The sequence below is a fragment of the Corvus kubaryi genome, unplaced genomic scaffold (assembly GCF_017639235.1).
Source record: "Corvus kubaryi isolate FWS band 111438036 unplaced genomic scaffold, C.kubaryi_AGA036_p1.0 134, whole genome shotgun sequence".
Lineage (NCBI taxonomy): Eukaryota > Metazoa > Chordata > Aves > Passeriformes > Corvidae > Corvus > Corvus kubaryi.
Genome location: NW_024580668.1, coordinates 8,812,004 through 8,881,039, shown reverse-complemented (window position 1 = coordinate 8,881,039; position 69,036 = coordinate 8,812,004). Strand labels below are relative to the sequence as shown.

General features: G+C 51.1%; 3 protein-coding genes and 1 long non-coding RNA gene across 7 annotated transcripts in view; 1 reads left to right on the top strand and 3 right to left on the bottom strand.

Annotated features, from left to right (window-relative positions):
• The window catches only part of TTPAL (alpha tocopherol transfer protein like), a 9,039-nt gene extending 3,010 nt beyond the window's left edge, over nucleotides 1–6,029 (bottom strand). Inside the window, exons 1-5 of one of the 2 annotated variants that reach the window (XM_042049920.1) lie at nucleotides 5,971–6,029; nucleotides 4,387–4,838; nucleotides 3,481–3,674; nucleotides 1,601–1,711; nucleotides 1–882 (exon numbers count right to left, since the gene is read on the bottom strand). The exon at nucleotides 1–882 is cut by the window's left edge and continues 3,010 nt beyond it. In XM_042049920.1, the coding sequence (XP_041905854.1) occupies nucleotides 607–882; nucleotides 1,601–1,711; nucleotides 3,481–3,674; nucleotides 4,387–4,825 (1,020 nt within the window). In that variant the 5' untranslated portion in view covers nucleotides 4,826–4,838; nucleotides 5,971–6,029 and the 3' untranslated portion in view covers nucleotides 1–606. Of the gene's footprint in view, nucleotides 883–1,600; nucleotides 1,712–3,480; nucleotides 3,675–4,386; nucleotides 4,839–5,762; nucleotides 5,861–5,970 lie in introns of those variants that run through there. The other variant, XM_042049910.1, reaches the window with a different exon arrangement.
• Nucleotides 6,030–14,245: 8,216 nt separating this feature from the next.
• On the bottom strand, nucleotides 14,246–50,041 carry HNF4A (hepatocyte nuclear factor 4 alpha). Of its 3 annotated transcripts, none has more exons than XM_042049621.1 (10): nucleotides 49,839–50,041; nucleotides 28,826–29,000; nucleotides 26,898–26,992; nucleotides 24,683–24,789; nucleotides 22,027–22,182; nucleotides 19,027–19,114; nucleotides 18,352–18,507; nucleotides 17,829–18,065; nucleotides 17,041–17,163; nucleotides 14,246–16,392 (listed from the first exon to the last, which is right to left on the bottom strand). In XM_042049621.1, exons 1-10 carry the CDS (start codon nucleotides 49,885–49,887, stop codon nucleotides 16,250–16,252), a joined length of 1,329 nt encoding a protein of 442 aa, XP_041905555.1. In that variant the 5' UTR covers nucleotides 49,888–50,041; the 3' UTR covers nucleotides 14,246–16,249. The 3 variants fall into 3 exon arrangements, with proteins under 3 accessions (XP_041905555.1, XP_041905563.1, XP_041905546.1); XM_042049629.1 differs by lacking the exon at nucleotides 49,839–50,041 and adding an exon at nucleotides 41,566–41,757; XM_042049612.1 differs by lacking the exon at nucleotides 49,839–50,041 and adding an exon at nucleotides 32,583–35,606.
• LOC121674863 lies at nucleotides 36,489–47,631 on the top strand. The gene is made up of 2 exons (XR_006019873.1): nucleotides 36,489–36,812; nucleotides 39,970–47,631. It is a non-coding gene; the product is annotated as an uncharacterized LOC121674863 (long non-coding RNA).
• Nucleotides 50,042–51,558: 1,517 nt separating the features above from the next.
• Nucleotides 51,559–56,742, bottom strand: R3HDML (R3H domain containing like). Its single transcript, XM_042044162.1, has 7 exons — nucleotides 56,490–56,742; nucleotides 56,154–56,245; nucleotides 55,533–55,891; nucleotides 54,097–54,215; nucleotides 53,437–53,569; nucleotides 52,249–52,364; nucleotides 51,559–52,145 (listed from the first exon to the last, which is right to left on the bottom strand). The coding sequence occupies exons 3-7, from the start codon at nucleotides 55,791–55,793 to the stop codon at nucleotides 52,013–52,015; spliced, it is 762 nt and encodes a 253-aa protein (XP_041900096.1). The 5' UTR covers nucleotides 55,794–55,891; nucleotides 56,154–56,245; nucleotides 56,490–56,742; the 3' UTR covers nucleotides 51,559–52,012.
• Between the last annotated feature and the right edge of the window lie 12,294 nt (nucleotides 56,743–69,036).

Here is a 69,036-nt window from a genome sequence, read left to right as displayed (position 1 = left end):
TTAAGAGATGATCTCCAAACAGGTATTCACGAGTAAATTTTGTTCTGTATTAATTTGAGACAAATGTTCACTGAGATATTTCAGAAACACCAACTCACAATCTGAACCATGTGACAGAGGACAGGCCAAGTTAGACTTTCATGGTTTTAAGCAATCTTCACTAAAGAATTATATTTTGCAGGGTTCAAAAGCCATTTTCTTGTCTTGGATTACTGGCATTTGCAGAAGGGGAAGGGACCAGATGATCACAAAGCTCATAAATCATCCTCACTTTTCACCTGTGTGGGGCGGGGACAAGAAACTGTCAAGCTTACCTATCTGCAATAATTTTTTCCCTTTATCATTAGAAAGAAGAAGCCAGTTTGCATCATTCACACAGAGGTTGATGAGCCTCAAGTCTTCTACATAACTTGTGCTCTTTGCTTTTACCCTCCCTGAACTCTGCCCTGCCCCCATTGTGCCCTCTCCAGCTTCCTTTGGTTCTACAGTGTAAAGTGCCTCAGCAGTCTGTCCCTAAACTGCAGGTTTAGGAGTAAGGCAGAGTTCACAACATCACCTATCAGAGCAGATCTTAACTGTGCTGGAAAACCTCCCTCCAGTGGTTTGTTAGTAACAGTAATAGAGCTGAGGTTTCATCCCTCGCAGGGAATCATCACACTGCTTTTCATCAGCATCCCCACTCACTAGCAGGTCGTGGGGAGAGCTGTCACACTGGAGCACCAGCTCTGAGAAATCATGCAGGAAGTCCTCTTCAGAGGCCAGCAGCAGCTCATTCCAGGCAGAGATGTCCAGCTTGCCTGCAGTACCACCGTACTCTTCAGGAAGGATCACTGGAGGAATGTTTTGGTGAAGGGAATTCAGATCACAGCCATGAAGAAAAAACTGAAGAAGAAAGCAAAAGAGCTTTAAAAGTGCACATCAAACACTTCACAGCAAATTGCTGGAACAGTCAGCCTACAAGCTTATTTTGAGCTAAAGAACAAATTTTAGGAGTGATGTGTTTATGGGCAAGTGGCAGCACAGAGCAGTCGGCAGGTGCAGTCAGACACACCAGTGAGAGAAGCCCTGAGACAATCCACACCTAGTGCAGACTAAATCCCAGCAAGAGAGACTTGACATGTGCCTGGGCTGAGGTTCCAAATTCAGTTCATCCCCAAGATCACTCATGGGGTTGAAAGTACTTATCCTTGTGGGAAAAAAAAAAATCATCCTTGGCAACCATAGTCCTGTGGAGAGGATACTTGTGCCACACAGGACCCTCGCATAAGGGAAAAGAGCAAGGAAGGGGCAACACAGTTTTCCTTTGACAGCACCTCATAAACAAAGTGCTACTGGGCCCAAATGTCCTGGATAATGTCCTGGATACAGAGCACATGTACTAAAATTCCATATTAATATTATGACAATATTGAATTCCTCAAAGTTTCTGTCTCACAGAGAATTTTCCCAATACGTATATTTTTAAAATTTAAAGCAGAAAGTAAAATGGCACCAACATTTTTCTAGCTGTCAAGTATTATAATTTCTTTTTCTTTTTTACTTAATAGTGGCCAAACAAGGAACTTACAAACATTAATATTAAAATCACACAAATCCTTACCCTGTTTGCGATCTTTTCCTTCAGAAAAGGCTTGATGATTGCAAAAATACCTTTGAATATACGAGGCTCATTTATTATGTTAACAGCCTTTATTCGAATGGGGAATCCATCCTGAAGGGTAAAGAAGATTTTTATAATGCAGTTTAAAAAACATCTTTCTCTTTTTAAAATTTCCTGAGACTGATTGCCAGCACACAACTTTAATCTGAGGTACCAACATAAACCAGTACAATAACAGAAATTCAACTTGTTATAGAGAGCAGTCCTAGGATGACATCTGTGAGCATAAAAACAAGGTCAAGGGACAAGAAAACCCTCCATCAAAAAATACACTGCTGTCAGTAGATCCTAATTTCTAATATTGATATTTATCTGCCTTGACAAATACACATAGATAATTTGGGTATTCCCAGCTCTGATGAGGATGCAGTAATAAAGTGATGTCTGCAGTTCCTGAGGAGTCCATCACACTCAGTGCCAGAGCAGGCTGCTTCTAACAGTGTGTCCAGCAACTAGATTTGGTGCCCAACATATTCTAAAAAGTGTTTTTATGCAAAGAAGGAACCTAATATTGCTAGGACACACAGTTTCCCATAAAGGACAGTTTAAAACAGCAGCTAATTATGGGATTTCTGCTGCAGAAATTTATTTGCAGAAATATTTTTCAAGGGCAAAAGCTCATGATCAACAATTAAGGACTCAGTGAAGTTTCTTTCCCTCTAACCAGCTCTACATATACAAATCAGCCAGTGCTTGGAGTGAAAAGCACACAACAGGCACAGCTGGAGTATTTTTCTCCATAGGAACGTCAGTGAATTAGCTCATCTTTACAGGAGCTGCAGCTCAGCAAGGTTGATGCAACACATTTCTATTCCACCATACCTTTATGTCCTTCCCCAAGTCCAGCTATTGTTTTGTGAATATCTTCCAGTAGGAACAGCAGGACTCTCATGGCATTATTTGTACAAATTAAATATGGGCTTACAGTTAAATGACACATTTAGATCATAATGTAAAGGAGTGAGTTCTTATAAAGGCATTCCTTAACTCACCAGTCTCATTTCCATACACTCCCCTGATTCACCCTATCTTCCCTGATCCCCCCATGGATACAAAAAAGGACATAACCAGCTCAGGCCAGAACAAAAGTAATGATGGAATGAACCCATTCAAGAGAAGTTTTCTCATCTCATTCCTCCAGACTGTACCAACATCAAGTGAAATCATCAAACCTTCCTGCCATTTTGGCCAGGCTACTCCTCAGTCCTTTCCCCTTCCTGTTTTGTCCAGCTTCACTGTGTTTACACCCTTGCTCTAACTTGCTCTCCACCACTTTCCTTCCACACATCCAGGCAGAGATGCTTTTCATTACTGTCTCTTTTGCTGCCCCTGTGCTAAAGAAGCCTCTGCTTTCAGGGCATGGATGGAAATCCTTCCTCAAATCACACCCATTCAAAAGTCCTCTTAAAATTTTTGCAGCAGCACTTGAGCTAGAACCTGCACTTGCCCCATGGTTAGCTCCATCTCAGCTGACAGGAACCATTTAAATACCAGGCCATTTCCTGACTGTCTCCTCTCTAACTGTAATTCTCTGCTGTCTTTCTTCCTTCCCACTACCTAGCAGAACTGCTTTTGTCTGTTCCAACTCGAAGTTTGCATTTCTAACGCAAATTAAGTTTTACGGATGCGAAAGTCAAAAAAAGGGGCAAGTGAGGTAAGCTGGCTTTAAGGGTGTGAGAAACTGGTTGGGCAGAGACATGGTTAACTCTGCTAGTGAAAGCCAAGATGATGAAGTTTGTGGTGACATAGTCAAGAACTCTACACACAGAAGCAATCATTTACAATGCACAAGTGTATTTTCCCACCAGTTCAGGTCTTACCTGAAGAATTCCAATCACTTTTTTGGCTACAAAAGGACCAAAATGAGACGCCTTAGATAAGCTGACTCCTTTGTAGTCTGCCAGGATTACAATTCCATTCACCTGGGTCTCTTCGGACTGAATGAGTTTTTCTAAGGTTAAGTATATGGCACGAATGTTCTCAGTAATCGGATAATTACTGGGTGTCCATCTGTCTGAGGTTACAAGACAGGGATGGTAAGTCGGAGAGTGAAGATAAGCTAACAATACACATTCCAAAAAAACTGATTTTCTGTTTTCCTGGACTCAAAAGTTAGTCTTTATAGCCACAGTTCTAGTTCAGAGCAGCCTTTCTTAAGCAAGAGGAAAATGGCAACTCGTGTTCACTTCAGGGAGCAAAGGCAATGGTTTTAAGAACCCAATGTTCTCCAGCCAGCACAGCTCATTAAAAGCAGTTTCAGCTCAGAAAGAAGGCAGGTAAATGGAAAAGAGGAGAATGAATGAAAACAAATTTACAGCAAGCCTGGCAGCACCAAAAGCACATGAAAGACTGATTATTTACACAGGAGTCAGAGCTATAGGCTCCTCTCTCCGCTTACTGTAAAAACAAATTATGAGTTTCTAAGGGTAGGCCAGCAGCCTTGTTTCAATTTGAGTTACTGCGTATTAATTTTTCTTGAATTGCCTAACATTTCATCGACCTCACTGCATTTTCATTTTGCCATGACTGCACTTATTGCTGACAGAGGAAAAGGAACTGTAATAATGCTGGCTAAGGACCAGCGTGTCCCTTCCCAAGATAGCTTTTCAAATTTGAGAGAGCCCACACACTGTGCAAGTCACCACTGTTCACAGGAGAGCAGGGAGCAGGCTTTTGGCCCAGACACACCTCGAGGACGGGGAACAGAGACACTCAGGACTGAGTACCTGGGCGGATGCAGACAACGTGGCGTCCCTGCGGGTCCCGGTGAGGCAGCACAGTGACAAAGCCTGACTCCAGGACAGGCTTTATTGCAGATGGCTTCAGGTTACTGAACACCTCTGGCCAGGTCCTCCTGCAGGTGTGGTAGTTCACCAGGAGCTGAAGCGCTCGATCGTAATCAAACTTCCTGGCTCGGAGGAACCTTAGCAAAAAAGCATCGTCCAGGCACGTACCCAGGGAAGGATAGTCCTTGCACACCATATCTCGGAGTGCCTGCACATCACGGAGCCTCCATTCAGGCTTCTCCTGAAGCTCCTCCCGGGCTTTGGTAACGAGATCAGGAGACAGGGTACAAACGTACTTTGGCCGGTCTGGCAGGAGCTCATTGTCCGATGGAGACCCCGCTGACGGACTTGTCCTGGTGCAGTCACTGTCTCCTGACATAATGCAGAGGAATCTGTCAAAAAACAAGTGTTGCACGTGACAAACAAACCCACAGGCTTGCAACCACATTGATTATTTGCTATTTATTATGTTCTGTATCCCTCTGTCTCCTAACTAAAGATGTTGCCTTTCCAAGAACCAGCGCTACAGTCACACACCATTCATTTTAATTTGCTACCAGGATTAGAAAGTGCAAGTTACTCTAATCTCTTTATCCTACCTACCAGGTAGAAAGCTGCCTTGGATGAAGCCTAACCAAATAAACTTAAAGTACAGAATTACACAGCTTCATTGCAAAACACAGAATTTAATTTGCCTTAACGGTTATTTCCTATGTCCAGTTGGAAACTAAAGTAAAGCCAACATCCCAGTTTGGCAGGATTCTCACATGTGGTCGAGTTACACCCTCTTCTGAGAGGCTCCCTCATCTAAGCCCAGACAGCCAGGAGCTTTCCTTAACTTCTCTAGCAAACACATGCACTTCCCAGCACCTCTACCCAGGTGAATGTTTTGAGCAATTCAGGAGCAGCATTCAGGAATACACGAAATGCCTGCAGTGCACAGACTGGATGAGCAGGTAAGAAAATTGCAGACTCTTCTGCCAGCACTGCATGGGTATTGAAGCTGGCTTAATCTAGCGTTAACTTTTCAGTGTGAGGCCAATATGTCTGACCCGGGAGCTGAAATTCCAAATGCAGTCACAAGTGGATAGAGATGAGTGAAAAATTAGAAAATGCCATGATTCCTGTAGCTGGACCTGGCAGGGGAACATGGCTTTATTTTGCTGAGCTGTTCGCATTCAGAATCACTCACAGCACACCACACCGCTCCTGGCTGTCACGCAGGAACCGCCCGCCACAGGGACACACTTGTCACCGACACCCGCCTTCCTCCTGCACCGACAGACCTCTCTCTCAACGCCGCGCTCGCACCTCACCTTCCCCAGGCTGCTCGGGATGGGCCCCGCGACCGCTCACGGGGACGCGTTTCACGCGGTTACAGCCTGGGCTGGGCAGCACCCAGCCCTCGAGCGCCCGAGGAGCGTGCGGTGCGGTGCGGCCAGACCCCGCATAGCCCCAGACCCCGCATAGCCCCAGCCCCCTCAGCCCCAGCCCCCTCAGCCCCGGGCCGCAGCCCGCCCGTACCAGAGCTCCCGCGGAGCAGCCGCGTCCCGGCCCCGCCGCCCCGGAACGGCCCCGGCCGGCGGAAGTGACGGGCCCGCCGCGCCTGCGCCATGGCCCCGGGGCGGCACCGGGGCGGGGCGCGGGCCTCGGGAGAGCCGCGGGCCCCGGCGGGCCCAGGGCCGGTGCGGTTCGGCCTTGGGCCCGAAGGCAGGGGGTTCCTGACCCTCTGTCATCCGCCCCGTGCAGCGACAGGGAGCCACAGGGCCGCTTCTTGGAGGGACAGTTGTCCTTCTGTTACCCCTCATGCTCTGTGACAACGGCAGGCCACTGCATCCTGCCGTGAGCCACGAAGGCAGAGTTTTGTATACGTACATATACACATACACATCTGTACACACATCTATACATATAAATATGTACACGCATATATATACACACGTCTATAAACATATCTAGAGACAAATAATACATATATTTTATAAAATACGTACATTTTATAAAATACATTTTATATTTTGCATTTATAAAATGAATTTTATATGTACAGAATGTATTATACGTGAAATATATATTTTATTATGGATGTATTATATCTGTGTATATATATATCTGTGTATATATGGATATATATACATATGTATGTACACATGTATATATGTGTGTTATGTGCGTATATAATATATAATATTGCTATGTAATACATGTAACTATATAGCATACAGCATATGTACTTACCTATATATAATCAATAGATTATATACTATTTATATATAATATATAATCACATATTATATAAAAATGCATTTTATATATATATATAAAATGTATTAAAACCTACACATCATATATATTTTATATATACATGCATCCCAGGGCCTCTTCCAGTCAAAGCAGAGCCTTTGTCCCCCCGTTGTGGCCAAGCCGGTACCTGAGAGACAGCAGCGACCCGAAGAGAGGAGAAAGGCAGCCGAGAACGGGGCCACAGCACCATCTGCGGGCCCGGGAGCCTCTCCCTGCCAGCCAGAGCCGATGTGGGATCGCTGACCAGAGTTCATGTGGGATCGCTGACCAGAGCTAGGGCAGCCTCACAGCAGGATCCAGGCAAGCACAGCTGGATGGAAGCGGGGCCAGAGAAACGTCCCGGCTGTGTCCTGGATTTAAACGACAACAGAAGGACTAAATGTTAGTAAAGGGAGATTTTTGGGGTAGTTTGGCTTTGGTTTGGTTTTTGACAGGACAGAAAACCGTCTTATCCCACAGGAGGTCAGGTGGTGATGCCTGACCTCTCTGCGTGAAATTTGTAATAAAACAGATGGTCGCTCCCAGGTTTGCTGCATTAGAAAGGGGTTCACCAGGGAGTGCTGGGGAGGGGGAAATGGCACGCTTCACCCCACAGATCAAGGGACGCAGCGTTAGATTGCAAACGCCTCAGCATCCTGCAAGAAGAGACCGTCCCTAGAGCGCGGTCGTTTCTGCTCTTCTCTCTCGGCTGTAACCCGTGTTTTCAGCCAGGAGAGGGAGTCAAAGCGGGACAAAGAGTGGGAATCCGAGGACCGTGCAGTGGGAATCCCAGGAACCTGCAGTGGGAATCCCAGGAACCTGCAGTGGGAATCAAGGCCCTTCTGCAGCATACAAGATTGAACTCTGATTTATTTCTCTGCCAAGGGTTCATCCTTCCAAAGTAGGCAATTTTTCAGTGACACTGTGCCTGGCAAGAGATATGCCAATATGGAAACAAATGGAGCGTGTCACTGGTATTCACCTGCAGAGAGGTGTTCCAGGGAAGGGGAACACTTTCATTCAAGCTTGTGCTCATGATCAAGCCCAGACCTGGGTGCAACCTGGCAAACTGGTGCCTCAAGCTGGATCTGAGTGAATTGGATGTGTTTGTGATGTTGCTCCATGCCCTTTCCAGTAGATTTGTGGCATAAATGAGGTTGGAAGGGACCTCAGGAGGACAAGAGATTTTGCATTGCTCCCATTTCCATTCATACAGCTCCCAGACACAGAAACCTGCAGCACAAGTGTGACAGAAGCAGCCAGGTGGGACCTGGGGTCCCAGGGCAGAATTAAGAGCCTGAATCTGGCAGCTACAGACATAGCTTGGGGAGAGGACAAGGGGTGTGCTGTGGAGATGGATCTATGGCCTCACAGCTGAAGGGATGAGTTTCCTGAATCACCTGATCCAGCTAATTGCTGACCTGAGAAAAGGCTTCAAAACACCAAACAGCTGGGAAATACTGGAGCTGCAAGCAGGAATTTATGCTAAAGGTTGCAAAATCTACTTGGAATTTGCACCTCTCAAACAAGGGAGGAAAATTTAGCAGGGAGGTGACAGTTCCAGTCCTGACTGGTTAATGGCTGCTGCAGCAGGGTGTTAGGAGTGAGCAGGGATGTTTGAAAGGAGTGACATGTGAATGACGCTCTGTTTTGGGGAAAAAGAAGGGTGGGAAATGAGGGAGAACCAGTAACAATCAATTGAGAGATATGAAAAATGAGGTTAAAATAAGAGTAAGAACCTTAGGCAGGTGAGAGAGAATGATGAAGGAAAGCAGAAGTGAGGATACTGCATAATGAGGAAGAGCTGGAAGTGAAATATAATCTGGGGATGGCTTCCAAATGAAGTGACTACCTTACCTCAGTTTTTCTTATGTGGGGAATGTTGAACTCATGGAGAGCGGTGGGTGGTGAATGGAAGTGAGGAGGTTCAAGCATCAAGCCAAGTTGTTGGGGGAGTTTGAAAATACTGGCACAAGAAATCACAGGAACTGTGACAAGAGCTTCTGTAATTTACTCTTCCTGGTGTTGGCATCCTGTGACTAGAAACCAGTAAAGGCAGAACCTGTCTATAAGGAAGTAAAAGCTAAAAACTGAAAACAAGCATCCAGGAACTGACAGTCCCAGGAGACGTGATAGCTGTAGCCTGAATTTAAATTCTCCTTCCTAGGAAGGAAAGTTTTGTCCTTGTCCACTGCATCAGAAGGGAGAAGGACATGCAGCACCACATGCCCACAACCCTCCCCAGCTGAGAGGAGATGAACCCCACCAACCCTGGCACTCCATCAGGTCCAAGCCTACAGTCTTTGCAGGAATTTTCATCAGGAGTTATGTTGTGACCTTGGGAACCACAAGTGGAGCCCCATGGGGAATCCAGCCCTTCTCATGTTCATCTCTCCTATCACATGTGATTCATACCTTTCTCAGCTCCGCTCCTGGGTGCTCCCATGCTCTGCCGTTGTGTTATAAATGAGTGGCTGTTGGTGTTGGTTGATATTTAATGAAGTCCATGTAATACTCTTCACTTATTTACTTATCCGATCCCAGTCTTAATACCCAGCCTGGGAAAGTTATCTTGGCTTCTTTAAGCTTTTCCACCATTAGCAATAAACGTTTTACAGTCTTGGCAAGCTGAGGCTGAAAAGCGAGAGCATGACTTCAAACAGCACTGCTCACAGAGAAAGCTTTAAACTGATATTAAATCACTAAACTGTGCAAACATAACAGTCCTGTAATAAAGATAATCTGTGAGCAGTTCAGTCCAGGAGGGGCTCTGGTCCTTGGGTTGCAGGTGGAAACTTTGGGCCCCACAAACCACACAACACTTTTGGGCAACTCAGCATCAGAGCAGAGAGCCACTCATGCTGCAGTGCTGGACAAGGTCTGCCTGAGTGTGGAGGCTTCTATCTCCAGCCTGAGCTGCTTCTCCTGCACCAATCCAGCAGAATGGAAAGGGCTGTAAGGGAGCAGCAGTCCCTACTAATCCCCCCAGGCAGGGCCATACCAGGCTCCAGACATGGTGCCTGGCTGTGATACAATCCAATAGCTGTTCCTCTGTGCTCAAAGGATGAAGTGACTAGGAAAATATGCCCCAAATTACCATAAATATTCCACTCAAAGCCTGGAAGTGTGCATCCTCCAGGACAGGCTTCCATGCCTGCTGTCACCCTGCGTGTGGTGGTGTGAGGAGAGGATCTCACAGAGGGGAGCCTCAGCTGGGAGCAGCACACACCGCGCTGCAGGAGACCATCCCAGCTCTGCTCATGCCCTCCCCACGCACAAATGGCAGGCCAGACCCACATGCACAACTATGGAAACAGGCACTAATGTGCAAATGCACACAAATCTGTGGCATCTGCTGCCAAGGCAGCTGTACACAGGCAGGCACCCACCACCCAGGTACCTAAAGCTGTGCTAAGGTGCTGTTAGACCCTCAGAAAGCCCAGTGTGTGGTGAGACACACACACAGCCTTACCCAGCCCAGGCTTTGAGGGAAGACTTCCCTCTCCTTGGCTTTACCAGCTTTAAGACCAGCAGTGTTTTTGCAAAAGCTTGGCGAGGAATGCGCTTGGCAGGACCTCTGAATGTTTTAAATATTACAGGATTTCTGTAGTTTAATTTCATAGAATCACAGAATAACTTAGGTTGGAAGGAACCTTTAAAGGTCACCTAGTCCAACACCCAGTTTACTCTGAACTGAGCTTTCCCTTTCACTGTGTTTCACGAGGCTCTTGCACACTGGAAGGAGAGCAGCTGTCTCCGAGGCAGGATGGGTCCCTGGCAGGGTTAACCCTTGCAAGAGGCTGTGATGGTGCTGCCCAGGGACCTTGGCACTGCTCCTTGCAGCCCCTCCATGGCACAGGCTGCAGCTGTTAGAACAGTAGAAACACTCAGGTTTGCTCCTGCAAGAAACCAGTTTGTAAATGGTGGAGGATACTTTCCAGGGGCAGAATGAGGGAAGCACTGCTGGGTTGGACTGGGTGCTCCTGCTCTTGGGGCTCTCAGCCTGGGGTTCATCACAAGCCCATCAGTGGGAAGGAGTGAAGCAGGGCTGGGTTTTGGAGTAACCCCTGGGTGATATCTTTGCATGTCCTTGGGGTGAAGGAATGCAGCTGCCTGGTGGACTGGGAGGGGAGGAGCTGCATGCAAGAAATAGTAGGATTTCAATGGAAAATTAAGAGCCTGGAATGCTGAGCTGTCTCCACTGCCTCCTCCATGGGTGTGCAGCACAGCAGGTCTCCTGTGTACTCTCCCAGGTGAGAAAATGCCACTGTAATCCCACCCATTAAAATATTGCTAAGAGAGAAGCAAGGATCCCAATGGTTATCCTTTATCTGTGCTGGAAGTGCTGTAGTTCAGAGTCAGGCATTCTGGGTCTGGCACTAAGGTTTCTCTTTGCTGCATCTGCCTCAAGCTTTTTCTCAGTTGCTTGTCTGGGCAAATCTGCTGTGAGTGGATTCTAGGATATGCATGAACCAGTGTGCTCCATGTCAGTGGTTAACAGTAAGTAACCTGTCAGCAGGATTAATTAATAAATGTTTTTAAGGCACAGTGACATTTTGGAGAGTCCTGGGAAGGAACAGAGTATTATGAGTTACCTTATTGTAATGACTTTCCCGGTCAGTGAGGGGGAACATGTCATGTTCCAGCCAGTGCTGACACCTGGGTTGGCAGCAGCAGAGAGGAATTCCTGTCTGACCTGGGATGTTTTCTGTGGTGGGTGTCTATTCAGGCATTCCTTCAGGCAGCTCTTGTGCAGATCAGTTTCTAGGAGGAGCTGAGGAATCACAACAGCTCCCCCAGATCCCTCATCTGGTGTGGGGTCCCCCAGGCTGGCAAGGGGTCCCTGGTCTTTGTGAATCCATGGGGTCACAAGGGACTACAGGTTCCAGCCAGGCAGAACCACCAGACGTGAGGGGCTGGAGTGGAGCCTGGCAGCAGAGCCCGGGGCTTTGTGTAACCCATGACTGATCTCCAGGTTAGGGGTGCCCTCAGGCCTCTGGAGGATGTTGGTCATGATCAGGCAAGACTGGCATCACTCCAGATCCAAAGCCAGAGTAAGCCTAGGAAATAAAGTTCCCAAACCACCTTCTTTCCCAGACCCAGGTTAGACTCAGAGCTCTTCTTTCCCGGGCTTGAACTGGGAGCACTCTGTTGGTCCCAGCAGCCTCCTCTCTCTCACAGGACCCTGAACTGCAGGTCGTGACTGCAGTGTTGTTTGTGCCAAGCTCTGCTGCTCACTCTCACATAACGAAGCTGACAATATATTGCCATTTTTACTGGCCTGGCTGGCAATTTTTCAGGTGCTAGGTGTGTTTATGATTGTCAGGGTCACACCTCAATCGGAATGGGGAGAGGGATTTTAAACATACCCACACCTTACCATTCCTCCTCCAGCCTCTCTGAGTGGAATGGGCTTGTGCAGTGTGTGGCCCAAGTTCCCCAACAGGTTGGTGATATTTGCATTAAGCCCTGAGGGAACTGGCCAGCCTGGCACATGGAATTGCCTGGCTCAGCAGTGCCACGTTGCTGAGCTGTCCCTGCTGCCTCTTGGTGTTCATGACTATCTGTGCCTGTGTGTGCACTTGTAAGTTTAATAGCAGCAATAGTTGCTTTTGTCAGAGATGATATGCAGGCCATAAAACTTGTTTGCCATTTCCCCCCCCCCCCCATACCACTGAGATATGAAAGCTGTGGAAAAGGCTCCAAAGCCTGCTGGCTCTTTCAGATGGAAGTTATATAAGGAATATGAAAAGAATGCATTTCACAGTGGCCAAAGGACCTAAAAATACCACTTTCACAGATCTTTGGACATCATGAAAAGATTCCTCAGCCGGAGATAGTGCTCTCAAGGAAATCATCCCTAGGCTGAGCTGCAGGCACAGAAAGCTCTTGTGTTCAAAAACAGTGTAAGGAAGTTGTGTGTCAAAGACCAATACTCAGGAGCAGCCATCTCCTGTGACATGGGACATTGCTTGTGGCTCCAGGGAACCCAGCAGGATAAAACACAGCCCACGAGTGGCAAGACCAGTGTTTCAGGATGATTCCAGGCTGGAGTGACAAAAGAGGTGAGAGCTGGGATCGAGGATGCCAATTAAGGACAAGGTTGCTTCTGGGACAGTTCATGGGGCTTTTTTTTCCAAGTGAGCTGAATCCAGCAATAAGAAATCTCCTGTAGGAACTGCACTGATTTAAGATTAACCAGGTAAAGGGCAACCTTGATAGAGAAGTTCATGGGAAGGAGTCCAGGAGAATTTATTGCTTCAAAGATTTGATATTACATATGTGGAGTTTTTAGGGCACATACCCAGGTAAAACCAACCATGGATCACAGCAGAGGAGTCCCAGGGGGTTTTTATTCCACATTAAAAAGAATGAATGAACTCCTTTTCTTTTTCTTGACTGGACTAACCTCTCAGTCCTGTGTGTGCTGGGATAACATGTCCTGTGACTGCCTTGGGTTCCCTTGTTCAAGCATTCACAGTGGTGCTGGGGCTCTGCATCATCACAGGTGCACAGGTAGTGAGGGCATGTTATTTGAGATCTGTCCTATTCTCCCACATCCTTGACTCAGAGTACAGACAGGCTCTAAATGCTGTCTCCACGCGGTCCACAAACGCAGTCTGGGTCTCATCCCTGCTGACAGTTTTCACCAGCATGACACTCACTGGGAAGCCACTGGATGTGCCAATGGGATGGGAAATCAGGCTGCTTCTCATCCCTTGTACCTGGAACAAGACTGCCCACCTCAATTCTCATCAGAGGTGAGAGATGGGGGAACATGAGGGCCAGCTGCTGCAGATCAGAGCTGAAAATGCTGGATGTTGTTCCTTCCCAGAGACCTAATCTTTACAGCCATCTACACCTCTCTCCCCTCTTCCTGTTCCCTTCCTGGGCATGCTACAGCTGAGCACAGGCTCCCATGGTCAGAAAAGCAGGTCATTAAGAGCTTTCTCTAATTGCCAGTGTATTTCTTCACCTTTACAACCAGTGATAAATTGACTTTCACTTGATCATCTTACTGTGCCCCATAGGCTCAGTCTGGCTCTCACCTGCTGCCAGCAGTAGGGTGGCTGTGTTTGAACCAAAGCACAATCACCCACCCCAAAGTGCTCAGAAATTACCTTTGAAATACAAGAGGGATATAAAAATGAACATGTTTGAAATGTGAATAACATATTTTAGTATCCTTTGCTTGGCTTTCAGAATGTGGTTACTTCAAGCCTTTAAGCTCCCTGGAATCATGGAAGCAAATATTTATTCTTCATGTTTGTTTTTCTTTTAATGAAAATTGGGATTGTCATTCAGTCTTATGATTCCAGCACACGTGGCTTCAGGACAGACACCAGCTAGCACTGGGCTTGCCAGGAAATAGTAACAGCTGACAACAGCATCAAACACTTGTTTGGGCTTTTTTTCTCTATACACATATGCTTTGTGCTCAGAGCAACAGGGAGGTTAGCCCCTCGACTTGAAATAAATCCTCCCAGAAGAAAGAAATCCATCTGTCTGGGAAAAGTTAGAAAATATTTTTGCATTTATTTTTCTTTTTTTTTCTTTTTTTTTTTAATGAATACAAACTCCTGTGAAGAAATATTCTTCTGTTTCCATTGGAAGGCAGAAACCAGCAAAAATTAATGTACAATATCGAGGAATACTTGGTGCAAATGGACCAAAAAGGATTCCCCACAAGGTATGTCTACGTACAGGAAAAAAGGTTGCTGCAGTTGGAAAAGACAGCCTGGTTATTACAGGGTTGGGGTTTTTTTTCATTTAATCTCCCAATTATAAATAATCAATGTGATTTACAAAATAATTTACAGAAAATGATTGGATTCATCATTGCAATAAATTACTTGGTACGATGCCACCAGCATTGAGACCATACAATACCTCTGACACCGCCAGCACGAGGTGTTTCATTTTTGCATTGGAAATCAAGGGACAGACCTGCAGCTCCTCTGGCTGAGCTGGCTCAGATTTGTCCCCACCAGAGACCTCTTGGCAGCCGTGGTTCCACCACCCTCATCCTCCCAAGAGGCCAGAAATGACTCAGGCCTGCAGTGGTGCAGGGCTCTGGGTGCTCCAGCCCTGCTGGCACCTGGAGAAGCAGGGGCTGGGTGCAGGAGGGCTCCTTTCCTGATTCCAGCTGTAAACCAAAGGTCAGATCTGCAGGGTTTTGGCACAGGCAGGCACAGAGAAACAGGGACAGGAGGGAGCAGAGCAGGGCGGGCAGACCCAAGGCTGGGGCAGACCCAAGGGGCTTGGGTGAGACAGGGTTATTGCTTGACCTCTGTCGCTTTTCTCTGCAGGACTCCAAGAACTGAATTTTTGAAGTTGGTGCTCTCAAACACTCTGAGGTCTGAATGAGTCATAACGAATTCTTATCATGTTAGGAAGACCTATAAATCTGTTATCAGCCACTCACTCTAAGCTGAAGGAGTGGCACTGCACTGGAGAAGTAGATTGTATGGCATATCCTAGCATTAAAGCTGGGTCTGAACTGAGATCCTGGGTCCCAATGCTCTCAGCAGTTGGGAAGCCCAAGAACTTGGTCCAATCTGTGAGGCTCAGGCTCTTCTCACCCTCATAGGTTTCTCCCCTTCCTACATCTTTCGCCCACTTCCTCCCAAATAGGCATCCAGTGGTCTTCTTCTGACTGCTGAGTAGCGGTAGTTGGGCCAGTGATATTCTGGGCAGTGTTGCCAGCCTGTAAAGGGGGTCACCCCATCCCATTAGTGGAAATCTCTGGAATCCCATGGTCCTTCAAATTCCCAGGAGGCAGTGAGTGGTGCAAGGGAAGAGCTTGGCAGTGGTTGCCTCTCTGAGCATTGTGGTGAGAGGGCAGGCATGGCACAGAAATAACAAAACCCTTCAAAAGGCAGTGGAGTATCTTGGCGGGCCAAACTTTGCCCCAGCATCAGCTGAAAAGATTTGTTAGACCTGGCTGGGGGGCTTAGTGCGCTGGAGGGTGACACCACACAAAGACCTGGGACTAGCCAAGGCTGAGGAGCAGTTCTGCCAGTGCTGCCTGGGCAAACCCCATGTGCTTCACCTGCTGTGATGCTCCTGGGGGAGCTTCCACCTCCACCAAGTCTGCCTGGACTGGGGACTGTCAGGGGGGCTGGCACGGCCGTGGGAGGGAAGCCCTCCACTCGCAATGCACAGGGAATTGCTTGTTCATGGGGTCTGGTGTGTGCTGAACCAGCACTGAGGTGACAGTGGGGCAACAGCCCATCCCCAGCCAGTCACTGTGACCTCCCCACAGAGGGAGGCAGGAATCTGGCTCTCCTTACAAGGACTGAGGGTTTCAGCAAGGCTTCAGCCTTAGTTCTGGGACTCGGGGCTGCCTGTGGCACGTGCTGTCTGTAGCTGCAGGCAGACAGCTTCTGGTGGTGGACAGTCCAATAAGCAAGTCCGTGTGTTCATGCCCAGGGACCTCTGGGTGGCTTCTCTTTTCACAGTGGCAGAGTCAGTTCAGGCTTTTCTCCCACATGGTCTTCCAAAGGTGGTGTGTGGGCTGCTAGATGACCTCCTGTTTGGTGATGGCAGGCTGTGGGATGGAGGTGGGCTGCTTTGCCACGGTGGCAATGGCTCCAGGGAGCAGCTTGTACTGCTCTGGTCCTGAGCTCGCGGGTGGAGAAGGCTGTGGAGTTTCTGGAGTAGCTGAAGAGGGAGAAACCAAATTAGAAGAGGGCCTCACAAACCTGACAGCACTGAGATCTGTCCTCAGTCGTGCAGGGTGCAGGTGTCAGCACAGCAGAGGCTCTTAAGGGCTCGTGTGTTTGCTGTAGGGCAGCCCAGACACTCAGGCATGGTTTGATGCCCCAGGAGAACCACAATAACCAATATCAAGTGAGGAGAGCTGCTGACATTTTGGCCTGGACTGACCACATTTTTGGTCAGCCAAGGTCATCTCAGCACAAGGTCCCCAGTGGTGGCCCCATGTGGTGGGCCAGATTCTCCTGTGTTTTTGCAGAGGACAAACTGAGGTGTGTCTGAACCACTCAAGGGAAGGGAGCCTTTCCACTGATTTCACTAAGCTCTGGATGGGATCATTCATCCCTTAAGGGCTATGTAAAAGTTACTGTCTGCCAAGGACTATCTTGTTGAATCAGTTAGTCTGGCCTAATCTAATCTAACCCACCTCTCTGTTTGTCTTTCCCTCCTTTCTGCATAGGAATTTCTCACATGCTCATTACCAGAAACTTTGTCTTGCTTGCAAATTTCTGTGCAAGGTAGAAACTACCTCCACATGCACCCTGAAAAGCTCCTGGTTTCTCCTGGGAGCTCTGTCTCTCTGGATATACTCACACATCTGCCCGTTGTGCATCTGAGGAGGCATTGTGTTGGCCACAATGACGTTTGTTCCCAGGTTCTCCTGGATCAGATGAGGGTGCAGGGGGTGGTGGGCGTGCGGTGTTTCACTCGATGAGCCTAAGAACATGGATAAGACATTAATTGCCACAATGGCAGGAGACAATTTGGATGGGCAGACCCACCCAAGTGTCCAAGGCTTTGTGCATGACCAGCTTGTACAGAGGTGACTAGAGCACACCCTTCCCTTTTTTCTCCATGGATGCCTTGAACTAACTAACCCCTGCCTGCTGCCTGCATGTCTTCTTATGCAGGGTTATATACTCCTGAGTCCCACCTCCATGTAAAGAATAGCACAGTGGGAACTTTTTCATTTTGTTTTGTCCCATTGGATGATCCCACTAGAAAATCTGGCACATTCTTTCAACCTGAGCTTTAAGACCTTTTTGTTTTGATGAGTCCCTTCTGACAGAGGAGGATTGGTGAAATGGCTGCCTGGTAGGAGTCTGGGGAGTGCACAGAAAAGCTTATCCATGTGCAGAGGGCTGGGGATGCCTCTGTAAATAGAGGCATAGCTAAATGCATCTGTTTAGGTGAGGAGAGATAGAGGACCCTTGGTTACCCCTGTCAAGGACAGGGGAGATGATTTTGTGTGAGTTAAGGGCTGACCTGCAGACTGGCTGTCTCTAACTTTTCCAGATAGGGAGCAATGACTAAGGAGGTTCTCCAGGGGACAATAAACGGGGAACACTGAGAGGCCTCTTGTCAGACCCTCAAGTACTCACCTCCCAGCAGCATCTCCTGCAGCAGGTTGTCAATCTTAGCCATGCCAAAGAGCTTAACGAACTGGATCTGCTCTATCATCTGCCAGGTGATGCTCTGCAGCACGGGCAGCAGCAGCAGCAGCTCCCCGAAGCGGCCCCGCGAGTCGTACTGGCGGTCGTTGATGTAATCCTCCAGGCTCACCTGCACCTGGTACCGCATCCGCTTGATCTTGGACGGGTCGCTCAGTCCCTTGGCATCTGCAACAACCCACACAGCAAACTCGCCAGGCTGCTCCCCTGGGGGCTGCCTGTCAGTGACAGCATGAAGTCTGGGCACAGCCTGAGGTGAGCTGCCTCTGATTCCCCATCGGCTGCTGTGATGGACAATTTTTCTCTTCTTAGACTGACTTCTCCCCTCCCTCTAAGAACAGTTTGGTTCAGAGAGGAGACCAGGCAGCATTTCTACCACTCAGAACCGGTGTTAGCCAGCATAACCCAGACTAGTCCCCTCTGAATGGTAACCCCTCACCAAGCTGGGGCATACCTGGGTCAAAGAAGATGATGGCTTTCAAGCAGGCATATTCATTGTCATCTATCTGCAGCTCCTGGAAGGGGAGGACCAGCTCGTCCAGGATGCGGATGGCCACACGGTTCACCTCCACCAGCTCAGGGCAGTTCCGTGGGATGATGTGATCATTTCCTTCGGAGAAGCGGCACAGAGACCATCACCTTGTCATTGCTCAAGACTTATCCAGGGTGACAAGGAGTTCAAAATGCAGGTAACTAATGCTGAGATAATTTTGGGGGTGGAGGAATTAAGAAGTTCCTCCTTCTGCCCCTACCCTGTCTCAGAACACCAGAAATTCTGATCTGTATTTTCAGAGCAGCTTCTCATTACACAGGAGCCACTCAAGTGAGGAAAAGCTGACCAAGCAGTGAGAACTTTTTCCTCAATCCCGCCACAGCCTGCTTACACAAACCTCGGGGTGCACCATGAATGTTCACAGTCCCCAAGTTTGCCACACGTTGTGGCCTTGATGTCAATGTCAGCCAGGCCTAGCTGCACTCAAAGGCTGTGCTGGGCTTGCTAAAGTACAGAACAGCTCAAGCCACCATCCTGCAAAAAGGATGTCCACAAACACTGAACCACCCTCTCCTTCACCCCAGCAGGGAAGCGTCACAGAAGCAGATGGGCTGGGAGCAGAAGTGCAGTTTTTACCTAGCAGCAAGACATCCTTGAACACCATGGACCTCTTGGCAGCTCCCAGTAACAGATGCTCCCCTGCATGTGCACGTAGCAGTGCTACCTGCAAGGGCAGGGAAAAGTTATTTGGGTGACGCAGAGACTGAGACAAGGCTCTGATTTCATGTAAGCAAGAGGGAAAGCTCAGCATTCCTGTACTGCACTCAAGGATGGGGAGTGAGGGCCCCTCTTCAGTTACAGGCAGAGAAAGAGATCAAAAAATGGGCTAAACCAGTTATAAATCCAGCAGAACCAACAGATAGTAGACAGCACCTGAAATATCCCATATTGAGGACACATGTCATGAGCAAGACCATCCTAGACTGTCCCAGGACCTCGCACCAGTGTGGGACATGTTCACAGTGGGCTGTTTGCAGACAGCTCCTACCAAGCGCAGAACCAGGGACCACACTCCATCCTGGGAAGTGGGGAGAAGTACAATCCCCTGCTGTTGGACAGCTGCTGTCCCTCTGGGCTGTGCCCAGCTCCCACTGAAATCACACTCAATGGGGACCCATGTCCAGCTGGCTGGTGGGGTCACCCCCTGGCCATTCGTCCCCTCCACAGCCACAGGAATTGGGGACAGGGAAGCCAAAGGGATGTTTTTCTCCCCTGCTGTTAATGATTGAAGTGTTTCATCTTACACCCTCCAGTGGCTCCTGAGAATGTTCTGAATCTTTTGCCCTCCTTCAGTTAAAAATTTCAGAGATTTAGGCAGAAAGAGAAGTTAACGATTGGACATCCTGACACAGAGGCTTCTTAATGTCCAGCCAGGAGCTTCTGCTGGAGAAAACAATCATTAAACATTAATAGAGAAATGCTGAAAAGTATGTCCTGATGGGAATGGTCCCCTTTTCCGGTGTGTTATCCTCAGCATCTGACAAAGCCAAGAGAAGTCTTACCCTACTAGAAATGCCAGGAGAATGTATCACTCACAGAAGAGAGCTCTGGTTAGGAAAGATGCTGATGTCTAGGAGAGGGATGTGGGGGGTTTTTTGCAGATGGTAAAAAAGGTTATGCAAAATCAACAGAGTGGAGATCCTTGCAAAAAGACTGTGCACACATGATACTGGGGAATCTTTATCTAGATGCCAAAATCTAGCCTCTCTCTATCGCTGTCCAAACATGGGTGGATATGTTAGCTGAGCTGCTTAGAATGACCAGAGATGCACAAAACTGATCTTTCCTACCTGATGAAACTTCGACAAGGAGAAAACTGCAAGTCCCAGGGGGGAGTGAAGCTCTCACTTAGAAATTTCCTGCCTAATTCAAATTCAAGAAGGTTCAGTTTGTAACTACGTTTTTTGTGTCCATAAAATTTGCTTGTTTGAGCAGGGTTAAAGTCAATTATTTCAACAAGGCAAAACCATCTCATTTGATATTGGTTCTTGCAGTGATGAACCTGAGATACATCATTTCACATCATTTGTGAGCTAGGATAAATAGACAGCTGTAACACAATGAAGATGAACTTGAACTTTGAGATGAAATGGCTTTGCCCCACCAAACACGGTAATTTTGACATTTTAGTGCAGAAGGAGAATGAGGGGTTGGGTATGATCTTTTCTACAAAAGATGTATTTCATGCCTGTGGAGCAGCCTCTCCCTTGTGGGAAGGCAGGGTTGAGACTGTGTCATCTTTAGGTTTTGTTTTCTCCTTTGAGGAATTTTGCAGCCCCACAGCTGTAAAATGAGCTCATGTGGAAGTTGCTGTAGTTTGCAGAGTTATTGGCCAGGTTTAGGGCCTCTGTTCCAAATGGCACAAGGATGTGATGGGTTGTGCAGAGCTGCCCCAGGGCTGTGCTGGGCTGCAGCCTGTTTACTGTGTAAATGGCATTTGCCATTGGAGTCCATTTTGGTTTCACTAATTTATGAATTGTATTTTCCTTAGCAATTTAACAGATTTCTTATAATTTAAAATGATTTTGCACTTGCACACAATAGAAAAGAAGGAAACATGCTCCCATTTTAAGAGCACTGAATTCCCCAGAGCTCTGGGTGCTACTGGGTGGTTACTAAAGAGCTCACATTTAGGATTTAGGGGGTTTTGATCAGCTGGATTCTCTCAATTGGACATCCTTTTTCTTCATTATATAAAAATTACCCCTAGGCCAATAGGGCTGGAGACTGGTCCTAGCTGAAGAGAACACATGCTGGATTTGTGACTGTACCCTGGGCAGATTGGAAATACCTTCCTACCTGTGACAGGACCTGTGCTGGCCCTGCCAGAAGTGCTACCACAGCCACACGTGCTGGTCAAGGCTGGGCACATATCATGTCCTTCAACACCTGCTGCAGACCTCTGAAATTTAGACTTACACAGGAGGCATTTCCTGCCTGAGATCCTGCAGTGCAGTTCTACAGAGGACACCAAACCCACTGTGCTTATCTTCGTTAGGGAACCCGCAAATGTCATGTTAGTAATTTCTGTTAAATGCAAATATATGCTTGCTTTTTAATCCTGGATAAAGATTTTCTACTGCCTTGGGAGCAAACTAGTGTTTAGCTTCAAAATTCCACGCTGGGAGCATGGATACAAACATATTCCCAGGTGGGAAGCAGCAAGAGACAGGCAGATTTTAAGTTTTGGGCAGACCTTAGGCCAGAAATCTGTCATGCTAATTCTGATTACCCCAAGCATTTGTATAGCACTTCAGGCTTTCAAAGTGCTGCGCAAACTATAATTAATAAATGACTGGGTGACCCCAAAATGCTCATCTGATATGGGACCTAATTCGAGCTCAGTGTTATCTGGCTGTGCTCATCGGCTGATTAGCAGCACATGCAAGTGGCCCGTGCTGGCATTGTATGGATGCCTGGCCTGTGCTGCCATTGTATGGATGCTGTTCCCAATCAGCTGCAGCAGTCAGGATAACAGAGTGCACAATGAGCATTTTCTTTGAAGGTCTCAGCTGGCTCTGGCTCCCCACTGCCTTTGCCAGGGCAGAGCGAGGTGGGGTGGATGGGGGGACTTGCCTGGTCATCCAGGGGCAGCTCACAGAAGGGGGGGATGTACTTGGCCCACTCCACCAGCACCAGCAGCTGCTGCTTCATGGACTCACACACGTCGGAAATATTGGCAATCTTTTTCCCTCGGATGTCTCCGTTGATCACAGGAACCGGGGATGATATCTGGAAGGGGAGAAGAGACCCTTCAGCGGGCAGTGCCACACAGGAAACACAGACAGGAAAATCCCCAGCCCATGGGTTGTGTTGATGAAGACTCCAGAATCGACAATTACTTTTTTCTGTTGCACAAACCCAGCTACCAGAATAGGTGACCCAGCAAGACTCATTTAAACTGAGATCAGCTGGGGATCTGTGAACATGAAATGCTGCAGAGCAGAGGCTGTGGATCATCTTGGTAAACTGTAATTCCCTGAATAGACTGGAAAGCACAGAAGAAACATTCCTAAAGCCAGGATCTTCCTCCCACTGAACAAATGTGCTCAGTCAAGATCCAGGAGGGAACAGAGGGGCTGGCATGGCAGTCAGCCTCACCAGTAGAAAGGACATGTCCACCTACTGCTGCTGCACAAGCTACTTGGTCCCACCAAAGTGCAGAGAACTGTTCCCCCTTCCACCCTTCTGCAGAGCCAGTGCTTGGCCAGAGCTGCCATGTCTGCTTTCCACAGGAGGCAAGCAGGCTCTGCCCCACTCCTGAGTCATCATGACCACACCAGGCCACAGCTTTCCAGGTCTGGCATTGCTTTCTGTGAGCACCAGGTCATTAGTATTTGACATCATCCACTTTGAATAGCTAAAGACAGACTTTAAAGATAACAGTCTCCCACCTCCCACTGGCTTTTAGGTCCTTTTGGCAAACCTGGGCAAGTGCAAACATGCCCACAATACAAGCCACAGTTGGACCACATAATGGCGAATTATTTGTGATTGCAACTGGGCCCATTTCATTTGCAAAGGACAAGCCTGACAAGTCTGCAAGTACTGTCACACAGTTGGACAGAACATCCCCCCCAAACCAGGCACCCAACCTCCTCCCTGGCTCTCATTCATAGCTGCTCACCCAGGTCATCTAAAAATTTGCCCTTAGTCACTACTTTATCCTCATGCTTCTGTAAGCAATTAACTCAACCCCATCACTGCCCTCTGCCTGCCCTCTGTGCTCTTGTACAGCATCAGCTCTTCCTGTCCTATTCCTGCCAGAATTTTCAGCTTGGACCCTGCCAGCCTCCCCAAGGAAATGGAATTCAAATGCCACCTGCATTTTTTTTTTTATTTTTTCAGGTTGCATTACCTGGAGGCTTTCCAGCTCACCAGCTATTATTGAATAAATAAGATTGTAAAAATCTCACCATGTATTACCCTAATCAGAGGGCCCGGAAGGCTTAGCAAATAAATAAAGACCTCTGAGTGAGTGACCCTAGATCTTGGAGAAAGCAGCTCCTCAGCAGTATCTTGTTCTAATTAGCCAGGCACATAAAAGTTACCAATTACCGTGCTGGAGCCTGCCTTGTTTAATGAGTCTCTCTGTGCTCTGTGGGAGAGCAGAAGCTCCCCTAGATTTGTCAATGGTTGTGGTTTTTATCAGCAGACCCTGCTTACATGTGATGGCACTGCAGGACTCTGAGCCCCGGAAATGTCCTTCTCTTGTACATTTGGTGACTCGAGACCCCATTATCTCACACCTCTGGGAGCGGCACCAATCTTATTTTTATAGGATATATAAATATATTAGGGCCTACATAGGACAAGTTGAGATGTGGGATGAGATTGGATATGCTTTTTGTGTACAAGATTGGCCCTTGGCCCTTCTGACATATCCCCTCCATGGGGAAGTGGACCTTACAGCCTGAGCCTAATGTGGAGCCCAGAGCACAGCACGTCCTGTCCTGGAGCATCTCCCAGGGCAGCCTTCAGGGTAGCGTGACCCTTGAAGCAGCCAACTCAACCCCCTGTTCATCTTCCCCAGGACACAGAGTGCTCTTCTCCCCAGCTCCCATGAAGAGTGGCAGCTCTTGCCTCCAGGACAACTCCATCCTCATCGCTTGTTCTCACAGACAAACCCTCCCTGCAGACTGTGCATGCCCATCCTGTCCTGTGTCCTCCCAGAGAGCACTGAGCTGTGTACACCATTTGCAGTATTCAGTTTCTTAAATCAGAGTCATCTTTTCAAGGTGAACGCTCTAGGAAATGAATCTTGGCAGTGTGCTAGTGGAAACAGGGAATTTCAAGCAAGCACTGGAAAAGATATCTGCATAAAACAAGCAGGAAACCAATTCCTCGTGAAACTGTGCAGGAATCCAAGGTTCCTAACAGCCCATAGGGAAGGGAGGCTGCTCATACAAGGCCAGCCCCTCGTGGGCTTAGGCAGCCGCAGCTGTTTGGATTGCAATGATTCTACCCTATTTTCTTCTGTCCAGCTCTCCAGCCTTCCTGTGTCCCGTTAAAGCAGAACAAATCACTGCATATTGTTACAACTGAGTTCTGGACTAAGGATATTTAAAGGAATAGTTTCAGGTAACAAATGATTTTTGAAAAATCAGCATTGAGTTGGCAGATAAGCCACTTAGAAAGAGATGATAATTTGAAGACTCAGCTATTAAATACTCAGCTGGCTCTACAAGCCAGGTAGTGCCTGATGCTTTTGTATTTGCTAAAGAAGAGGTACCTGCTGTGCCAGGGCTTCTGCGTGCAGGAGGGCATTGATGGAGGGCAAGCTGCTGTCCTCGTAACTTGATCGGCGGGTACTGATTCGGTCCCGTTCGTTTTGTACAGCTGCAAGAGAGGATTTTGGCTGAGCTGCAGGTCGTTCATGGCAATGCACACCGAAAACTAGCACAGACTTTTGGCGTTCCCCTTCCTTAGCTGCAGTTTCCCAGCTTCCCTGCCAGGCAGGGCGGAGGTGCAGCTGTGTCTGGTTTGTGGTGGGATGCCAGCGAGAGCTGACTACATCTGGTGGTTCTGATTTCTTATTTGCTTTATTAGACTTTATTAGATTCAGAACCCAAACACCTGTAGAGTTCAGTGTGGAAAATTTCCTGTCAAAGTATCTGAGCTTTTTGATTTCATGATATGGGGTCTGAAACGATGGCCATGTTGATGTATACAGCCCAAAGCTGATGTGTGAGATGGAGGAGTATCTGCAAGGTTTCCTTGCCCACATGACTCCTGTGAGCTCCATTCAGAAAGCTGTTGCACTGGGTTGGTGTAGTTGGAAAACTTCTGTCTAAGCTACAATAAGGAAGGAAGTGCAGAACTGCTCCTGCTTATCCATCCAGAGCAAAAGAGCTCTCTCAGACCTTATTGTAAAAGCATCCCAGGACAGGTTTGACCCCAGCATGCCTCCCTGTTTGGTCTAGTCTTGAGGGCCTGGGCTTTGAGGGGAGGATTTGCCTGCTCTGTCTGTCACGAGGCCTGGGCCGGCTGTAACTCACCCTGGCCACGCCACTCAAAGCCATCTGCTCAAATAAGCTATTGATCCATGGCAGGGGAAGCAGCACAGTCCCTGCCTTAGGCTGGTGGCTCTCTGGATTGATACGTTCTCGATGTATAAATCTGCCTGATAAAAAGCAATAATGAGGCTGGGCCAGGAGAAAAGCCCTGAAGTCAGCGGCTGTAAATAGGAGCTCTCAAGGTTATGCCGCTTGTTATCAGTAGCAGGCCCCCGAGTTCAGTCACGCCATGATGTTTTCCAAATGTTTGCTCAGTATTAGCTGGTCATGCACCTAATGTAACTTCTATTGAATATTAACAGACAACAGCATGGCTCTGGGCAGGGGATGAGTGGACGCTGCTTGGAGAGGAGGATTCCTATATTCTTCAGGAAAAGTCAAGAGAAGTTGCTTGAGATGCCTCATGCCCTTTTACAGGGAATAAATGTTCCTGCTCAGAGGTCTTCCTGCAGCCACCCAGGTACCACTGGTACTTACCTGCTGTCTTCAAGGACTCTTTTACTCCAGAGTTTCTCCTTGAGGCGGTGTGAACTGGGAGGAGCACAGGGTTTAATTTCCCTGCATGGAACAACATGGAACAAGCCTACCAGTTGTCCCTTTGCAGACATCACTGGGGTGAGCTCTGTGGGATGCTGGGCAGCTGCTCTGCTCCTGGCAGTTTGTCCCTCCACCAACAGGGTCACCAGCAGTGGATTTCCTACCACTCCTGAGAAGCAGGGCTAAACAAGGGGAGAATCCTGCCATGGGGACTTGTAAGGGCTGCAGAGACAGGGCGGTAGGGAAGCCGGGGGGTTGAGCATGGGCCATGCAGGGATATCTCTACTCTTTTCATACTGAGTTAAATAGCAAAAATGCTCCACTTTGCTGTGGATCCTTTCTGCTGTGGCTGAAACTAAACTAAACTCTCTGCAGAGGGTCAGCAAGAACCTATATATCTATTAGGAAGAAAAAGGTGTAAACTGTCAGTGGGACCTTTGCTGGACTCACCCATCCAGCTGTGGATTTTGTGGTCACTCTGGGACAACAGCACTTGGAGCAGTTTTACCAAAGTGTTTCCAAATTTCCAGGCCTTCTTTGGAGCTCCTCAGTGATGTGGAGAAGCATTCCCATACCCCCTCCAATGGACTGGCTATGTTGGAGCCCAGGTGATGTGTGTGTCAGTGTGGGCAAGAGTGAGCTGAAGAACCCTGGGTGTGATTTGTGTGTGCAAGCACGGGCAGTTCTGAGATACAGGTGTGGCCTCTCCCTAAATCCCCCTGTGGTGGGGGTCAGGATCTGTGCCCAGGAGAGCACTGTGGAGGGAAAACAGGGCTAAGGTGGCTGGGCAAGTGTGCACCTGGCTGGGACCAGCCTTGGGCTGCAAGGGCTTCCTCAAACATACGCAGCCAGCGTGAGTGACTGCTGCTGGGGGAAAGCCACACCGTCACCCACCTTCCTTCTTCATTCCTGCTCGGAAGCACTTCTTAAGCCTGCAATACCGGCACTGGTTTCTTTTGTCTTTGTCTACCACACACTGCCTGTTAAACCTGGGAAAAAAGAAAGGTGTGAGGAGCAGCAAGACTGAGCCTGAAGGCAGGACAAGACAGAGCCCTGAGCTCCAAGACATGCTCAAAGCAGGTTCCCAGAGGCTCACCCTGAGAAAGGAGCCCCAGTCTGTGATTTTTCCACTCTTGCTTTAGCCTGTGGTTTCTTTTTTGCACTGAACACCTCAGCCCTCCCCTCTACCTCTGGATGTTCAATAAGGACAGACTAGAGCTGAGTCACATGCAGGAGCCCAGGCTGCTGGTCTTACTCAGTAACCAATAGGGCTAGGATGTCTGTGGAGGACTAACAAGCCCCAGGAAGTTAGAAGTGTCATCTAGGAGGGTCAGAACCAACTTGGAAGCTGCTGTTGTAAATTAAATTCAGAATAAAGACATTCATCCTCCAATCTACTGGGATCTAAAGAAGAGGTAGAAGGTTGTAGTAGCCAAATTGTGAGGTTAAGAAGTCATTTTAAGTCCCCGCATCTCTCCAGGGCAGTGTCTGGGATTCTCACAGGTTGGCTCTGACCTCTGGAAAGCATCGCTGGGGTGCAAACTGCTCTGCTGCCACTTGCACTTCAGAGAGGACTTGGGAAGCAGCCAGCTCCTTCCCTCCAAGCTTGTGTCACCAAATCCTCTGCACATGGTGAGGAAAACACTGATCTCCCATGTGTGTGATTCATGAGCCTGGTGGCCACTTGCAGCATGAATTTCACTTGCAAATTTGCTCTAATTTACAGCAGGATGATCCAGCTTGCACGGTAAAGACAAAGGAGTACAGAGCTGGAAAAGGGCTCCCAGCCATGCTCGATTCTGTAGCTTTTGAAAAGGCTTCCTTCTGCTGTGCTTTTTAAATCCCCAAAGCTGTGGTTTTCCCAAATGGATGCCTGAAAGCAGCTTTTAAAATATTTCTGTAGTGCATATAAAAGCCTCAGCCTCCAAAAACTGGGCACCTTGGCTTTTCTGATGGAGTTGTGGTGAGGGGGCTCCCTGGGCAGCCAGCTTAAATAACCCTGGGGTGCAAATGATGATGTGCTTCACAGGCACTCATAAACCTCAGGCTTCCTTCCGTCACTCAGATTTTAGAGTCATGTTGCTCTTCATGCTCTCCAAGTGGCTGTCAGGCCATCAGGAGTAACTGACTCAAAAAGCCCATGGGATTTAGACACTGTGTACTGAGGATTCTTCATTTTCCTCTGTGACTCTCTACGTGTGGGCTGCTCAAAGCCAGCAGCAAGCAGGCCACAGGGGCTGATGGCACAGGAGAGCCATGGGCTACCACCAATGGCACGAGGTGCAGTGCATGAGCTTCAGGAGCAACACGAGTGCCTCATCCTCAGAAGAGTGCACATTATGCTGCCCCTCATGGTGCTCCTCAGATGTTCTTGCATCATGTAACAGGCAGTGACAGCATTTTAGCTGGATTCCAGGCACACTTCCATCTCATGATGGAGAAGGATTGTCCCCAGGGAGTGGGCAAGGTTTGTGCTGCACTCAGAGCACTGAGTAGTGAGGTGCTAAGTCCCTGAAACAGGGCTTCTCCCCTGCTGCTTGCTGGCCATGTCCATGGCTGGTCATACCCATTTGCAAGAACATGTGCTTGGCCCCTACAGTATGGGGCAAGACCTCTCAGGGTCTTTACCCAGTGATCAGTGGAGGGCAGTCCCAAAGTCAGAGTGGTCACTGACCCCTCCCAGGTGAGGGCTGAGGTCAGGAAGAGTGCAGGAGGATGCAGGGAGGATGGAAGGCCATGCTGCGGCACTTTGAGGGCTTTGCCATCGAGCTGTGAGGGGCTCTTCTGTCGGAGCCACAGGTGTCTGTGCCCTCTGTCCTTACCTGCAGGAGTACATGTGGTTCTTCCGGACGCTCCTCCTGAAGAAGCCTTTGCAGCCATCGCAGCTGGAAGCCCCATAGTGCTTCCCCGTGGCGCGGTCCCCACAAATGGCGCACAGCGTGCTCACCCCGATGCTGCTGGAAGAGTTGAGGTTGGCTGCTTCTGATGGAGACGTGTCTGGTTGGGGAAGGACACAGCAAGAAGGAGACAGTGAGACAGCCAGCCAACATTTCCTAACTCAGCTACCAGTGAGAGATTTTTGGAGAAACCAGGCAGCTGCAGCCTGGCTGTGTGGCCAGTCAGAGGGGTGTGTAAGGAGAAGTGGGTGCTCTGAGTGCTTAAGTAATTGCATTTTGAGTGCACTAAAACCTCCTGTATTGCATGGTGAGACCCCTCTTCCCAAAGGCCTGGCTGCAGCAATGCCTTCAGATAAAGTGGAAGCCCATTTGCAGGAGACACAGGGCAGAGCCAGAATTCCTCAGGGATTTGCAGACACTTTGGGCTGCAGTAGTGTGGCCAGAGAAAAAGCTGATGCAGAGTTAAAGCTGAGGTATTACAGCTCAGGGTGAGCAGCTGATTTGTTAGGGAGATGTTTGTGTTATAGCACTGAAAGAGCCCAGGACAGCCCTGAGCAGATGAGATGACCATTCCCTTCTGCAAGCATAGAGCTCCAGCCTGCACAGCCCTTCTTTGGGAGAACAAGACTTTAGGTAAATAACAACCTCAAATGACTTCAGCTGGAAAACTCATGTGGGCAAAGGCTACCCATACAAGGAAGGACTGATTAAAGAAAGAAAAGGTGGCACTCTAGCATGGAGGAGGCTGTAGGCTGGGTATCTTGCAGTGTCTGGTAGGATCACAGTGGACATTGATTTGTCTTGTGGTCCTTACAGACCCAGGGAGACTGGGACTTGCAGGGCTTTTTTTTGGAGGATGAGGAATTGCAGCAGCCTCTAGAGGAAAGGACATCTGAAAGGCTGAAAACCATACAAGGGCTACTCTAAACCCCTCCAGCAAGCCAAACAAACCTCAATGCTGAAGGGATCAGCCCTTAATTCAGTTGATCTAATTGTCCCCTCCCATGTACATTTTTCTGTATCAGCACATCCCCCTTCCTCAGTGGAAATGCCAGTCACAAATCATACCCAGGATCTACAAAGCCATAGAAACCTGCTGGGATTTTTAATGCTTGAGTCTATTGGCCTCTCATTTCTGGGTTTGGTAGGGACTCAGTTAAAGCTCACCCTGGAGGAGCCACTGCTCCCACGGCACCCAGCAGAAAGGCTGGTCCCAGCTGGGCTCCCCAACTGTGGGTGCTGGGGAGGCCAAGGCAAGTCTGGCAGGGGCAGAGCTGCATTTTTAGCTTCTATTTTGTAGAGAAATTAGTATTTCAGCAGGTGCTGCCCATCCTGCTCATGCCACCCCTCAGCAGGAGCAACTGGCACAGAACCAGCAGTGAGCGAGCACAGGAATTCTTGAGCCTTCCCTACCTCTGGCAGCATCTTTCATTTCCCTGCCTTTCTGTCTTTCCAGCTCCTCGTGTCCCTCCTGTATTTCTTTCTGAGTCAGTTTGCTTCCTCTCTGTGTCCTTGCCTGGCACACCCTGTCACGCAGCTACAGCAATACCAGTGCTAACCTCCTGTCTCCACTCCCAAAGCCCTGAGCTCTCCCAAGGCCATCCTGGCTGTCTCTTGTCCCTGTGAGCAGCTTGCCTCTGAAAACCTCCTTCCTCCATACATATCCTGAGGGCTCAGCTGGATGCAGGCCACTCCAGAAGGAAAGTCAAATTCCCAGTTTCAGCTAAACATAGGACTTAGATGCGAGAAGAAGAGCTGATCTGCCTGTAATCCCATTACTTGTGTCTCTGTGACAGCCCAGATAAATCCCTTTTTAGCAATCTATCATGCTGTAATCAGATGAACACAGAACAGGAAAAACTGGCACTCTTATCAAAGAAATTGCAACATCTCAGTCTAATAGTCAACAATAATGAAAATATTGCCTAATGGATAATTTTCCAATTAAGTTTATTTTGCCAAATATGTGCCAAAAATGTGGGCTCTCGCTGCTGCAATGAAGTGGTTGGGGTTAAGGTAAATGGAGGAAAGAAAAAAATCTGTCTTTGAGACCTCACAGGTGAGCCTTGTGTTGGGACAGGAGCTGCTCAAGAGGTCCCTGAGCCTGTCTGAACACACATTTTGCCTGTGAGAGGCAAACTTGGTCCCTGCTGAGCAGCTGCCCCGGGGCTGGAGCTGCAGAGCTGTTCAGGGCAGTGGCTGGGCTCTGATGTGGTCCTTGGCCAGAAAAAGAGGCCCAGGTTCTGCAGGTGGAGGTCGGCAGGAGGTGTGTCCTGCACACGCGCTGCTACAGTGCCGAAACAGCCCTGGAAGCAAGGCCTGTCCCTGGCCTGGAGCTGGGCCCAGGAGGAGAGGAGAGGAGCTGGTGCTGCCTGCCCCAGCTGACTCACCCACCCCTGGAGTACCACAGCACACTGGATCTTGTCACAGGAGATTATCCTGTCCCCCTGCCCCATGGAGCCCTGGGTCTGGGGGGGCAAATCACAGCCCCTGTGATGCTTGCTGGGTGGGAGAGGGGCATGGAGAGGGAGAAAGGTCTGGGCTTGTCCCAGAGTGTCCAGATGGGTATCAGCAGAGCCAAAGGGGGCAACTTTTGGCCCCAAGGCACCTGAATGGGTAGAACCAGCCCCCATGAGTGGAGAAGGGGCTGGGACCCAGCGTGGCAGGGGTTACTGCACAGCAGAGCCACTTTGGCACCACAGTGTTACATCCATGACAGAGCAAAGCCATAACCCAGGGAAGACCCACACAGGCTGTGATGGAAGAGTCCACACCACCAGCACAGCCCTTCTGGGACATCGGTGTCCAGCAGCCCCAGTGACACAACACATGGGAGGAAAGGGCTCGGAGGGCCACTTTCTGTGGCTCTGTTTAGTCATTAACCTCGTATTTAGAGAGACTTTAGGGGGGACTTGGAGAGGAATCTCTTGTTATCTCTGAGCATTTAATCACCAAGACTCTTTGGTCCCCAAATGGGTGGGCCAGCGTTGTGAATTCTGGAGGGTTAGGTGTGATCCTACCCTCCTGAAGGGATGGGAACATTTGTCTGTCCTCTCAAGGTCTCCTTGTCCTTCCTACTGGGGGCTGAGCCAGGAAAGGGGATGCCACCCCACATCCCAGCACTGCACCGGGGAAGGGCTGTGGCCTCCCAGCAGCTGCAGTGGCAGTGCCTAAATCACTTCTCATAGTGATTTTCACCCTTACCGGGTGCTAAATGCCTTTCTGCTCCAAGAAAACCTAACTCCAGCTCCTGCTGGAGCAGGACTGGCTCTTGACTCTGGAGACACAGGGTCAGTTTTCTGTCTGGCAAACCATCAACAGCACTTCACTCAGAAACTTTTGGCTGGGGTGTGGGAGACCCTCACCATGTTCAGCCCTAGCCCCGTTCCTTGGGCTGAATGTCTGGTGGGGACCTCTCATTCCACCCAGCTCCTGGTATGTGCCTGCTCCCAAGGGCTCTGGGCTGCAGGACACCATCCCACCTGTACCAGACACAGCTCTGCTCTCCCCCCTCTACTTTCGCCCGGGAGAAGCAGAAACCTTCCAGTGAACTGCTGGGAGCTCCCCATCTGACACTCCTGCCCTCCCTCGGAGCATTTTTGTGGCCACCCCAGGGACTTCTCTTCCTGCAGCCCCCAGCTCATCCCACCACAGCAGAGGGGAGAAGACAGAGGGGACTTACCATTGCCCATAGCCAGCACCTGCATGTTCTCAAACTCCAGGGTGGTGTACGCCGGGTCCAGCGCTGCGCTATAATCTGCCATCTCCATGTCTATGAGGGCTTTGGAAAGGCGCATTATCCTCGGCAAACACGGGCCAGATTGTACCGATTCCCTTGTCCCAGGCTATTGGCCCTCCTGCCTCCCTCTGCCTTCACTGCGTCCCCTACCTGTTGTCTTTTAATTCAGATATTTCTCTGAAAGGATTTGCTGAGCCTCAAGGCCTATACTCCCAGAGGGGTGGAGGCAGGAGGCAGGGGGGTTAATCTTTAATCATCTCACCCATTGCCGAATACTGCTAAGCTGTTTTTTTTTTTTTTTGGTGGAGCAGCAGTGATTCTTGTTGACTGTTTATTATTGAATCTCAAGGCGTTTCTGATCCTGGCTCCTGGGTGCAGGCAGCACCAGAAGAGCAGGCACTCACCAAGGGCTACTGACCTTGATGCTGAGCTGCTGGTGTTGCTCTTAATTATACCTGGACTGGAAAACTTGGAAAAAGCCCTACCAGGAGAACAAGGTTCTTCTTCACTTCTGTCATTGGCTTCCTCACCACTGGTTGCCTACACCCCTGTTCTTCCCTTCTCTTGCTCCCTCCATCCCTTCCACTCCTTCTCCTTTTCTCTCCCTCACGGTCAGAGAAGGTCAGCTCCCCCCTGGAAATTTACACGTTGCTATGTAAAGTAAAACGTATGACTCCTTTAACTTCCCTATAAACCAAGTTTTACAGGGGCTGGATGCCCTATAAACAGATCCCATTCTGCTGCCATGCCCGAACAGCGAGCGGGGCCGAGGGGTGGCACAGACACCCTGGGAATTGCCAGGGTGGCTCCTGTCCCAGAGCTGAAATCACTTTATGCCAGACACCCCCCAGCCCTGGCTTTTGGCTGATACGTCATAAAAGTTTCATGAGACATGTTACAACAGAGCAGCAGGAGTTTTCCTTCTGCGGGTGCACTGGCTGCTGTCAGCACCAACACTGGTTCTGTGCTTCGCCCAGACCTTGGGTCTGACCCTGCTGGTGCTGAGCAGTGGGGGCCAGAGATGCCTGTGCTCTCCTCCCCGGCTGCCCCATGGCACATCCCTCCTCCACTTCAGCCAGAAATGAGATTTTTCAGTGCAATTGTGAGATGATTGAGTGGGAATTTAAACGATCTCTGAACGGCACTGGCCGCATGGTACAAGAGAACCAGCAATTAATGATTTGGTATCAGTTCACTCTGCATTGAAAACAGCCCCATGGTTTCGCAACCAGCGGCAACTGAGTCCACACGCTGCTGATCTGGGCTCCCAGTGCCTTGTGTTTGTTCTTCCCAGGCACCCCAGTGCAGCCCCAGCACCACTGGCACCACAAGCTGCCCTGGCCCTGGTGGCATCACTGCCACAATGTGACACCAAAATCTCTGGCTGCACACCAGTACATGCCTTCGGGCAGTTATGCTAGTGATGATTTGCTATTCACGTTTTAGGAGCACACAGAATTGTTCAAGCAGCCCTCTGTCCCCCAAAACCATGACCTACATAGCACTTCTAAACAACTTTTCTACCCTGAGGCTACAGGTCTGCAGGAGTGAATCTGAGCACAGGGGAGAGCCCCTGCTTTCTGACCTGGCAATGGTGATAAATGACCCTTTGCTGCAGGAAAACAGTCATTCAGTCAGTGCTCCTGAGGGACAGGCCAGAGCTCACGTGCTGATGGCTCTTCCTTTAGGCAGATACACTCCTTGCCAAAAACTGGTTTTATGATGTGCAGACTGGGATGGAGATGCAAGAGTAGAGCATAGCCCCCTCCATAACCTCATCCCAGGGACCTCCGTCCCAGTCCCGGCCAGGCCACGGTGATCCCTTTGATTAGATAAATGCTACAGACACCAGGTCAAATATGTGCAGGATTTGCCACAGCGTCTAGTAAAATATCGTAAAAGCAGGGCCCGTTCTGCTCTGGTCAGCAAAACAAACCTTTTACTTCAATAGCCTGCTGAGCAGGGAGGCTGCAAAGGCCATTTGCTTCCCAGGCAGGAAGGATTAAAAGGGCCAGGAATAGAAATCAGAGAGGCAGCGTGTGCGGGAGAGCGGCAGATAAGGAGCGGGGAAGTTTGGAGAGCATTAGGTGGCTCATGAGGCCAGGGCTGTCAGTGGGACTTGGTGTTTTCCGCCCAGGGTTGTGTTGACTGTTGTTTTCTCACTGCCAGTGTCCTCTGTGGGTCACCAGTGCCCCCTCCCAAATCCCTCATGTTGGTGTGGAGGTCGAGGGCCAGACCAGCCAAGGACACCTTGCACTTCCTTTGCCCTGGAGATGGGCTCTGATGGAAACGAGTTGGCTGCTCCCTGGGCACAGGCTGTTGCTGGAGATGATGTCTCCCCTGGTATCTTCTGCCTGGGGAGTCCTTGTCTCCCCCTGCTATCCTTGCGTGGTGAGTTTTGGGACAACTTGCCAATGTAGCCATGGCTTTTACTGGCCAGCAGGACCCCACAGCCCTGTAGTGTTTTAGGTGGGAGATGTTTGAGTCAACAGCTGCTTGTGGGGCTGTTTCAAACACTTCTGGCTACAGAAGATGTTTTGTTATTTCTATTCCACAGAGAGACAACTCATAGCTGGAAAACCCCCACTGATAGAAGAGGGCTGTTCCCAGACCAGGTACTCTGAGGAAGTTCAGCTCCCAGATCCACTCCTCTCTCCTGTCCCCATTTTATGTACTCTCCACCCACCATTTCCTATGTCAGGACATGGCCGCAAAGGAGACCGATACAGCTCTGGGTCATGAGCTGTTCTGTGCCAAGTAATTATTTAATTTTTATCTGTTGAGCAGTAAATCCTTTCCCACACTGGCACATCATGATGCTATTTCTGCCCTATCTATATATCCCCGTCTGGCAAATGTATGCAAACCTAAAGGGGATTCCCTGAAAATAAGATCTGTGCTTCTCAATAGGTGAGGCTCAGGAACAGATTATTTAACACAGCATTTTTGGTAAGGATGTTGTCACCTACTGTGCTTGCTAGCTCTGCATGTCAAGCAGGGGAGCAGCTCCTTTAAAGGGGCTCCTCGCTGTTGATTCTTGAATAGGGTGTTGGAGGATCAGAGGATAATTGATGTTGGAAAGGACCTCGGAGTCTCTGCTGTAGGCTCCTGCTGGAAGCAGGGCCAGCTGTGAGAGCAGCATGGGTTGCTTGCAGCTTTATCTAGCTGGGTCTTGAACACCTCCAAGGATGGAGGGCAGCCCCTCTAGCCAGCTGGTGCTTGACTGTCCTTGTGGTTAGACACTGGCTGAACCTCTCTCCACTTTTTATGCCCCTTGATCTCCAGCCATGCACCCTGTGAGGAGCCTGGCTCTGTCTTTTTGATGCCCCTGTGTGTGTTAAGCCCCTGAAGTTCCTGCTGGCCCATCTCTCCTGCCTGATGCAGGACACAGCCCTGCCTGCCAGTGGATTGACCAAGCCCCCCAGTCTGGGGTCGCCTGCAGACTTTCTGAGCATGGACCACGACCAGGGGCCCTCTTGCTCTTTGTTTTTCTCTCTCACAGCTCTGCATCCTTAAGAAATTCCCAGCAGAAAAGCCAGTGCCCAGAGCCAGCAGGACCAGCCTCAGCTTTCATCACCAATGCCATCGCTGGCTCTGGCAGCCCTGACTCCACATCTCTCCTCCCGTGTCACTCGCAGCTCCAAGGCCACTGTCGAGCTGGAATATTTCACATGGCTCTTTTTTTCCACATGCACGTGAAGCAGAGATGGGCTCAGGACTGAAGCCTCTGCAGAGCAGCAAAGCCCTGAACATGATCAGGGCCCTGCTCATCCCATCACCATTTCACAAGCGAGCTGTGAGGAAGCAGGAAGCCCGGTTACAAGACAAAGAACAAAAGTCCCAGGGGAACGTCACCAGCATAGTCATCTCCACACATGCAAAGGTCCCTTCTGCCTTTTTTTTTTTTTCCCCTTTGAAATTTCAAATTCCAGTTTGTGGACAAAGTCCTGCCTATCTGAGAATATAGATCTCCGACCACTGACCAAACTCCACTTCAAGCAGCCCCGAGGACTGCTCTTCCCCTTGCCCATGGATGTGTCTGCTCAGTCCTTGGATCTCCCGGGATCATGCCAAAAATTTTGCACTGGAGCACAGCACTGGTACTTGCACAAAGCGGATTTTGCACTTAATGTCAGCAGCTTCCTTTCTGGGAAGAACCTCGGGAATAACCAGGTAGGAGCCTTATCACCTGCAATTCATTTGGCCAGCCATTGCAGATAGAAAATGAGAAGGAGAAACAAGGGCTTCTATTGTGCTTGTACCAGCAGTTTTGGCTCATCATTTAAATAAAGGAAGGGGAAAAAAAAAACTGCTTCAGAGGGGATGAAAAACAAGAGGGAACATGAGCTTGTGGAGGCAGAGCCACTCCGTATGGTTAACTGATAACTCCAATTTGCCTCTTCCCTCTCATCTTTTCTGATTCTTCTAATTAAGCTCAACTTATTCTCATGCTAATCATTTCTTGACCTGTTTATTCTGCATTAAAAAATTAACAGAGAGCAGTTTACTGCATGACTTGCTCACACAGAATTGCTACAGATTAGCAGGCATGCTTTAAGTCCCTACACAAGACTTTTGGGTCTGCACAGCTCGAGGATGAGCTTTTTTTCCTGTTTTTAAAGAACAGCTTTTTCTAAAGTCAATATAAACCCCCCTCCTTTCATGCCTTGAGTATATTTGCTCGGTGACTATTTCCAAATGGGAAAGATAAAGCCAAGGGCTTGTGTTTTGTCAGGCTTTTTGTAAACAGGGGTATTTAGGCCATACTGTCAAACCCTCCTGCCTTCTACCTCAGCGTGCTGTGACTGCAGAGCAGAGTTGTCAGTGCGTTAATAAGCAGCTCCAAGGAATTTCTTGGGGCTGGGGGGCTGCAGGTCAGTGCAGCTGCACAAGCCCCCAGCTCAGGGGGCAGAGCTTTGCCTCTGCTCTGGGCAGTCATATGACAGACACACAGATGGGGGTCTGCTCCCGTGTCCCTCTCCAGAACGTCCCCAGAAGCTGTGAGAAGCCTCCAGGAAAACAAATCATTCAGCAGAGGTTTGGCCCTTGCCAGTAGCACACAGCACATCCCTGCCCCAGAAAAACACTTTGTGGAGGTGAACCAGAGTGATCCACCAGCTCCATCCAGGCAGGTGGATCAGAAAGATCCAGCAACGAGAGGCAGGAGACCACAGCCATGTGCCTGACCTTGCCTGGGGAAGATGCAATCAATTTTATCATCCTGTTCAACAGCAATCACTCTTGGTGATTTACTTTCCCCAGGGCTGAAGCGCCTGTCGCTGGGGCAGATTTGCTGTTTGGAGCTGGGGGTGATGCCCAGGAGAGGCAATCCCTGAGCAGACCCCAGGTACACTGTCACTGATGAGCATGTGACATGTGGGGGTACCCCAGGCTCCCCAGCACAGCTCAGGGTGACAGAGGCAGCTTCATTGCAACCTTACGCTGTTTCTTACCAAAGTTGTCAAAAAGTAATCAAACCAAGCAATATTGTCCTGGTCCCCAGACCACAAAATCTCCCTATGGAGAATCAAGGCAGTTTTTGGGCATGGGGAAGAGTTACTTTAAAGAAGGTATAACACTCTGCCTGAACTCCTCTCCAAAAGCAACATGTGCATTTCAGCCAAAGCTGAGATGATGTTTGGCCTGGAGGAAATTATTTGGGCTAAAATAAGTAGCTGCTCTGCAAAAGTGGTAGGGAAAGAACTGCAGACATGGGGACAGACAAACCATTTCAGCATATACTGCTCTGGTGATAACACCGTGCTTGCCTTTCATCCCAGGACCAGAGAGGGGTTTATTATCCTGCCTAACAAGGGCTCTGAACTCTTGAGGAAGTAATTATTATTTCTCTTGGGATCTGTTATTGTGCAAGGACAGTAAATTTGAGCTGTTCCCAGAAGGGTGGCTGTTCTTGAAAATGCCAGGGCATTTGCTGATGTGTATTTGGCATCATTCTGCCTGTACTGCAGCCCCCAAAAGCAGCATCTGGCTCTGGGGCCTGCAGTTCGGCAGTTGTGACTCTGGAAATCTGTCTGCTCTGTTTTCATGTAAAATCATGCAATGAGCCTGAGACCAAGAGAGGAAGGGGGATAGATTCATCTTCTTCCATTAAACCACAGGCTGCAACTTGGCCCAAGCTACAGCTCCCACCACTGATCCCACTTGCCCCCTTAAAACCCTACACCATGAACACTGCACTCCATCCAAACCCCAACCCAGCAGAGACCCAGACACTTTCCTGATAAACGCTCTCCTGCCTACTTGGGAGGAAGTCCAGAAAAGCTCTGACTTTGCCATGTGCTGTTCCAAGTTCACTGACTACACTGGCAGAAGCTTGACTGAAATCCAGTGGTTTAAGCCCCATTTAAATGGGGGCACAGGAGCCTCAGGGAAGCAGCAGCACTGGAGAGAGGGTTTGCTGCCAGCAACAAACACTTATTGCTCTCCATGCCTCACCAGCTCACACATTTAGTGTGGCAGGGATCTCAGCAGCCCGCTCTGGACCTGGGGAGAACTTGTTTAGCAGGTGGATATGATTCCTTTGGGCCTGAAGTAATCCTGAAGCTTCCCAAGAAAAGGATCCATACTGAGCTCTCAGTCTGGCAGGCAAGGGAATCTCTCCCTTCGGCCCTGCCAGCTGTTTGCAGGGCTTTTATGTTTCATTGACTTTATACATTCGTTATACACACATGAAACAGCCCCTGAATCGTTCCAGCTGTGGAGCAATAGGTGAAGGAAAAGAACAGCCAAAATCAACAGTGGTTACACATCAAGTTTTACCTTTTTTTTTTTTTTTTTTTTTAAATATCTTTTGCAAAGGTGGGTGCATCAGCAAGCCATGCCTGGAAGTGACCTCCAGTGGCTGCTGCGGCTCTCAGGATCAGCCTTCCCTCCAAATTAAGGCAAAAGACTGCAATGCTGTTGGGGTGGAGGGAGAGCTGCAACAGGGCAGGGGTGTCAGGGGACAGTCTGAGCCCATGGCCCTGGAGGAGGGCAAGTCAAGGGCACCTCAAGGGCAAAAAGCATCTTCCTGGACCCAACAGCTCCAGCTGCCCTCCTCCTGCCCCAGGCTGGCTGGCAAAGTCAGGCCCAGCTGGGGAGCTGAACTTGAGGGAACATCTCAGGACAGGGCCATGTGTGCCTGACAGGAGGCAGCGCAAGGAAGGAGGGAGGCTGCTGCAGGTGGGAACACTGGCAGGTCTGAATTGGGAAAGGTAGGCTGGATGTGGGAAAAAAGAAAACACAAAGGGGTGGTGAGTTAAAATTTGAGAGATTCTGGTTTCTGTAGACAAAAGGAAACAAGTTAGTGCAAAATGCTTTTTGTCTGCAGGAGTGTGCAGAGTGCCTGAACAGCCTGTCTTGTCCCCAATGTCCTCAATTACCAGAGCACAGCAAGGGGTGAGTGAGAACCAGACAACACTCGGGAGCTCTATGTCCACAGCAGCTGCACGCCCACCACACACCCTCCTGTGTGACACAACCCTCCCCTCCACTGCCAGAGAAACGAAAAACACGGCAGAAAGCAAGGTATGGGAACATGGGAGCCTTCTATATGCAAGGTTTGTTGCATGGGGGACAGCAAGGGCAGGGGATCACATATCCCTACACTTCCAGAAACACATGGCTAGGACACTGCAGGCCCAACTGCCTGGCTCCCAGCTAACAAACATGGCAAACTGCTAATCAGCCCGGGAGTATTCAACCTAGATCTCCAACACTGGATAACACTGTTGTTTGTTCCTTTACATTCCTGCAAGTCCCAGTGCCATTGGCCTGTTGTATCATAAAGAAATTAAAATATATTATGACCATAAACTACATCATTTGAGGAAATGAACCACTTCTAGTAAACGTATCATGGGACGCTGAAGCCATGAACTTTCCTAAATCAATTGCCAGCTGATAAAGAGCGCAGGTATTGCTGGGAGCAGTCCCCAGCATGTGACTCCCCACTGGCATGGGGAGCTCGTCCTGTGGGATGGTGACTGGGGGTGCAAGCTACCCCAGGAGGCACGAACCCCACTGCCAGCACAAGCCCTGCTTGGGAGGAGTTGCTCAAGCAAGAGGAGCACCACAATTTTTGCTGAGTCCCGGAGTGGAATGGAGGCTGTTGGGGTGTTGGGGATGAGGCGCTGTGAGGCACAGGGGTCCAGGGCTCAGGAAGCACCAAATATGTCCAAGTGCCTCAGGGTGCTGGCAGTGAACCTGGACATGTTTGGTGCATCCTAAGCCCACCCAGCCTCCTGGCCTCCACACCGAACTCCCCGTGGGTGCTGGGGCCAAGGGGCTGAGCACAGAGCTGGCTGGAGGGGGCCACAGAGGGGAACCCTAAAAAGCTTTCTGGTAAGGACTCCATGCAACTAGTAAAGTTTGCACTGGAAGTGTTTTTCTCTTAGTTGCTTCTAAGCTTTCATTATGAGGGCTGGGAAGTCCCGCTGCAGATCTGGCTCAGGAGTAGAGGCTGTCCTGCAAGTGGCAGGATCTGTCCCCAGGCCTGCTGAGGCTGCAGCCCGGGGCAGTAATGCCAGGCACTGGGAACTGGGCTGAGAATGACTGAATCATTTCCCAAACAGCACAGGCAATCACCGGGGTGTCCTCGGGATGCCAGCCTGACTCTGCCACCTCTTCCCCCAGGAGTCACAGCACCCACCATGCCACCATGCTCTCTCTTGAGCCCCAGAACCAGCCTGGGGACATGAGCCATCACCACCCACAAACCTGGCATGTTCACCCTGCACAAAGCAAAACACAAACCAGAGACATGAGGGTCCCATCGGATGGGATGCCAGTAGGAATGAGCATATTTTGGCAGTTCCAAATCCACACTGGAGACCCTGTCAATGCCCGTCATTCACATGAACTCTGCAGCACTGGTTATGCAGCTGCTTCTCTCCCTGCTGCGAGTGCTGGGGGAGCAGGGGGGTACCTGGTGTTTCCTGGAACAGGTCGTATCTGCTGCCATTCATCTTCCCGGGGCACTCAGCTCTGTGGGCAGAGCTAGGGAAGTCTCTTCCCTGGATGGGGCTGTGCAGCCGGCGAGCCCCCCGCGGGCAGCGGGGCACGAGCCATGCCCAGGAGCTGGTTGTGGCTCAGAGGCAGGGACAGGCTAATCCCTTAATGCTGGTCACAATGAGATTTGATGGGGAGCAGGAGTTTGTGCTGCAGGTTTTAAAGGGTTCTGGCCACTACCCGGAGCAAAATTATAAGGTGGCTCTGGGTCTGTGCCCCGCTGCCAGTGCGTGCAGCAATGCCCACTGCTTTCTGGGCCACCTTTCTGAGGTCTCTCACCCTGGTCTCTGGCCTGCCACTGGGTTTCTTTAGGGCAGGGAGTACCTGATCAAACGTGCAGCTCTGGAGGTTGATCCAGAAAATGTGCCTGGGTGTGTCTAACAGCAGGAGCGGGGCTGGCTCCTCAGGGAGCGGCTGACTGCTTTTGCTTTAAAGTGTTTCTGTATAAATAGCCAGAACACCATATCCTTGAGCAACAACCTTGGTCTCCCCTCCCAATTAACATCACAACACGCAGGATGGCTCAGTCCAGAGCGGAGCACGGAGGCTGCTGAGCACCCAGTTTTCTCCTCTGGCCGAAGTGTGTCCTGGCATGTGTGGCCCTGTTTATAATGGAGGAGGAAAAATTGGGTGAGGGAACACAGTGGCACTTCACTGGGGTTTCACAGGCACTGAGTGACTGAATTGCTGGAAGGGAGACCTGGGCACCTCTGAATGCAGCCTTGTGCCAAGCCCACTTGTGCTCAAGCCGTGACCCAACTGGGGCCAGGTCTCATCGGCCTCTGTGTCCAGAAGACAGGGACAAACCCATCTGAAACACCCATTTTCCTGCATTTTCCCTCCTCCTTGGATAGCTTTCTTCCTTCCAGGCCCACGTCTGCTTTTGCTGTGCCAAGGAGAAGAGAGCTCAATCCTGCCCTCAAGACGTCAGACCCCAAGCATCATCTCAAAGGCACAAGTCTAATGGAGCAAAAGCATTCCTAAACCATTCCCGTCCTGTCTCCACAAGCCTCTGCTTCCACTCAGGGCTGCCTGAGGTGCATTTGAGTTAATTTGGAGTGTCCATAGTCAGAAACTCCAGAATGCTCCTGGTGAGTCAGGAATGGGGAGTGACCAGCAGCTCTGTCCCTCAGCTCTGTGCCCAGGGACGGGGCATGCTGGAAATGGGGGCTGATGCCCAACATTCCCATGTGGAGCAGGGAGCAGCATCGAGGGCAGGGCTGGGACTGAACTGTGTGTAACCCCATGACACCTCCCTGCACCCCTGTGTTCCCACACAGGTTTTAGTGGCTGTAACAGGGACACACACCCAAGTCAACAGACATTTCTCCCAGACGATGGCAGTCTCCAAGCACACACCCATGGATGAGCCACAGGCAACACCCGGCTCTGCTTCCAGCACCTCAGTCCCACCACCATTTAGTCCCAGACTCTAGGAGGGGGAGTAGCCAGGGCTGTGGATCTGAAGCCTGGCTGTTTGTCCCCTTGCCCCTCCTGCCTCCTTATTCCACTCTTCATTTCCTGTTGCTGCCTTTACCCTGACGACACAAGACCATGCATGAGCTGGTTCTCTCAGGTGTCCATCAGTGCTTTGTCCACTCTTCCCTGCTGGGCCACCTCCACCTGAGCACACCTGTCCCTGGCACAGGACCTGCTTAAGCTGCAGTGACTGCAGGTGAGAGGCCACTCAGCTGGATGGGGACCTGCAGCACTGGCAGAGCCTTCTTCCATGGAGCAGTTGTGACTTTACACCTTCTGCTGAGCCCCCTGGTGCTGCCCTGTCCATTAACCTGACACTATACCCAGCCTCACCTTGCCCGTGGCAAGATTTCCTTGGCTGGTGTTAGCACCAGTGAATCCTCTTCCCGTGCTGAGCTGCTGCTTTTCACCAGGGTGGTGGGGTGGATGCCGCCATCCCAGCTGCTGGGTGGGATACAGACATTGTCCAGCTGGCTGGGAGCCAGGGCAGGCTGGAATGCTGCAGAGGAGCAGCAGCAGCCTCTTATCATGGGGTATCAAGGCTTTGGGGACTGTGGGACAAAATGATCAGCATCCCTTGGGAGCAGAGGGGGAGAGATGTGGCTGAGTGGGGCAGGAGGAGCCAGGCTCTGCCTCCATGAAGGGCACTGGGCCATAAACCCGGCCTGGTGGCTGTTGTTTGTGTGTTGGCAAACACGTTGAGTGGGCTCGACTATTGATTCTGACCGTATAAACCGGTGTTGTGGCACTTGTTCAGGTTTGTGCAGGTTTTACAGCTCTTGTTCTGAGAAGTGCCCATGTATTTGGCTTTGCTCCTTCCTTCAGGTCTATCTGTTGACATTGGCTCTCCTAACCAGAGCGTTGGGCCACGCCAGGAAGCTGAGTGTGCGTCTCTCCTTGTGTTTCCCACTTTCCCAGGGGTTATCACCTATAAAATCTCGCACACACCCATGGCTGGGACAGGTTTCTGGTGCAGAGGCAGGTGAAAGGTGCCCGCTGGTCCCCACCACTGATTGGTGGGTTTGGGTTCCCTGTGCTCAGTGACAGGAGATGAGCCACCCACCCTGACAGATGGATGGACAAAGCTGCAGGGAAGGTGCTGCCCTGGGAAGTCTGGGGTGGGGTGAGCAAGGTCTGAGGTCTGTAGGGCTGTGATGAAAATCAGGCTGTCAAACCAACTTGGATGTCCAGAGAAGGAGAAGATGCTCCCAGAGCATCATCACAGAGGAGATGGGCTGTGCATGGTCACCTATAATGAAGGCACATACTGTCACCCATTCCCTGCCTCCAGTCCTCTTCCCAACAGGAGCTGCCAGCACCACTTGTGCCCTCAGGGACACCTTGGTGCTGGAGGCTCAGAGGGCTTGAGCTCACAGTGATGGTCCCCATCTGCCCCTCAGCACCAGAGCTCTGTTACTGAGGGGATGCAGCTGGAATCCCTCTGGTGCCTGCAGGATTTTGGGACAGAAGGTCTGGTCCAGCCTCACAGAGCCAGGATCTGTTTGCTCCTTGACTGCTGGTGCATTTCCACAGCCACTTGCTCTGCATGGAGCTGCTCCTCCCACACCTTTGGTGCAGCATCCTGAGCCTACCTTTACTTTTTGAGACATGTATTTCCTGAAGGGATTTGCTGAGTAATCTCTGTTGATGCTCAGGCTGAAGCTTGGACAGCAGCTGTTCCTGGGCATAACTGCTTCTGGGACCCAGCTTTGCTCAGAGGCCCTGGTGCCTCTGCCCAGGACAGGAGAGCAGAGCCCTCAGCCCCAGGTTCACCATACAACCGATACCTTGAAATTTTCCTTCCGTGAAAATTCTGCAACATTTGCCATTTCCACATACATTTCTGCCAGGAGCCTTGTTTGCTTGAATATTTGAGGAAAGCAAACAGAGAAGGAGCCCGAACACAAACAGTCATGGATGTTTTTTTGCAGTCTTTGCCCTGTTCTAACCCCAAGCCTGCCAGCAGAGATACTTGCAGGCATCCCCTGATGTACCCCTTGGCTCTGCCCTGTGTGCTGCCCTGTCCCCCACTGCTGGCCCTGGTCCTGCTACAAATACTGCTGTATGTAAAAGAAACTCACCCAGCCCTCACTGTCTGTGGGACCACCATCACTCACCACCCCTTTGCACTCATGCTAAGTAAACATTTTTTAATGCCATTTAAGAAATGTCAGCAGATGACTAACAGAGTATGACTTGCAGACCTACACCTGCCCTGCCAAGCTCAGAACATTTCTCAGACACTCCTCAAGCCTTCCTGAGCCTTTTGCACTCAACTTCCAGAGCTGGAGCTCGTTTCCTGCTGACAGCAGCCCTCTGGGCTCACTCCCCCTATAAAAATACCATTGTGTTTCAAGCAAAACCAAAGTTGAGGGTGTGCTGCTGGCCCCATAAATGGAATGAGGTGGGAGAAGTCACAGTCCTGTGGGTAAGTGCAGACACCCGGTGACACTGAGCAGCATCCCCAGCTCTTCCCCAAGGAAACCTTCACCAAGCACCAGCAAACAGCTCTCGGGTTCAGGCTAAGGTGCTAACACAGTGATTGTCCCTTCTGCATCCCAGCAAATACCTGTGCTTATTCCTGGCTGCACCAATACCCTGCTTGGGCACTGGGAAGTGCTGACCTTGCCAGCACCAGTGTTACAGCCACCCCAACAGCCAACAGGGATGGCCAGAGTGGGGACAAGGAAGGGGGCTGTGCCAGGTGTCCTAACACACATCAGTCCCTGATGGCTGCCAGGGCATGGACACAGAGAACAAGGAGTAAACAGGGGAATTAAAGAGCAGCTGAGGAGGAGAAGCTCAGTTCAGGTCATATCTAGAGGATACCTGTAAAAAATTCGATGCATTTGTCAGTGATAATTAAAAATACTCAGAAAATCGGCCTCCTCTTATGTTTCTCACTTGAGAGTAGTCCCTGCATCTGAGCAGAGCTCCTGAGCAGCAATGACGTCTCGCATTTTTCAGCTGTTTTCCAAAGCTGCTTTACTGATCAGGGCCAGCCCTGATCATGCGCTGCTCCCTGCTGTAACCACCGGCCCTGGGGATCCCCGGCTCTGAGAAGATCCAAAATATGAAGGAGTGGTGCTGCCTGCATTGGGATTGAGGCCAACTGCCCAAATGGTGGCCACGTCTGATCAGGAGTATAAAGGTGGATCAAGGGGCTCATGTATTCCTCACTGCCCAGGAGGAGATGGTCACCTTGCCCCCTCTCCATCCTCTACCTCCTCACACACCTCTTTCAGCTTCCTGCAGGGATTTAGCACCAGTGGAGCCTTTTCCAGCTCACAGCCTGTCCTCAGCAGGTGCTGGTGAGGATTTTGGATTCATCTCCAACTCCACCTCTCTCCAGAGCAGCAGCATCACTCCCTTCTCCTCCCTGGGACTCACACAGGGTGCTGGGGACAGGCCACCTTTGTCACTGCCTGTCAGGGCATCCTCCAAGTCCTTTACACAAGGCACAGGACTGATGAGAGGGAAATAAGTGCTCCCAAGGTATGGTTTAGGGGAAATGCTGGTGACAGTCTGGGGCAGGGATGGATGGGGAGGGTTGCAGTGGGGGGACGCCCCACTCTCTGCTCTTACTGATGCCACCACTGCCAAGAGAGGGCCAGACCTGCTCGCTGTCCCGAGGCTGAGTGCCAGTGTCAAGCTTCCCCATTAGAATATATCCCTGGCTTCAGATGGATGCTGAAATCCTGAAGCTCCTAAGACAGATGGGGAGAAGGGAAAATCAGAAAAATCTTTTCATCTAGCAGAAGAAACTGAAAATAACTCGGTGACCCCCTCCAAGGCTGAAGGCTCCTCTGCAGGACTCTGGTGTGCCTCTGTCAGCCATGCCAGCTCCATGGCCTGTCCTGCTGAGGGCTGGGAGCTGCTGGCTGTAAGGGCATCCCTGTGGGCATGGCTGGGGCTCAGAACCACCACTGCTGTGTGAGATACCCCATTGCTTTGCCAGGGAATAAACTTCCCAGTGGCCCTGGGTAGGGTTTGGCCACCACTTTGCCACCTGCAGGATGGTGCATCCCAGCTGCTGTGCCCACTCTGCTGCTCAGCCCCAACCCAGCCCCACAGAGCTGCCAGGGAAGCCTGCACTGCCCAGTCCCCCATCCCACCAGCCCTTCCTCTCCTCTATTTGGTTAACTTTTTCACCCGTTTTATTTATGAGGACTCCCCTCCTTCTGCCAACACTCTGAGTTTCCTCTCGCTTTAGTCTGGGAGGCCCATCTCGCTTTTTTATTCTTATTATTTCTCCCTCCCCCTTGCCTGGCCCCAGGCTTGCAGCGGGTGCCAGCCAGAGCCTGCTTTTGTTGGGCCACGGGAGCAGATGGGGAGAGCGGCTGCAGGTGGGCTGGGCAGCGATTCCTCCCCATCCACCCGACAGCACCCAGCTCTGCCTGCACTTGCCCAAGCTCAGCATGTGGCTCAGTTACTGACTCTCAGACTGAAAAATTCAAAAAGATAATCAATAAAAATACTAAATTAATAAAATATTTTTTAAAGACTCAGGAGAAAATTGCTGTCAGAAATGTTTGCCTGCCTGTGCTAAGGTTGCTGATGTGCCTGGGCTGGCAAGAGGCTGCTCACATTAGAGCCAGCTGCAAGTGGCCAGAATAACTTCATCCTAAGTGATTAAAGAGCATGTTCAGCTCCATGTGTTGCATCTGTCAGGCAAAGCCAGTTGCTCACTGCAGAAATGAGGCTGGCTTTGCACCCTGGGGCAAAGCTCGATGCAGGCACCCTGGATGTGGGGACAGCCAGACCTGGCCACCCTGCACCACCGTGTCTCCCAGGCTGATGGGAACATCCCTTGAGCCTCCCCTTCTCCTGCAAATGAGGTGCAAGTCAGTCCCTGTGAGCTGGGTGGGTCAGGAGCCATCTCCCACCAGCAGCAGGGGCTTCAGCCTGGAGGATGCTCAGCACTGGCTACTCCTGGGCCAATTCTTGTTCCAGGATCCAACCCTCTGCACATTTCAGAGGCATCAAGCCTTTGTTCCACTCACTCACATGTGTCTTTCCCCATGTGGCTCCTTGCACATTGTCCAAGCAGCACTAGCTGGACACAAAGACACAACCTGCACTAAACAGACCAAAACCTGGACAGTTTTCTGGGCATTTTCCTGCTGCTGGCTCCTGCAGCTCAGAGGCAGGGGTGAACAGAGCTCCTCCAGAGCACAAATGAGCAACCTGATGAAAGCAGGCTAAAACTCAGCATTCCATAACTGCTTGATCACAGCTGCCTGCTCCAGCCCAGCCCAGGGACACTACTGCAGATCCTATACAATTCCTACACATTTCCATCACCATAGGCCATGGACCCACTGAAATGCTGATAAAGCCCCGTTTTTGGCCATGGCTCACCATGGGGGGATGTGACCCAAAATAAAGTGATCTGCAGAGTACTGGAGTGCTGAGCCAAGGAGGCACAAGGCAGCGTGGACGCCACCACAGGGGTGGGTTAGGGCTGGAGGTGACATCTGTGGGAGGCTGCAGGCCTGGATCAAGGGAAGCAACCACCCAAAGAGAAGCCATGAGCAAAGTGTGATGACATGGCCTGGGAGTCCCACAAACCCTCCTGGGATCTGGGTCTGCATGCATGATAGCTGGAAGGTGGGCTGGGCAGGGGCTGCACACTTGTAAAAGAGAAGAGGAGCAGGATGTGAAATATAGAGAGAGGAAAGGCAAGGTAGTATGATGGAGAGCCCCGTGCAGTGTGATGGAAAGCCAGGGGAAGTGATGGAGAGCCCTTGAGAGTGATGGAGAGCCATGAGGATCTGATGGAGAGCCACAAGGAAGTGCTGGAGAGCCACGAGGATGTGATGGAGAACCTCGTGAGACCTCAGCTGCTGGCACCTCACTCCACACCTTGGCCATGCCCAGGGAACCGGGGTTCCCAGAACACATGGGCCCAAACCAGCTGTGTGGGAATGCTGCAACACAGGCACAGATGACCCATCCTGAGGAGAACAGTGAGCTGCTGTCAGCCCGGGCAGGGGCACCTGTCCCCCGGCACCCATGTGCATTTGTTGGCAGCTGGCACCTGGCACAGCCAAGGAGCACAACACGGGGCTGCTCCGGGCTGGTGCCCACTGTGCCACGCCAGGAGCACGGACACAGGCCTGGCGGGCATCTCACTGTGGCCCGGTGCCCAGGAAGCATTGTGCCACCTGATGCTCTGCCCCGCAGAGGCTGGAGGCTGCCGTTTGTCCAGGCACTACACTCCCTGCTGGGAAACCTGCCCAGCCGTAACGCCGGCCGTCGGCGGGAGCTCGGCGCTGCCAGGAGCCCGCTGTGCCCACTCACGCAGCCCAGGTGTGCCACGGGCTACCTGCAGCCTGTGCATAAGGGCTGGCTGCGTGTCCTAGAGCAGCATGTCACCTCCTCTAAACTGCTGCCACTTCTGCTGCGAGCCCAGCAGCAGCAGCCCCTCTGCCAGCCAGTGGGGCTGCTCTGCTCCCTCGGCCACGTGCCTTCCTCTTTGGGTCAAGCAGAGAGAAAGAGAGAAAACACGCATACAGATGGATTTATATCATATCAAAATCAACCAGAACCCTTCTCCTGCCTCCATCTCCAGCCTTTGCAGATGCCTGAGCCAGTGGGGCAGCACGGCGGGGCTGGGGCGTGGGGCTGGGGGCTGCTGCCCGCTCCCAGCCCCGCTTCCCGCGAGCGACGCCGGGCCGGCAGCGCGGGCGATGGGAACGCTGTACTCACCATATGGAGCCTCCATCTTAGCGCTTAGCTGGGTGCTAACATTGACCATGTCTCGCCGGCTACTGCTATGGGGACTTGGGGCAAAAACCAGAGGAAGTAGAGGAATAAAAAAGAAATCTAAATAAATAAATAAAAATGTCTCTCACTAAGGAACTAGGTGAAGGCAGGAGGGAGCGCGGAGAGGCAGGGCGAGGAAACCTGCCTCTCCTGTTATCTTATTGATTCGCTTAATCAGGGCTAATGTGGGTGGAGATGTTAAATAGTAACCAAGCTCTTATGGAAACCAATCTGCAAGGTGCCGTTGCTGTAGCTATAGTAACTGCTGCCACGCTAGAAACTCAAACACAGCTTTTACTGGACTCTTTTGGGGCTCCGGCTTCCAGATGGTGTCAAGGCCGGGGCAGCCGCCGGGCTGGGGTTCACCCGTGGCCACGGGGAGTCGGGGCAGCCGGATCCAACTCTGCAGTGCCCCAGGCACTGCCGGGTTTTGTGCCATCGCCCGCCCAAGATGGGAAAATCAGGTCTGAGCCTGTGTCCAGAGAAGGGCAAACACAGCATGGGGGGCCAGAGGCCGTGGGACAAGTGTGGGGACTGGCAAGGGCAGAGCAGAGCCTGGCTGAGGCACAAGGGGCAAAATGCCCCGGCCATGAGTCAGGGCTTGTCTGCCTGGTGCCAAACCAGAGGGGTGGCTTGGGGATGGGGAGCTGCGGGGATGCTGTGGTGGGATGCAGGGTGATACCCTGAGCACAGGACCAGGCACAGGCTGCTTGCAGCTCCTCTCTGTCTCTCTCTGCTCCCCAAACTGGGGGTACTCACAAGGTGCCACAGCCACTTATGGACTTCTGGGCTCCCTCTGGGACTGCAGCACCCAGGACCTCGTGGTGGCAGATCTGCAGATGGGCTCCCCAACCTCCCCATGAGGCTGTGGCAGCCCCTGTGCCACTGGGCGCTCCATGACAGGAGCAGTCTGGGCTGCCAGGGGCTGTGCTCCGGCCAGCAGGGCCATGTTCAAGAACTGTTGCTGAGAGGACACCAAATACGTGGGGAATCCTGAGCTGGAGCTGAAAAAGTGATCGTCCATCATCACAGAGCCTTCCATATCTCTGTATCTCCACATCTCAGGAAGAGGCCAGGCTGGAGGAAGCACAAGAGGGGTCTTGGCCAGTCTCAGATCCCCCCAACACCTCAGCTATTGAAACCCTGCAGCCCTGAGGGGGAAAAATTAGGGATATCTGCTCCTCCGAATGGAAAAGCACATCCCAAGGGAGCATGCAGGGGGGAGAGTGCTGCTGGATGCAGAGGGCTGCAGCACAGGAATCCACAGCTGGATGCTCAAATCCAAGGCCTTGGAATTCAGGAACCTCTGAGTTTGCTGAGTGCTGAGAGGTCCTAGAGAGGGAAGGATGTGGATAATGGGGTGCTCAGTGGCACTGGGGGTGAGGTAGAGCAGTGGGATTGTGTGGGACAGCCTGGGTGGGACAGGGAGTTTGTGGCCCTTCAGCGACATCATCACCCCGTGCCCCAGCAGTGCTGGCTTCTCCCACACGATGGAGCAAAGCGCCCAGGCATCTCCTGTGCCCATAGCCCGTGGCCCCGCCAAGGGATTCTGCACCCCTTTGCTGCTTATTCCCAAAACCAGAGCAAAGGCACTGGCTCGGTGTTACCCCGAGGCTCCAGACTGCGAGCGAGGGAGGACCAACACAAGCATGGGGGTCTCCAGGCTACTTTATTGGGGGGCTCAGAGCTGGGGGCCCCACTGTCAGAGGGGCTGCCGTGAAGCAGGAGCATGCTCGGGGCTTCCCACTTCTCCAGCTGCTCACCACGAGGGGAACATCTTGGTATTCACTTACGCCAGCCTCTGCCTTAGCACCAGGGGGGCAGTGGGGAAAGCCCCCCAAGTCTGCAGAGCAGGGACCATGCCAGCCAGCCCCACGCCCTCCGTGCACCCCTAAACCATCCCTATTTCAGAAAATACAGGCCTGAACTGCCCCTAGTTCCTCCAAAGTGGGAAGCAGCCAGACAACACTGCTGGAGAGGTGTGTTAGAAAAGCAGTTTCCTACGCGGCACTAGGGATGAAGCAGGTTGGACAGCCGGGCTGCCGGGGGGGTCAGTGTTATAAATAATTCTTGTTCACCCCATCTCCATTCCCAGGGCTCCTCCTGGGGCCGCAGCCCTAGAACCAGCTGACTTGGTTGGATTTGACTCCGGTGAAGCACATGTTGTTGGAGCAGCCCCCGCCGTAGGTGGGGGGGCAGGCTGAGCACGGCCGCCCCACCTTGTAGGGCGCTTCTCCCAGCCAGTTGCCCCTAAAAAGAGAGGAGTGCATCACCTCTGAGCATCATCAGCTCACTGCTGACACCGGCGTGGGATGGGAGGATGGCACAGGGGAGCTCTCCCCCAGTCACTTACTTGATGGCATAGTTGCAGACGAGGAGGATGGCGTGACGCCACACGCTGCCCCACACCCGCACGTTGGCACAGGTGCCCAGGGCGCAGCCCAGGCGGCTGGAGGTTGCCCACACCATCTGTGCCAGGACAGAGAACAGACACTGTTGGTGTCCATCCACCCAGACATCCCACAGCTGATAGCCCCAGTGCAGGGCTCTGTCCCACCACGGAATCGCATCCCAACTGCCCCAATCTCTTTGGCTGGATGCCATCACATCACAGGCAGTGCTTTGTTACCAGAGGGTGAGTTTTTGCTCTCCCTCCCTGCCTGCAGCCTGCACTGCCCTGCAAGGGATTGCCTTGCCAAGCTCACATCCATGAGCAGCAGAGTCTCGGTGACTGCTCCAATTTACCCAAACTAGCTCCTAAACCTCACCCTGAATCATGGCCAGCAGCTTACCCTGCACTCAGGGATGTCAAGCAAAGACAAAAGCACCTCCTAAAACCTCTACAGGTTGAATTTCTTCCATAAAAATTGTATATTGCCCTTCTGCAACCCAGAGCATCCCTGAGCATCCCCATGGATGAGCCACATGGGGATGCAGATGCTCAGGTAAAGGTTGGAGCCATGAAGAGGAGGTAATTAGGGGTGGGCACAGCTCTGCCACCAGGCAGAGAAACAAAGGAGTTTTCCACTTTGTGCTGGCCAGGCTGTCTGGGGATGTGCCAGGGGATGAAGGGGCCACATTCCCAGGGAGCTGGACACAGCTGGGTGCTATAAAGCTGTTCCATCACAGAGAAGAGGATTCATGCTCAGCAAAAGTACAAAGCAGCTTTTCTTTTTTCGTCTTTACCACCTTTAAGTTGCCAGAGGTGCAGTGAGGAGAAAACGGCCAAAGGAGGGGGGAAAAACTTTTAAAACAATGGAAACCTCCTTGTCAACTGGCCAGAAGGTCCCAGGTGCTCCTCAGTTCTTTGTGAGCCCCTGGGACCTTCCTGCAACAGCCCAAATGCTGGAAAGGCCCAGGGTGGGATGGCATCACCTGCATACCTCCAGCAGACACACTGCCAGCTGCCAGGACTGCTGCCTGATTGGAAGCTGGCAGCTGCCAGGATTTGATCCTGGATCCCAGCTGCTGCTGGGAGAAGGGCTGTGAGCTGCACAAGGACCCCCTTTGCAGCTGGATCCCGGGGGGCTGCAGTGCTCACCTGCGTGTAGTGGCTGCAGACAGAGCCGCTGCATTTGGAGGGGCAACGGGGGTTGCACTCGCGGGGGTGAGGGAAGGAGTAGTGCTGCTTCTCCTGGTGCCAGGATTTCACCATGTCCATGATGGAGCGGTACCTGCAACAGGGCTACAGGTAAGGTGGGTCTCCTCCACAGCAGAGGTCATGGGTGAAGGAAAGGAAGGGAAAGCAGAGGAGAGAGGAAGTGGAGGAGAGAAATGGTTTGGAGCCAGGGCCCGTTGGGACCGAGCATTCCTGTGAAAAAGGGGGTAATGACATCCTTGTGCCAAGCCCACTTGTGCTCAAGGCCAGAAGACCAGAGGCACCTGAGTGCTCAGCCACATGGAGGAGATCCAGGATCCATATCCCCCTGGTCTGTGTGCCTGGCAGAGAGGGGAGTAATAGCATACTCCCCAAAAGAGCAGCAGGCACCTCTGCTTTCCTGTATTACCCTTCTGCAAGAGCTGGGCCCTCCTCCTCCACCCTGGGGGCCTTGATGTGCCTCTCAGCTCTACCTCACTCCCGTGCAATGCCAGCTCGGAGCCTCTCTTTTCCCTGACTGAGGGGCTGCTGCTGCTCCTCCTCCTCCAGCATTGTGGGGTGTGGGTGTTTCCCTGGAGCTCACTCTGCCTGCAGGGCACTCACCTGCCCGACTGGATGGAGAGGTTCTGTCCCACATACTTCATCAGCTCGGGGGGGCCATGGTCCCACAGGCAGCGCGCAGCCCACGCCTCCGCTGCCCTGGCCAGCCGCTCATCCCACACCTGCCCAGGGGAAAGGAAAAGGGCAGGCAGGAGTTTTGGCTTCCCAGAGGTGGGAAGAGGAGAAACCTGCTCCCTTGTGCTCAGGGGGCTTTCTGAGCACCATGAATGTCCAAAAAATATGACCCATGTATCAGGCTAGAAAACACCCAGGGGGAGGAAGCACAGCAGCTTGTCCAGGAGCAATAGATCTCCCCAGCTGCCACCACAGCTCCTGGGCACACAACATAGCAGAGCAGGGATGCCCTGCAGCACTGCAAGCCCTGTGTGTGATCCCCTCCAAGAATGAGCTCCTGAACAAGGTGGAGCTGAGCACAGGGGTGAAACCCTGCAGCCCTGTGCTGCTGCTGCAGCTCACAGCTGTCCCAGCCCTCAGTGCAGCCCTGGCCACAGACGGACCGGTGAGCACAGCTGCTTCCTTCATGAATTATTTAAAGCTTCCTCACCCATCCTGAACGACTTTGGGGAGATGCCTGTGTGAGTTATTTTGGAAGGCAGGAATTTAGGCCAAGCAAGAAGCAGTGCAGGATGCTCCCAGGCATGTCTGACCTGCTCTGGTACCCAGCAAGCTGGGTTGCTGTGTGCTTCTCCCAAACCATGTCCAGGGACCACCCAGCTGCTCCCTTGGAGCTCTGGTCCCCTTCCTGGGAGCAGAGGAGCACGTGGCACCTCCCGCCCTGAGGGTCCTGTCCTGTTTAGGCTGGAAATCCCTCCTCTTGGAGGCCCTTTAGGGCTGGGTTAGGAGCTCCAGGCAGGGTGGACAGAACGTGGGGAAAGCTCTTCCCCAGGGTGACCCTTGTGTGGAGGCGCCCAACTTGTCAAGGCTGTGCAGCCCCTCTTTGACTCACTCCTGCACATTTCTTCTCCTGGGAACTGGCACCACTTGCAACACTCAAAAGGGACCCTGGAGGTTACAATGGGACCATCCCTCACAGATGCAGTTAGGGCAGAGGCTCCTACCTAGGCTTTGGATTGAGACCTGAGCTTTTCATGCTTGTAGCCACCTCCCTTCCCCTAATGCTGCCTCTGCAGCTCAGCTGGATGGATCCTGCCATCCCACAGCCAGCAAGCTCCCAGATGTCCTGGACACAGGCCCACAGATCCTAAATCTGCCCTCATGGGGAAACAGCTCTGTGCTGGGACTCCACCCCTCCTGCACAGAGGTTTCATGGGTGTGCTGTGCCCCTGGGACATAAAACATCCCCCACGGCATGTGTTCAGCCAGGAATCAGGCCAGCACCCCGACATCCCTACTAGGCTGGGGCTCCGACATACAGGTGAGCTGTGGACCCAAACCTGCCCTGCCAGAGCCCAACTCACCATATATTCCATATTGGCAGCAGGGGGGGACACCTGTGCCCGCACTTGGTTGTGGTAGTCCAGAATCACACTCATGTCGTGGGGAGAGAGGTATCGCTTCCGCCGGCTCCGGGGGACCCCCTCGCCCCACAGCAGGCCCGCGGCCGTGCCCTCGGGTGGGGACAGCAGCTCGGTGGCGTTGGGCAGCAGGAAGGAGCTGGACAGCTGTGTCACCCAGCAGCCCAAGGCCGTGAGGTACAGGTGCAAGTGGAGCACAGCCATGCCAGCCCGCCCGGTGGGATCAGACAGCAGATTTCTGCTCTGCACTGAGTTAAGCAAGGACAAGGGGGGTTGCTGGTCTCGGCTGCTGGTGTGCAGATCTAGAAGAGAAAACAACGCAGGCACCACTCAGGATTGCAAACACCATGCAAGCACCACTTCCCAAAATAAGGTGGAAACAAATTTTCTTTTTTCCCTTTTCAAAATAAATATTTAAAATTAATCTCCTTAATAACCTTATTTATCAGAGCAAATTCCTCAGGACTGTCAGAGAGATGCCTGGGGAATTGGTTTTCTTGCTTGTTTTAAAAAAAGATAAAATCGGTAGAAAGTCTCCCCCATTTTTGCACTTACAGCACGTACCTGTGGCACAGGGGATATTTAGGAGCCTGCTGAGAGTCAGTGCAGCCGCCTGCCCTGTAACTTCCCAGGAGTTCGGTGTGTTGAATTAATCCCTAGCACAAACAGAAATCTCGCACAGATAAAGAAACGCACGGCAAGACTTAAAAGCGTTGTCGAGAAATCCTAACGACTCTTTAAACTCAGGAAAAGAAAAATAGCCACCGCAAAAGCAGAGTATTTTATTTTTTTAAAAAAGGAAAACGCTGGAATATCCCCTCATCCGGCAGCCGATGCACCTCCTAGCATCCCTGCCAGCCCTTCCCGGAGCAGCGGGAGGATGTTCCCGCGACTACGTACCGTGAGCACTGAGCCAGGAGCAGCGGAGCCCGGCGGCGGCAGCCGGTGGGATTGGGATTGACCTCCGGGAACAACCTGCTGGGACAGATGCGGGAGGTTCGGCTCAGCCCCGGCGGGCAGCCCGCTGCGGCCGCTGACGCACAAGCTGCATCTTAACTCTTCCCCCGGGGAATGTCCTGAAGTTTGGAAGGAGCCCTGCCAGGAGATTTATAGGCTGGTGGATGCCTCCGCGCACACAGGCTCACGCAGGCACACGGAGCCCCGCACGGGGCCGGGGGGAGCGAGCAGAGCACGGCTCGATGCCTCGGCGCGCAGAGGGGCTGCTCCTCGCTGCTGGCTGGGGGTTTGTTCAGGCTACCTGCACGGAGAGATTCCCAAAGTCGTCTCTTTCCTGTTCATTCCCTAGCTGGGATCTTGCTGGAAGTAGTGGATAGAGAAGTGAATCCACATCGGTGAGGGGGGTTTGCCCCCCTAAGGGCAGCTGGCACTTGCCAGGAGCCCCAGGGTCACCTCACCTTGGTGCAAGCTGAGCAGATGGCAGAGATGTCCCTTTATGGGGGTGGCTGGGAGGGGACCTGGTGGCCACACATGTCCCTGGGCCAGCAGCTCTCCCTGTTATAGATGAAGCCACTTGCTGGGCTGGGCACTGCCACCTGTGTGTAACCCAAGGACTGGGGCTTGTCACAGCCCACAGGGACTCTGCCCAGGGCCCCACCACTGACCTGGGCTGGCAGTGCCCAACCAGGGTTATCTCAGGGGAAAACAGTGGGCTGTGCTCCCTTCACTGTGTCCATGTGTCTGTCCCCAGGGAGGGGAAATGGCTGTAGCATCTGAAAGCCATATCCTGCAGCATCAAGTGTGATTCCCTACAACATCCCACACAGTCACGATGCCAGGGGACAACTGAGTTATTGCAGGTCACAGAGACACCTGCAGGGGCTGCTTGCAATGCCTGTCACATCTTCCTCCCACCGTGCTCAGAGCCAGCACAGGTGGCCATGTGTGTGCTGCAGCAGGGCTCGCTGCTGTCATCCCCCCGTGGTGCAGTGCCCCAGGTAAGCGAGGTGCTGGTCCCCCTGTGCCTCACCAGGTTTGGGTTCACCACAGATGGTTTTGGAGACAGGATTTTGCTCTTCAGTTGCATAAAGAGGAGCAGCAAGGACAAACTCCCACTCCTGAGCTGGCAAGGGGCACAGAGATGGAGTGCAGGGAGAAGGCAGTCCCACAGCAGCAGCAGGTCACTGCTGCTCATCCCCACAGCTTTGACTGGGACAAGAACTGAGGATCCCAGACCCATAACTCCTGTCTGTGCAGGGACTGACAGCATGTCCCAGAGCCTGGCTGGCTGCACCCAGCTGCCTCAGAGACCTGCTGTGCAGCAGAAGCTGACCAGGAGCTCAGGGAGGCACAGACCTGAGCACGGAGCGGGAATAGTGCCCAGGTGCTGAGCTGCTGTGCTGTATCGATACAGCCTCACCCTGCTGGGAGCCTCTGACAAAAGAGACCCCTTTGTATATTTTTCCTGGCATTCTCTCTCTTGTAAAGCAACTCAAGATGCTGTGGGCCCTGGGGAACTGCTGAGACATTTGCCAGAGGGGTATTTCCATCCATTCCCCACCCAGCAGGTGGGATGATGGTTGTGCCAGCGAGGAGACAGGGAAAATGCAGCTGAGGCATCTCTGGCCCTACTGCAGCACTGCAGGAGGGGATTCCTCAGTGCAGAGAGCAGCAGCTCTCCATGAACCAGCAGGGCTGGGTATCCTGTGGGGGGCTGTGCTGTGCTGTGCTCTGCTGTGCTGTGCTGTGGATGGCACTGGGCATGCCAAGGTGTCAGGGTGGCTCCCAGAGCCCTCTGACTTTCCAGGCTGCCTGTTGTAGGGGTCTAACCAGCTCAGCTTCACCTTCCAGCACCAGACCACCCTAAAACACCAGCCACCTCTCCACAGGTGCTGGGCAAAGTGCCATCCCCAGTTTGCCAGTCTTGCAGACACCTCTATTTCATGTTCATCTATGGAGACAGGAGTGTCAGCTCCAGGGGCCAGCGGTAGGACAGTGCTTCTCTCATTAGTGAGGCTGCTAAAGGAAGTTTCATTCCCAGCAGATTAAAAAGGCAGATGGGGACATGCAGCCGTGATCTCAACTGGGCAGACTGGGAGGTGCAGCTGCTGCCAAGTGTACACTGAGGTAGGAAGGGCACTGGGGCTGTGCTGTGGGGAGGGTGGTTTTTAATGATCTATTATTTCACAAAAGACAGAGCCCTGAGCAGCAAATACTCATCCAGCACTGTGAAATGCAAAGTTTTTAATTTGGGATTTTTTTTTTTAATTTTTTTTTTTTAGTTTTTGTCTCCCTTGGGCTCGGGGAGAGTGAACCCACCACAGCTCCCTCTGCCACGCAGCAGCTGAGCCTCTGCGTGGAGGCAAGGCGAGGGTTTTGTCTTGGGTGCAGATTGAAAGCACTGCTTAATCAGCACTCTGCGAGACAATCCAAATTCCAGGAACTGGAAGGGGTTTGTGTCCCTGCCAGGCGTAATATCCTGCAGCCCAGACTGGCCCGGCTGCCAAAGCACACGGTATCTGCAGCGAGGACCTTGCTGGGAGCCAAGAAGCACACGCATTCAGCTGGATACAGCAGCAGCCGGCAAATTCCCATTTTAATGAGCATCGGGGGGAACAAAAAAGATAAATCACTGCGTTCAAGCACTCTCTTGGCAGAGATGCCCTTTGATGCTTTTATGACCAACAGACAGCAGCTCGCTCCAGAATAAGACATAATGGGACTTGCAGGATTTCTCTGTCATGTTTATTTCTCCCATCTGTTGGCTTTGGGCATCACTCATCACCCACAGTCCAAGGTGGCAGACGGTGACATGAGCCCATATAGAACTGAGCAGGGCTTTGTCCTTGTGCTGAGGGTCAGGATCTGCTGTGGTCCCTGAGCGTTCTGAAGCCTGGAGCAGGTTGATGTGGATTTCCATAGCAGGAGCCATCTCTTTACTGGGGTAAAATAAAATGAAACCAAGGTCCTGTCTGAATAAAACCTTCCCCAAGCAATGCACAAACACTGTTGCTCCAGTAAAATATTCCCCTCCGATCAACTGACAGAAAGGCTCATTTTCCATCTTGGCTGAAAGATGTTCCTTTCCCCCCATCCCACCCCACCAACAAGAGCTCAGCTACCTTGGTGCCCACCCTGAAAGGGAAGGAAAGTGGGGCTTTTGATGGATTTTTGCATTTTGGGAGCCCTGTAGAGGTCCAGCATATGCAGAGTTCAGTTCCTCCTAACAGATCATGAAGGGAGATCTTCCATCTGACTTGGAGGTTGGAAGATCTGATCTCCACATCTTGTTACTTGAGTAAAGCCAGGCTGAGGTCCTGTACATTCTTTTGTGATCTCCCAGGAGTGAAATATGCATTGAGGTGTAACACAACTGACATCAGTCCTGAAGTCTGAGGACTCCAAAGTCATCCTTCTTCCTATTTAGGAACAGTTCCTTGTAGATGCTGAATCCCTTTCTGAGCTAAGCTGAATCTTAGAGGAAGAGCTACTGGAAAAGTCAAATCTCACACAGAAGAGGTGACCATCAACAGGGACAGGGTTTTCCTGGAGCCTTTCATACGATGCCCAGCACATGCCTCTGCTTCAGGTGCAATGTCCTCTCATAACCCACAATTTCTGCTTGTGTATTTGCTAAGGTGGAAAAAACCTTTCCCAATTTATATATATTTATATATAGTGATGGTGTAGGGAGCCAGCAGTCGAGAGTGTGGGCAGGAGCCTGCACATATGGGTCTGACCACCCAGGCTGGGCTCAGCAGGGCAGCACAGAGCAGCCTTGCCCTCAGTCTGGCTCCTGACCCCTCTCCAAAAGCGACCTGGGCACTGCAATTAGCTCCTTTTAGTGGTGCAACTGGCCAGGACTAATGCTTTTGAGTCCTGAAGTAAAAAACACTTGTTTTGGGGTATTAACTAAGGTGTCCCTCAAGGCTGACATGATGCTTCATGAACTCCTTGGTGAAGAGGGGGGTGTCAGCCCCCCACCTCTCCCCACAACACGTGTGGCACTGTCAGAGCTGTGGTCCCACCATCAGCCTGCGACTGCCTGTGAGAAAACTCTGAAGGCCAATGGCTCCAGCCAGCACCAAGATATATTTGGAACCTTTGAAAGGTGAGAAATTTTTCCACCAGCTCTAGAAATAAACATCTCTGAAGTCAAGCTCTGCGGACAGTAGTTGCTCGCAAAGGTATTTTTTTACAGTAACTGGGCTAAGTTTAGAAATTCACTTAAATAACACGGAAACTCCTCTCAGCACAATTTGGAAGATAGTTAATTTGCTGCTTGCTAACAAATTGTTGTTTAGCCTGGAGCTGTGGGTGTGTGATGGTCTTGCTGCACACTGCCAAGGTGAGAAGAAACTCACAGCTCAGTGGGAAGAGGGACGCATCACACCACGAGTCAGCTGAGACCGAGGTAGACCCAAACCTTGGAGCTGAACATCAGCTGTGACCTCCTCACCAGCTGCAACCAGGGACCCCCTGCCCCACAGCAGTGCTGCACACCCCCTGCAGGTGCAGCCCACATCCAGCTGTGCCCACAGACACATGCCAGAACCAACAGCCCTGGAAACACGGCGCTGGTGGGGTTTTTACTGTGCTGCTGCCAGGTCTCCACATGACTGTTTTCCAGGCTCAGTGGTGGGACACCCATTGCTCACACCCAGGAGCCCTGGTGGGAATTTCCCATCTCAGCAGCCTGCACAAAATTCATCCTCTGGGGTGAGCTGAGATCATGTCTTTCCTCATCACCTGACACAGTAAGTGCTACCTGTGTAATGGCTGGGAGTGCTGTGGCTCCAGCAAAGGGCTGGATCTGCTGCTGGATGGGGGCTAGTGGATCCCAACCCCAAAAGCCCAGACCCGGCAAAGTGAAGTAAGGACACCCTGGCAGCCTCACCGTGTAATTTTCTTGCTTGGATGGGGGTGTGCCACAGCTTGACTGAAGCCCCTGTGTATTCACTCTGTTCCCCTTTTTTTGAAGACCAAAATTAAGATAGAAACTGAGCACCTGGCACGGGTTCACAGGCAGGTTTTCGTGGCTGCACAGGGAGGTCTTGTTCCCATTGCTCCTCTTCTTGGGCTCGCATGCCCAGGCCTCCACTGGGGCACCTCTGACCACCCCTCGAGTGCAAGGTTCATTGTCTCCAGCTGAAAAATGGTTTTGCTGTAGAAAAGTGCTGCCAGTGTTTGTTTGGCTCAGATTAAATGACAGTGGGGCTAAAAGAGATGCTGCTTTTCCTCCCCGGCTCTGAAGGGAGAGGGCGATGTTTGCAGCGTTTCTTCACGCCGTGGGATGTTGGGATGGGTGTAACTTCTCCCCGGGGTCTGCCTGGGGCATGTCCAGCAGGGAGTGGGATGCAGCTTAGGCGGGTGATGATCATCCAGAGCCTGGGGGATTTAAAAGCAGGCTCTGGTGAGTGCAGGAAGGTGGTGCAGAAGGAAAGATGGAGCACAGGAGCTCTCAGGGGCATCTGGAGGTGATTCAGGGGCTTTGGGCAGGAAGGATGTGCCTACAGAGGCTCTGGGTGTATTAACAGTTCTTCACAAGGCTGGGAAACAGCAGCAGCTCAGCTCTCTCCAGCGGTGCTGAAGCAGAGCGAGCACCTGACAGGTGACATGGGGATGAAATCTGGAACCTTTTGATCTCCTGTGTGACACTGAGCAAACTGCTTCCCATACATATTTCTCTGCCCATACTCTCCCATCTTGATTGATCACATCTACCAGAGTGCTCTGAGGGGTGCCTGTGACCTGTCCTGCATCAGAGCCAGTCCTGCCCTTCCAGGTGAGCAGGGCAGGACTGTGCAGGATTTCTGTGACCCTTGCCAGTTCCTGGAACTGAACCTGAAAGGAGCCTCTGATATTTTTCCTCACTTCTAAAATCTCTTGCTGTACCTGCACATCTTGGGGCCTCCTGACTTCTGCCTACAGAAGGTGAGAGGTTTGATGGACATTTTGTATTTCCCCTCTACTCTCCCATAAAGATGTATCGTGAATCTTTGCCAAGAAATCTCCCTTTTCTCATGGGACTTCCAAGCTTTCCCACGTCCAGATGGCTGGATCCAATCCACCAGATTTCTCTCTGCCTAGACATGAAATTTCTCAGGTTCAACCATGAAGGCTGAGAAGTTTGCAAGGACCACTTTGCTCAAAGCTGGAAAAAAATCTGGAAAAGCAGAAATTGAGACTCTTGGGATGCTCTGAACACACCCAAAGTGGGAGCGATTCTCTCTACATCTCTCTCAGAAGGGAGACACACTCCTCAGGGTCTTTCCTCCCTGACCAGGGGACATGCTGACATGTGAGTCCCAGGAAATCCTGGAAGTGTGACACCTCATCTGAAGATGACTGCTCTGAGGCTGGTCTGAGTGCTGGCAGCTCCTCTGTCCCTGTGTCCAGCCTCCTAAGAAGGAGCGGAATGGGGGATCCCTGCAGCTCACTGGCATCTCTGTCCATCACTCAGCCTGTGCCCACACCGTGACACAGAGGCCTGACAGTGGCTTGTGCCAACACATCCAGACATCAGTCTGACCTTGCCTGTGTGCCACGAGCAACGGGGAGGAAACAACAGCGGAGCTGGGCACACCCCAGTTCCAGGAGCACACATCCCACAGGGACCTGCGCTTGTGGTGGCCCCTGAGGACCAGGGCCGATACGGTTCATGCTGGCTCATCCTCCTCGCTGCTGCAAGGCTGAACCATCCCGCACAGGCTGGTACAATCCAGCCTTCCCGGTGCCAGCAGATGTGCTGGTGCCAGCCCCCGCAGGGGCACCTGGCAGGTCGGAGGGAGGTGCTCTGTGAAGGAAGGACAGAACCCATCTGCCCCGGGGCCAACATCTCAGACAGCAAACACCGAGCTCACCGAGCCAGCTGCTGCCTTTGGCACGGCCCTCGCCCCGCTCCGCTTCCCCGGCAGAGGCGGGCGCGGTTCTGCCCCGGCTGCTGCCCTTGTGCTGCTGCTGAGCGGAGCCTGCCGGGGCCGTCGGGCCCCTCCTGTGCTTCCCCTGCCCTGAAACCAGGCGAGGTGAGAGCCCTGTGCGAGTACAGTGCCCCAGCACTGCGAGGGTGGCACCCCAGAGCCTCCCCCAGCATCTTCCCAACCCGTGTCCCTCAAAAACACCCTCAGGGGCTTTGCATGTTCCCAGCTGGACCCCGTTACAGCCCCTGCACATCCTTTGGTGTTTTTAACAACCAGCTGAGGGTTCCTGGCCGAGAGAAAGGGAGGGTGGCATTGCCCCAGGGGCCATGTCCGAGCAGTGAGGATGCTGGGTCAGGCTTGGGCAGGGCTGTGAGGAATTAGCCTAGCCCCATCCATCTGCGTTCATCTCATCTGGTGCTCAGCTGTTTCTTCTTTTTCCCTTCCCTTTTTCTTATTTAAGCTGCATTTCCATGCTGTGCTGATAAGGAAGAGTAAGGCTGGGAGCGTTGGTGGGTAGTTTGGTGGCTGGGTATCTGCATTTCCCCCTCCACCAGCTGCTGCAGTACAGACATCATGGACAGAGTGGTCCAGCAAAGCCCTCTTTCCAAAATAAACACCCTGAGTCCCCCTGCAATGGGTTGGTAGCACGTCAGAAGCTAGAACTTGATAAATTCATGGAAGTGTTATATGATGGTGTGTCTGCTGGAATGGGTGACTCACAACGCTCATGGTTAAATCTGCAGCAGCAGGTGGGAGATACAATGTGCTCTGGTGCTCTGTGAGCAGCTGATGCCCATCTGGAGGAACTAGCATGAATGAAGTGGTTGTAAAGCTACAGCAGCAGTGCTGGGAGCAGGACTGGTCTTCTCCCCAGACAAGGAAAGGATTTTCCCCTCTGCCTGCTCCAGTGATGGAAAGGATGAGGTGTCTGCAGGAGTTCATGGACCGTGCTCCAGGTCTCCTCGCCACAGTGTTTTGTGTCTGCCCACCTCCTGAAGTGGTTCAGTAAACCAACAAGGCTCCCCTCTGTGCCTGCCGAAACCCCTCCAGCTGTCTCGCACAGATGACCGTTGAGGTGATGAGGGGGGTTGAGTGACTCTGACAAATATTTACCTGTTTCTCTGGGTTTGCAGAAACCTCACTCCAGCCCCAGCTTTGAAGTGCAGTTCAAAGCCCCAGCAATGCTGACGTCTTGGGAGGAGCGAGCTCTCCCCAGCACGCACAAACTCTGCTCTACAAGGAGGGAAACTGCATCCCCCATCCTCCTCCTTGGGCACCAGGTGCACTCCTGGCATTTTCCATCATCTCACAGGATCCTGCTCATCTTCCCACCCCAGAGTAAGATCTGCTTTGCCAATTGTTTGGGGCCTACAATAAATAATCAGCCCAAAGAAAGGCCTTGTTCCAGCAAAGACGCAGAACATGCTACTCATGTATTTTTGTTCCTAACCTCTGAGTGGTGTCAACAGAGATTGGGCTGAGTTGCACATCTGTGGTGGGCTTATATTTAAAAAAAAAAAAAATCTTGTTTGAACTGTACAAATAAGCATTTGTGAAAAGAATCCTGTTTCTTTAAGAGAAGTTGGTAAATGCTCTGGTTTAGTTAAAGCACTAGGATTTGGCTTTAATTTTATTTTTCGCCAGAATTAAAGCTAGAGGAGGAAAAAAAAGTTGTTTATTCACAGAACAGGTAGAGTCTAGGCAGGAGGAGCACAACATTCATCACCTACCTCCTCCTCCTCCTTGGGCTGTTGGTGACCAGGGCTGGTCTCTGTGCACTGTTGACCACCCTCCACACCTTCCTTCCATTTGGTAAGGTGCAGGCTGAGTTGCTGTGTTTTGGGAGATGCTGTGTGCCTGGCAGACTGGGATGTGCTTCCTTGGCAAAAGCTAAGAGCAGCCAGTCTGGGCCACCTCGCACTGAAAAACTGGGCCAGACCTAATGAACCAGCAAAGGTCCTGCCAGCCTCTCGTGCCTGACAGTGAAATACAATGAGATGCTCAGGAGGAGGTACAGAAGCTCACAGACACCTCAGGCTTAATCTGATGTTTGGGAGCATTTAACCCTATCAGCAGATCTTCTGTTCATGGGGCTCCAAAACTCCTGCAGATGATGAAGGGCAGAGTCCTGGATAGGAAAAAGTGTGAAAATAATGTAGACTGGATACCAGAACAGTTCTGGGCTTCTTCTTGAGGCGAATTTATCCCTTCCCTGCCCTAACCCTGGGGATGGCTGACCTGGGCGTTGCTCAGCACCCTCACATGGACACATCCTCTCACCTCAGTGCCTTTCTGCCTGTCTTATCTTTCAGATGCCACCCATGGTTGATGACCACGCCAATGAATTCCATGGCCTGGGGCATCCTGGTTTCTTCTGCCAAAGGCTGAGATGTGGTGCAGCCCTCTGGTGAAAGAGCATGGCAAGGTTAGCAGAGATGTTCAGCTCACTGAACACAGGGAGTGCATAGGTAAAAAAACTGAAAAAATAACTTTTAAAAACAGTAACTTGTAATATTGGGAATCCAAATTAAGCCTGTGACAGAACTAAGTGCACTGGCTCTTCAGCACACCCTTTGGACATCTTTGTAATTATTTTTTTTATCTGCAGAGCATTTCAATGGTCATTGTGGTCAGGAAAAACCCAAATCACATTTCCAGCCAACACTTTTATCATTATCCAAGCCAGTAAAGCACAGATTAAATATTATGTATGTATATATTTCAGATTTATACTTCAATATTTGTAATTATATATTGGACTGAAATAGCTCATGTTTTGTGGCTGGCTGTACATGGTCTCCAGTCAAGAAACCAGGACTGTGAACTGTGGTCCTGCAGCTAATCAACACAAACTCACTTCCAAATTTTACACTCTGATTCTTTCCTGCAAATATATGAGCTAAAAATGCACCAGTGAAGTTTGAAAAGTTCATATTTCTGAATTTGAATTAATAAGCACAGATCATTTCCTTCCCATATTCGATCAGTTGCAATAAACAGTAGTTTCTTAATCTAAAAATAATTTTTAAAAAAGCAATTTTTTGGTACAGTAGCTCAAGGGCCACCCAGCAAATGGTTTAGTGGAAATTGTCATTGAGTTTTGTGTGATCTTTAATCTATGCTTGATAATCCTTATAGAAAGGGAATAAATGCCAACAACAAATAATGCTTTTAGTGCATGGCTAACAGGAAGGTTAATTGGTGTGGGCAGGAGTTAATTCCCAGTAACTGCTGCTGGGAGAGCACTGCAGGGAAAAACTTCTCAGCAGCTACCCCTGAACGACAACACATCGAGAATCAAATTAATTCAAATGCACAGGTGTGGGGTTGGGGAGGTTCTTTGGCAAACACAGAAGGTGTGAATTATATGCTGTGGAAAAAAAAAGGGAGTATTTCATCAAGGAGCTGCAAGTGCAGCCGCCACAGCTGCTCAAGGAAGTCAGGTAATTAGAAATAAACATGAGTAATTAAGACCATTTTATGCCCAAGTGCATGTACACCTAATCACATGAATTACATGTATTTTTTCACATGTAATCTCATCCCCACTTCATCTGCTAATGGGCTCCTTAATCTATATTCTAGGCAGAGTAGCTATTTTACATCTTTGTGAACTCTGCTTATTTTTAAGCTCTTCAGACCATTATCACAGCCCTCTGCAACCTCACCAGTTTTTCTGAAAGACATTTAGGAAGGCGAAGAACAGAATCTCTCCCATATTCTGCTCAGGGTGTGGGGATACAGAGTCTAAGGGCCTGTGGCTGGGGAGGGAGTTTGTCAGAGCCACAAATTAAACTCAGCTCCTCATGCTTGTCACAAGACCATTCTCTCCTGTAAATCAAACCCTGTCATTAGTCTGCTCTGCTGTGATCTGGCTGTGCCAAACAAGAAATGTAAATATTTTGTAGCAAGATGTATTAATTTTTAGCATTAATAAAGTTTGCACCACTGAAAAATGAATTGGTTCTTTCTTATGCTTTGCCCCATATACCAAAATATTTTGATCTTTGAATGTAACCACCAAACATGCTGCAAATTCCCTACAGCTCAGATCATACCCTTCCCATTCACTTGAGAAGAGTTGGGGGAAAAATACGTGACCTGCAGAGGTTTTCAGGCTGGGTCCAGCTGGGTTCAGTCTGTCTAAACTCCCTGGGGTTCACTTCCACACCTTTTTCTAAAATTCTTGGGGTTTCAGCACAGGGAAAGCCGTTTCCCATTTACTTGGGCAGCCACACAGGTGATGAGTTACCAGTGTCTCCCTTCTGTTTCCCAGCTCAGTGTCTCCACTGTAAACAACACATCATCCCCTCACAGGTCAGTCTTGGTTCTGCCTGGACCGATGGCAAGTCTGGGGCTTGCAGGCAGAGCATCCCTTCCCATCAGAGATGGGCAACAGAGATCCAGGCCAGTGTGAGAGAAAGGCTGCTACACCTCCACCCTGGGCTGCATTTCAAAGGCATCACTGACACAAAGGAACAAAGCACAATATTATTTTTTTTAATCTTTTTTCCTAAGCCAGCAGTGAATAGAGAAGGCTGCGGAGCTCAAAGCACTGAGGTTGAAGGACAGTGTCTCAGCAAAGGGCCAAAACTATCTTAACTTCAATCTTAAGCTCCCATTAGGCAAAGAAAATACAGCCCAAATTATGCTTATGTAGCACCTCTCATGCAAACATCCCAAGACACTCCAGGATCAAACTCAAACACAATCAATCATGGAGATGTGAGCAGTGCTCACCAAGGAAAACAGAGAGCAGGGGAGGCTCAGCAGGAATGAGTGGCACAGGTGCCATGAGCACCTGGCTCCCCCAGGGAAGGGCTGGGGGCTGCAAGGGCCCCTGGGCAGGCAGGGCTGGGTAAGCAGGTGCTGGCAGGCTGTGGGAATTGCTGTGAGGCAGGAGGATGAGCTGGGAAGACAGGAGGTCTCCCAGATCCAAATGGGTTGTTACCACTGGGGTAACTCATCCCCACCGAGTATGTGGACACAGGCTGGTGGCTCTGCCATTTCTGACAGGCTGGGTACTTGGATGGGCACCCACCATCTGCTCCTGGTGCCCCTTGAGCACACTTTCCCTCTGGGGTTGACTGGGCTGTGAGAACCCACCTTACCCCAAACCTGGGTCAGAGAAGAACCATTGCTTGAGTTTGGTTTAAAAAAAAAAATTGTAATTTTCTCTCCTTGTCCTCACAGCATCCTTCCTTGGCCACAACACAGAGCAGTGAACCCAGAAATCTCATAAAATAAAGTGATTCCTATTTACCACAGTCAAGAGGCTTAGTCTGACTGTTTGGGCTGAGATTTCAGTTCAAATGTCTTGGTCCTGTTCCACAGCAAACCTCCCAACCTTTGCCAATTTATTTTTAAGTGTCGGGACACTCCCTGGCTGGGGCACTCACAACGGGTGAACATCCTGCAGAGCTTTGTCAAAGGGCTGAAGAATCAAACTCCAGTAACTCATCCTGTGATGGCTTTAAGGCATAATCAGCTTTTCAGTAACAATCTTGCCACTTTCTAGCCTGTAATATTTTTAAGTGATCAGCAGGATGAACTTGTGAGCGGGGGTCTCA

What these genes read in the sequence shown, in the direction of transcription:
- HNF4A (XM_042049612.1), bottom strand. Translation starts at nt 32,697, where the DNA reads ATGCGCCTTTCCAAAGCCCTCATAGACATGGAGATGGCAGATTATAGC. An exon ending in GGTGCTGGCTATGGGCAATG is followed by an intron (nt 29,001 to 32,582) that starts GTAAGTCCCCTC and finishes TTCCCCAACCAG; the next exon opens with ACACGTCTCCATCAGAAGCA. An exon ending in AGCTGCCCCTGGATGACCAG is followed by an intron (nt 19,115 to 22,026) that starts GCAAGTCCCCCC and finishes CTGCCCTTGCAG; the next exon opens with GTAGCACTGCTACGTGCACA.
- R3HDML (XM_042044162.1), bottom strand. Translation starts at nt 55,793, where the DNA reads ATGGCTGTGCTCCACTTGCACCTGTACCTCACGGCCTTGGGCTGCTGG. An exon ending in CTCTCCATCCAGTCGGGCAG is followed by an intron (nt 53,570 to 54,096) that starts GTGAGTGCCCTG and finishes GCCCTGTTGCAG; the next exon opens with GTACCGCTCCATCATGGACA. An exon ending in GTCTGCAACTATGCCATCAA is followed by an intron (nt 52,146 to 52,248) that starts GTAAGTGACTGG and finishes CTCTCTTTTTAG; the next exon opens with GGGCAACTGGCTGGGAGAAG.